Source organism: Lathyrus oleraceus, chromosome 6, assembly GCF_024323335.1.
Source record: "Lathyrus oleraceus cultivar Zhongwan6 chromosome 6, CAAS_Psat_ZW6_1.0, whole genome shotgun sequence".
Lineage (NCBI taxonomy): Eukaryota > Viridiplantae > Streptophyta > Magnoliopsida > Fabales > Fabaceae > Lathyrus > Lathyrus oleraceus.
The window spans coordinates 395,878,677-395,950,765 of NC_066584.1; the positions used below are offsets into that span (position 1 = coordinate 395,878,677).

Genomic DNA, 72,089 nt, shown 5'->3' on the forward strand with positions numbered 1-72,089 from the left:
TAACATTCAAGAGTCCTTGTGATACGATATTCGAGTGTCGCTTCCGTTTTACTACACTTTTAAACTCGTTTTTGACTTGTGTGCGACAGCGGATCAAATTGGCGTCGTTGCCGGGGACTCTTGTAGATTTTAACCATTATTATATTCTAACCATTATTATAGTCATAGGTGTTGTGTTTTAGCATTTTTTTACCCTAACTTTCTTGCGTTATGGTCTTTTTGGATTTTAGGATATAAAAAATTTATTTTTTTAAGAAAATTGTCTCAAATTATTCTAATTTTTTGTCGATTAACTAGGAAAAAATAAAAGATCAAAAGCCTCAATTTAGGAACTAAATAGTGAAAGTCGTCCTAAAAACTCGAAATTCCTTATTTTTCTATTTTTTATGATTTATTTTCTGTTTTGATAGTTTCATAAAATTTCAAAAAAAATCTCAAAATTTTTAATTGACTTTATTAGATTAACTTTTGTGTTTTTGTATTTTTTTCCTTTTATTTTAATAGTTTTTTCCCGTTTTTCAATTGTTTTTTCTTAATATGGACATTGTCGGTATTTTCCTATTTGTTGCTGCATTGTTGAATTAGTTATGTGTTTTCTCATTGTTTGTTGATTTTTTTTTTCTATTGAGTTTAACATGGATGACCAAAGAACTCTGAGAGAACTTGTTTCCCTTGATGCTAATTATAATGCTTTATGTATTGAATATCATGTTGATGTTGTACCTTTCGAATTGAAATGTGGTTTAATACACTTGTTGCCAAGGTTTAATGGTCTTGCATGTGATGATCCGCATAGGCATCTAAAAGAATTTCAAATTGTGTATTCTACACCATTGAGGCATAAAGGAATTACTGAAGATCATGTCAATCTTAGAGCATTTCCATTCTCACTACAAGATGCTGCAAAAGATTGGTTATATTATTTTAAGCCAAATTCTATTACAAGTTGGAATAATATGAAGAAAATCTTCTTAGAAAGATTTTTCCCTACTTCAAGAGTTTCTTCAATCATAAAAGAAATATGTGGTATTAGACAGGTTGACATGGAATCATTGGCCGAATACTGAGAGAGATCCAAGCAGTTAGTGTCGAGTTGTCCTCACCACCAGATTTCTGAACAATTGCTAATACAATACTTTTATGAGGGATTGTTACCAATAGAAAGAAACATTTTAGATGTTGCTAGTGGTGGAGCACTTGTTGATAAGACTACAGCTGATGCCAAATCCTTGATTGAGAACATGTCACTTATCTCCCAACAATTCATAACAAGGGATAATTTTGTGGTCCAAGCAAGAGGTGTGAATGAGATTCAGGCTTCTTCTTCCAACAAAGTTCTAGAAACCAGAATTGATGAACTTACCTTTTTAGTGAAACAATTGATTTTACCCCTTCCTCCACCACCACCACCACCATATAGCCCTCCCCAAGTAACCACATTTATATCTTTTGAACATTCACTAGAGGAGCTTGTCAAGCAAATGGTTGTAAATAGTCTCCAATTTCAGCAGCGGACAAATTATAGTATTCAGACTTTGCAAACACAAATTGGACAACTTATCACTTCAATGAATGTCATGCAACAAGCTCAAGGATCAAACCGACTACCTGGCCAAACAGTAGTTAATCCAAAAGGCTCTAATTTGAGTGCAATTTCCTTGACATCCGAAAAAGTTACGGAACCAACCCCAGAAAAAAATTAAAAAAATTGTTAGTGTAACATCTGAATCTTCTATTGTTGTTGAGGCTGAAAAATAGTATGTACCACCAATCCCTTTCCCACAAAGAGTTATGAAAAATAAGAAAATTGACGAAGAAGACAAAGAGAGAGAGAGAGAGAGAGAGAGAGAGAGAGAGAGAGAGAGATTTTGGATGTATTCAGAGAGGTGGCAGTGAACATTCCACTACTTGATGTGATTAAGCAGGTCCCGAAATATGCAAAATTTCTAAAGGATTTGTGCACACACAAGATGAGGCTTACCGGAAACGAGAGAGTGAATTTGGGACGAAATATTTTGGCCCTTATTCAGCCTAACACTTCACCTACCAGTTCATCCCTCACTCAGGACATGCCACAAAAGTGCAACGATCCAGGAACTTTTGTTATTCCTTGTACCATTGGGGATAGTAACTTCGAAAATTGCATGTTTCATTCAGGAGCGAGCATTAATTTTATGCCTACTTCTGTGTATAATAATCTTGATCTTGGTCATTTGCATCATACATGTTTAATCATTCAACTAGCGAACAGAAGCAATGCTCGCCCCGCCGGAGTAGTGGAAGATGTGCTTGTTCAATTTTATGACTTGATTTTTCCTGCAGACTTTTACATTCTGGACATGTATGGAGAAACAAATTCAAGCAGATCACCAATCATTTTTGACAGACCGTTCATGAAAACAACTAAAACAAAAGTTGATGTTGACGATGGAACCATGTCCATGGAATTTGGTGACATTGTCGCGAAATTCAATATTTTGATGTTATGAAACATCCCTTGAAAGAGCATTATGTTTTTCAAATAGAGTTGCTTTCTGTAATTGTTGATGAAGCTTATTCTGATTTGTTTTCAGCTGATTTTCCAACTTTATCTGGTTTTGATGATATTTACTCATGTGATGATTGTACTAACACTAACCTTTGTGTTGTTCGTGTTGAGATTGATGTTGCCTTACAAGGTGACAGTGTAAATGAAGTTGTTTATGTAGCTGAAGCTTTTGACACTCCGGTTGCCCCAAACATACCATCCATTGAACAACCACATTCTTTAGGGCCTAAACCACTTCTTGAGGATTCATATTATTCATCAAAGCTTCAACTTAAGTAGAAACATAAGAAGGAAATTGGATGGACCTGGATTGACACTCGTGATATTAGCCCATCCATATGTATGCATAGGATCTCATTTAAAGATAAAACAAAAGTAGTGAGATAGTCCCGTAATTCTTTAATTCTCGATGTTGTGAAAAAGGAGATCACTTTCACGTGCATATTCAACACTTTTACTTATCGAAGATACTTCTTTGATCCTGGAATAAAAGGAAAATGCACTAATCAAAATTTCAAGGTCAATGGACACTCCCCAAAGCTACTCCATGAGAACCCGACTTTGGAAGAAGAGACTGTAGAAGAGCTCTCTTTGGGAAAGGCTGCTTATACAATCATTTATCCGCCTTGACTCCTCGGGTGTGTTCTTTCCTTTCTCTGACTCTTATTTTATATTTATGTTCTTTCATTGAGGAAAATGTATATTTTAACTATGGGGGAGAGAACCATTTATTTGTTTTGTTTTCTTTGTTTTGTTTTCAGTTTTTCTTTATTTTGGTTATTGTTTGCTTTCTTAAAGAAGAAAAATTACATGCTTTTTCCTTTGGTTTTTGAGTTACAGTTATGAGTATTTTTCTTACATATCTTAACTAAAGTCTTGTGGTGTGATGTGAAAAATTTAATGTGCATTTTTAGTATGATAGATATGACTAAACTCTAAATTGTACATCTTTAGCAGTAGATCATTAACCCCGGTGAGTTTTGAGCCTTATATGGATAACATACGAAAATCCATCCCTTTCTTTCTTGTGCGATTCACTCATGTCTGTTAGTCCCTAGAACTTGAATTGACTATTGTTGATGTTGTTGTTTACTTGTGCACACTGATATGATAAAGATAGTTTTGTTTTTTGTTTTTTTAGCCCGTTAGCCAAAAAACCAACCCTTGTTTGAAACCCCCTTGAGCCTATTATCCTTTTTTTGTTTAAAACTCATTACAAACCGAGAAGTGAAAAACAATATTATATCACCATATTCAAAGGATTGAAAGAGTCTTGTTTGGAGTTGTGTGGGGTTGAATAATTATGTTTGTAATATTTTAGAAGTTGATAGAAAAAATAAAGAAAAATAGAAAGAAAAAAAATAGAGAAAAAAATGAATGAAAAAAAAAATAGAAGGATGTATACATGTCAATACATACTCCTTATGAAAAGAAAAAGAGAAATAAAAAGAGAAAGGAGAAGAAAAATATGAATGAAAACAATTACTATAGAGTTGTTGAAGTGAATGAAATATTTTGTAAATTCAACTCCCGCAGATTCTTTCAAGTTTCTTTTGTCTCTTTGAATTTTAACCTAGTACCCCTTAGGATTTATCTCACTCTTACCTTGACCACGTTACAACCAAATAAAAGTCATTTTGATTTTTGTGTGCATGTATTTCAATTGTGAATGTTAGAGTTTTTTCAAGCTTATGGTAGTACTAACTTTCATGTTGTGTTTTGAGTGTAAACAGTTAATCTAAACACTTGATAGTTGAGTGAATAATATCTTGTGAGAATCTTAGTGTTGTTGAAGTACTCTTTGGTAACCTGTTTTTCTATCTGCTTTGAATATCACAGAAAGTTGTTTACTAACAACATATTCTTGAAGTTTAAAATTAGAATTTTGCTTGCACCTTGTATCTTGATAACCTTTGAAATTGCATGTTTTGTTTGTTCTTGTTTTTCTATTTTAAGTTTTGAACTAATAATTTTACTCGGAGTGCAAACATCCAAGTGTGGGAGAATTGTGTCGATAAACATTCTTTAAGACTTTAAAATAACAACTTTAAAAAAAAAACATGCGTCTTTAATGCATTAAAAAATAAGATGATTAATTTTTTTATAAAATATTTTTTTATTTAGTATTCTTGAATAGTATCCTTGAGAATCTTATTAGCAAAATCATATAAAAAATGCTCATGAATATCCTGAGCCCCCTAAAAAAATAGTTTAGTTTGATAGAATTTTATAACTCCTCACCCTTCTTTAATTTTATTTTTTCCTTATGATAATAGATAAAAAAAAGTTTTCTATATTATTCCTCTATTATATTTCTAAATTTCTTTCCAATAAACAAATAGTGAATTATACATTTATAAATGTGTTCACACCTTTTTTATACTTATGAATATAATGGATACAAATTTATTTTATGTAATTCATCAAATATGCACAAGATTATTTCTTGAGTGCACAATATGCCACAAATTAATCATTTGTAATTAGTTTATAATAATAAATGGATATATCAATAGATAAAACACAGTGTGCACGTGTATATAATATATGTTGTAGAACAAGAACAAGGATAAAACAGTTTTGGGAAGTTGCAGCAAAATGTTTTCGTCTGGCGTTGGAATATCTATGAATTGCTTCTATTTGAGAGTGTCTCCTTCGTGTTACACACTTTCCCATCTTCCATTGTCTTCTTCTTCATCTTCATCTTCTCCATGTTCATCCTTCAACTCCAATAAACTCAACTGGATTCGAAAAGCATCCTCTCAAGGTTAGTTTTATTTCAAGCTTCTTTCCATTTTCAAACTTACCAAAATAAACACTTCCAATGTTGATTTTGCCATGATGCAGAACTTCCTAATGAATTAGTTGAAGACTCGAAATTTGTTCCTATTAAGGACGATGATCCAAGATATGGTCCACCTGTAAGTCATGGTTAGTTTTTACTCAAATTCAAATTACATGTTTCTCTCATCAATCAATCACCAAATTACTCCAATTTAGGTTAATTTTTGAATTGTTTTAGAACTAACTAATTTCATAAGTGGTTAAATTTGGGGGTTTCTTTAAATTTGCAGGCCTTATTGTTGTTGGGATTCGAAGCAGATGAAAACTTGAAGGTGATTTATGCAATAGGATATCATAATACTTAAAAATGTTGTGCTAATTTCATATGTTTTGTCAGCCATGATAGATTTTACTACCTTGTGCAGATCCAACAGTTTTTGCAAGAGTTAGAGGGTGAATTTATGAAGGTAACATCTTATTTCGCGTGGATATTCAAAATAAATTGACAGAAAACAAAATACCAAATGTAAGATATTGCATTTGTAGGTTATCTACTGTACCAAAGACATGCTTACGCGTTCACTTTGGGAGGCAATGCATACAGCGCAAGAGAGTTTGGAAGATGTCAAGGTAGTAACTTCTGCCCCCGCATTTGTTCATGAATTTGTACTAACAGAGATAATAATTTGTAGAAATGATTTTGTAATCAGCATAAGCTTCATCATTGTTATGTTTGGCAGCTGTTTTTACCGATCCATCATTTCTTTGCATGAATTGTGTGCTTTGTTGCAGATAGACAAGTCACTTCCTCGAATATGTTTCTTATCTGGTTTAAGCGGAGAGGAGATGGTGATGTTTGTTGATGCTTTCCAAGAAACCGGTAACGAAAATTTGTTCAGTGCTCAAGTGTTATTAATTAACAGATTAACTAATAGATTCTTACTCCGCAGTTTGGAATTTCTTTTATGCAGGACTAAAGTCAGCTGCATTTGCGGCTCTTGTTCCCAACAGTGCTGATAAACCACTATATGAGTTGATAGAAGAAATCACTGGAGATCATGAGATGTTGGTTAGTATTTGTAGCTAGAATTATTAATGTTTATCATTCTCTTTGAGTTTGTTGTTATGTGAAACTCTTTTATTGCTTGCAGACTGGAGAACAGTTGTGATGAATTTCCAGTGGATTCAAGGAGCACACTTGCGAAGCATACTGATTATCAATATGAATGTACTTGGATTTTAAGTATAAACAACTAAGTTATGTAAGTTAGCAATTCATTAATGTGTTTTGTTGTAGTAGCAGTCACTGTCAGAACTTGATTTATGAGAACTTGTCTACTGGAACTGGAAAGTATGGATATGTCTTGTCTTAAACGAAATTTACCACAAAAAATTTGAAATGAAGAGATTCTGAAGGATATAGGACTCAAAATCAGGAGCTCATTTTACACTATTTCCGATCGATTTCTTTACATTATGTGTCTTATATAAATCAGTGGGATTTGTTTTTATTGTACAGAGAAAAAGTATACCAAGAAATTGAACCAATCAAAATTGCTATTTACAATCTATGTATTTATCCATGTGCTCTTTCGTATCAATTTTTGGCAGTCATAATAAATTAGGGAATTTTTTATCACATTTTATCGAAATCTAAAATATCTCTCAGATTTTAGAGATGCATCTTCGGACAGAGATGCATCTTCGGACACATCTTATTAAAATCAAAACATTAAACAATCATTAGATGCATTTTCGAAAGGCATTGATGTATCGGAGACATTGAAAAAATTGAAGAAGAATTCAGTAAGTCATTGGCCGAGTGTACCCTACGTTTTTTTTACGTAAACCTTCGATCATCCATGGACCAAGGTCTGAATATTTTAATATTTTTCACTTTTTTGTTATTTTAATTTTTTAAAATAGTTTTTTACTAATATAATTATAATTTTAATATTTTATTAATAAAATAATATTTTTTGTGCTATTTTTTTATATTTTTTTAAATATTTCTTGTACTATATTTTGTTATAGAATGATATAATTTATTTATAATAATAATTTAATAATAATTTAAAATAATAGTTTAATATAATTGTATTATTTATTTAATTTAATAAATATTTTAATCACCGCGACATTCATTGGTCGATGGTTTCCTTTGTTAGTGGACCCTCGTCTATTGAAAGTTCAATGATTTGTATGTTGATTTTGTATAAATAGCTTGATTTTAAGAAACAGTATTCATCTCATTTAGCAGACATTTTTTGTAAAGATCTGTATGGGCTCTTGTGTTTTATGAGCATGATAAAAAAATGAGTGTGTTTATCTAGTTCCGCAATAGAATTTCAGAACACTGATTGCACCCATCAACACGAGTTTTCGACAGTTGGGTGGTCGACCTATGAAGGTGAGAAAAGTACAGTATTGGTGTTCATACATAACCTTGACGGATGATAGCCTTGATGGTACGTACATGTATTATATGAGTCATGTTAAAGATGATTTACATGTGTATTGCATGTTCGAAACCCTTTGAGGAGAAGTTAACAGAGGAGTTGAAGATCCACTTGTGTTGGTTGTTGTTGTGGATTAGTTTATTTATAAGCATTTTGAAATTTAGTTGAAGTAACTTTACTCTGTAATCGAAAGTTTTTATTTGCTCCATAGACCTTACAAAATCATTATATTAGATAACTAAAAACTTGACTAAAAGATGAACTAAAAAACCCAGCATAATCATCTAGATGTGCCTCTGCTTCTGGACATTTTCTACGCGTATAGCCTATTTGGCGACAAATCCCATACCTTATCTTTTCTTTTTCAACAGTGTCCATTTCAATTCTAATTGGGGTACAATTTAGGCATTTTTTCTTCTTTCTTCGCATAGACTCATCGTGGCAAAGAGTAAATCTTTCATATTGTGGTCAGGTTTCCTGATGTGGAAGTCCAAGGAAGCTTTTCTTGTAGACTTTGAATATGTTAAGAATTTTGAACATCTCTGATATGTGAATGGAGTAGTCCTGACGTATACTAGAACATGTTGTGATGACATGGAATCAAGGTAAATGAAATGCTCGAAATTTCCCATAGTCGCACCACTGCTTCCTAAGGTCAATGTTGAAAATACCTATTGGTCGACCATCATTCTAATTAATTATTTCATGGACCACAAAATAGAATCTCTCGCGATCAAATTGCATGACATTATGAATGTTAGATTTACTCATTTCTTCACATATTCCCTTAATGTAGCTATTCGTGAAAACTTTCCCAAAAGCCAACCGGTAGTATGTAGACAAGACCAAAGAAGTGATTGGAAGGTTTTAGGTTGCCTTAAGTATTGAGTTCACTGCTTCGGCCAGGTTAGTTGTCATGTGTCCCCATCGTTACCCTCTGTCCTACGCCATTGCCCACTTTCCCGAGGAATGTTGTCTATCCACCTTAAAGCCTCTATATTTGTTCTTTCTATTTCACTTTGGTAGTAATTAAATGTTGCCTCCGTCAACACATATCATGTAATCAAAATGTTAACAAAAACGTAAAAATATGAATAATTATTTGTAGTAAGTGTAAATTTAGATTGTTACCCATGTTAACAAGTTTTTTGCGTAGTTCCTTGTCTTTAATCTCACGCATGAAAGTTTTTGTAATGTGTCTAATCTAGTAGACATGTGAAGATGGGGGATATTACCATCCATTTCCAAGATCATTATATGCACTCTTAATCGAATCATGTATGTCTGATATTAGACACAGATTGCCATGGGGTATCACATGCATTCTTAAATTTCTAAGAAAGAAACTCCAAGGATCATTTGTCTCACCTTTAACTAATGTGAAAGCTATTGGGAAAATGTTGTTGCTCTCATCATGTGCCATAGCTATTTCCAAAGGATAATAGAAACAACCCTAACATAAATAATACAAAAATTAAATAAATGACTATAAATAACACTACTACACAAGTGTTTTTTCACAATCGGCCATCTACAATATTCACTTCACATAATTCTAGTTATCATCTTTCAAAATTTATTTGTTGTGGATGGGATAATCACACCGTGGAACACCGAAAAATGTCGAGGCATACTTAAGATTCTTATATACTCAACTTTTTTTTTGTTGAACATTGTATTAATTTTTTCATATTTGTCATAGGACGAAGCTAGGTTTAACCTTCATTCTCATAGTCATCTGAACCAAGTGCGGAAATAATATTGCATTTGGAACGGGTCGGTTTTGCAAATGTTGCAAAAATATATAGTTTAAAAGTTGATTCAAAATTAATATTTGCTCTATTAGAAATATGGAGAGCGGAAACACATATGTTTCATTTACAAACCGGTGAATGTACCATAACACTGAAGGATATGAGTATGTTGTTAGGTCTCCGTATAAATGGTAAAGTTATTAATGGTCATACTCAAGTAAGCAATGATGTATATATTGAGAATTTAGGAATATAACCTCTTAGGGAAGGAAAAATGGGTCTTCTGTAAAAATTATCGGGCTAGAAGCTCTATTAGCATAATTAAAAAAAATCCTCACCCACCGAAGATGATAACATTCTTCATGCCAAAATATATATTCTACTCCTCATTGATAAAGTTTTGATGTCAGACAAGAGTCATAATTTGTTGTGTTGTTCTTGATTACCTTTAGAATGATATCTAGATAAATGCAACACATATAATTGGAGTTATGGTTGTTTGGCTAACATTTCATAGACATATGTGCAAAACATCCTAAAACAGAGTAAAAAGCATGGGAGGGTGCATCGTCTTACTTAGTGTTTGGGCATTCACGCATATACCGTTATTTGCTCCTGTTAGTAACAGGGTGTCATCTCATTCATATGCATTAAGAAAATTTTAATTTATAATTGCATTATATTACACGCATATTGAGTTCTACGAAAAATTGATACATTTCTTTATTTGTAAACGCAAGATGGTGTCAACAGGGTATGAATTACGGGGGAAAAACTTTGTTATCATCTACATGGGTATCGAGTCACAATAGGTCACATGAAGGAGAAAGATGTAAGTTTTTAACCTTACAATCTCTATGTTTTCTAAGATAGGTATTTTCACTCTAACTATTATATTTCGTGTAAAATTTTATATGGAAGTCACACCTTTGATACTCACCGTGTGATTATAGTGATAGCCTAGTCTAGAGTGCGAAAATATCTATAATATATTTCTTTATTTTTGAAATGCATCAAACAGACAGGGTCAAACTCTAGTTTGGATTTGAACAACAAATCCCTTCTCAGCCAAAATGTCTAAGGGAACACCACGAGACGACCATGATCCAGTCATGGAGTCTTCATTGGCGCGAATTGAACAAAGATGGACATAAAGAGTGGAAAAAATACATTTGATATTGGAGGAGAACATGGTAAATGGTGAGTGTAAGTCAATCCAAGGATATATGGATTGGTTTAAATCAATTCCATTTATGCATGTTTCTGACACACAATTTCGGAATGACCCCAGTCAATATTCCTCTTCTTCAACACAACAAACATACCATCACATACAAACCACACAATAACATATTATATGCCACCTCATCTCAACAACAAATTCCTTACACTTCAAACCCTCAAACAAGTTACTACTACCACCAACAATATCAACAACAAATCTCACTTAGACCACCAATACAATACATTCTAATTCCTCAACCTAACTTTGATTACTCAAACCCCTAATCTCAGCTGGTTTAGCATTCAGCAAACCTGTTTCTTCCAAAATATCCATAACATATTTCCGCTAAGAAATCACTAAACCATCTTTAGATTAGACTATCTAAATATCCAAGAAATAACGGAGTTTACCAAGATCTTTTGTCTGAAATTGATTCGAGAGATGTTGTATTAACTGGAGTATTCCTTGTTGATCACTACTAGTTATGACAATATCATTAACATACACAATAAGATAAATACACCCTTGGGCAGAGTGCCAATAAAAAACAGAATGGTTAACTTCACTACGGATCATACCAAATTGTTGTACTACAATGTTGAATTTTCCGAACCAAGCCTCAGAGATTGCTTAAAACCATAAAAAGAGACATGTGTAACCTACACACCATATTCGATGACTCCCCCTGAGTAATAAACCCAGGTGGTTGCTCCATATATACTTCCTCTTCAAGATTACCATGTAAAAAAGCATTTTTAATGTCAAGTTGATGAAGTGGTCAATGTCGAATGGTTGCAATGGCTAGAAGAAGTCTAACATATGCCATCTTGGTAACAGATGAGAAGGTATCACTATAATCCAACCCAAAAATCTGAATGTATCTTTTGGCTACCAGGTGAGCTTTAAATCGATCAATCTTACCATCTAGAACAACCTTCACTGTATAAAGCCAACGACAACCTACTAAAGATTTTCTAGCAGGTAGAGGAACCAGTTCCTAGGTACCACTTCTTTGAAGAGCACGCATTTCATCAATCATTGCTTGTCTCCACTCAATGTGAAATAATGTTTCACCTGGAGTTTTAGGAATAGAAACAAAATACAAAGAAGACAAGCAAGTATATTGCAAAGGGGAAAGATGATGATAACATAAATCAATATGATATGGAGAAGGATTTCGTGTTTGATATATACCTTTTCAAAGGGAAATCGTAAGATCATACTCGGGTTACAAGATCGAATCTGGTGATGGTGGAGGCGTCGAAGGAAAGTCTACAATGACCTCGGGGACAGGTACGACCTCAGGGATAGGGACAACCGACATTGGGTGACTACGCTGATATGTTTGAAGTGGTCGAGAAGTGGGGGGTCAGAAGCCATAGACTGATGGGGGATAATGATAGACGGGACATTAATAATTGTCGGAAAAGGTATAGGAGTACTTTCTTGAAGGGGTTCCGGAGTTACGTGACTGGACTCAAAATATGGAACAGACTCGAAGAAGGTAACATCAGTCGATATAAGGTATCATTGTAGAGTATGTGAATAACAATGATAACCTTTTCGAGATCGATGATAACCCAGAAAGATACTTTAGTGATCGAGCTGATAGTTTTTCAAGACCAGGAGAGAGATTGTCTACAAAACATGTGGATCCGAAATGGAACATTACCATGGAGAAGTAGGGTCTCAATGGTTTCTACTAGATGTCAATTTTTGCGTTCGGTTATCCTGTTTTATTGAGGTGTGTGAGGGTCAGATGTTTGATGGAGAATAACATTGCGTGACATAATTTTGAAATTGTTGGGATAAATATTCACGGGAATTGTCATTTCTAGAGATACGGATAGACACACCGAATTGAGTTATTATTTCTTGATAGAATTATTCAAAAATAGAAACTAGTTCAGATCTATTCTTCATTAAAAATAATCACGTGCAACGTGAAAAATCATCAATAAAGGTGACAAAATACGTAGACTCAAGAGTAGAGATATTACACGAAGGTCCCCAAATATCGGTGTGAACTAAATCAAAAGAGGATGAAGCCCGTTTATTGACTCGATTGGGAAATTGACCACGAGTGTGTTTCCCTAACTGACATGACTCACAATGTAAATTAGATACCTTCAATAAATTTGGCACCAACTTATGTAGTTTGGAAAGACTGAGACAACCTAACTGAGCATGGATAGTGAGTGGAGAATCTTTGGTTAAGCATGTCTGAGATGACATTGAGAGGTAATAAAGACCTTGAGACTCACATCCAACGCCAATCGTCTGTCTCAAACTCTAATCCTACAGGGTAATATTATGGTTAGTGAAGGTGACAAACAATCATGAGAACGAGTTAAACGATTGGATGAAAGTAAATTAAATGGACAATTAAGTACATAGAGGACAAAAGTAACAGAGAGATAAGGTAGAATTTGAACAGTATCAATCCCTTCGAATCGATTTTGAGAATCATTGGCAGAAGTTATAGTAGGTAAGAAACCAGAGGTAAAGAGGGAAGAGAAAAGATTTTTATTATCAGTAACATGATCTGACGCACCAGAATCATGGACAAGGTCCAAGAGAAAAAGATTGAGAGACAAACAAATGAATTACCAGTGTATGTTACCGAAGCAGTAGAATTTGAGTTCTTATAATCTTGATACCACTTGAGAAAATCATCGTAGTTTGGCGTAAAGTTATGAGGAGTAGCCATGAGTATTTGAAGAGAAAAAACATCACATCAATCGGGGGGAAAGGCTCTGTTTGAACTAGATCATAATTTTTCATAAGTGGAAATTAAAATCTGAGACCAGATCTGAAATAGCAGCACGATGGAGACTGGGGCAGTGGAAAAATTATCGGGATCGGTCGTCGGACGTGTTGTTACGTGTGGATCAGGTGGTGGCATGTGAGGCCCACGCGTAGATACTGAGGTGGCGCCTGCAGAGGTTTCTACCGGTGAAAAAGTGGAGAACGGCTGGATCAGAGGAGGTGCTTTTATCGGTAGGGTTAGTTGATCGGAAGGTCGTCGGAAATAGTGACGACGGTGGAGGACGACAACGGAAGTGAGGTGGTGACCGAAGAATTTTGAAAACTAATGCCGAAATGAGCCACGACAATGTATTAAAGGCGAACTGGAGTTATGACATGGTTCATAAAAAATTTGTCACCGGAAGACAGTGGATCAACCGAGTAAAACATGGTGAAGGGTTGTCTCTCAGTAGACTCTAGATATCATATTGAAATACAAGAGACTATGAGAGATTTGAATAAATTGCGTATTTTAAAAAGCACTACGGAGACTTTATTATATATATATATATATATAGAGAGAGAGAGAGAGAGATACAACTAATTACATGATATAGTCGATGTAGGATTATTCTATATACAAATATTATTAACACTATATATTTACAATTATCAACACAGAGTAAGCAAAACCACTATAACAATAATAAAAATTAAAGTGAAGTGGGAGTTTTTATAATCCTGATACCACTTGAGAAAATCATCGTAGTTTGGCGTAAAGTTATGAGGAGTAGCCATGAGTATTTGAAGAGAGAAAATATCACATGAATCGGGGGGAAAGGCTCTGTTTGAACTAGATCATAATTTTTCATAAGTGGAAATTAAAATCTGAGACCAGATCTGAAATAGCAGCACGATGGAGACTAGGGCGGTGGAAAAATTGTCGGGATCGGTCGTTGGACATGTTGTTACGTGTGGATCAGGTGGTGTCACGTGAGGCCCACGCGTAGATACTGAGGTGGCGCCTGCAGAGGTTTCTGCCGGTGAAAAAATGCGGAACGGCTGGATCGGAGGAGGTGCTTTTGTCGGTAGGGTTAGTTGATCGGAAGGTCGCCGGAAACAGTGACGACGGTGGAGGACGACAACGGAAGTGAGGTGGTGACCGAAGAATTTTGAAAACTAATGCCGAAATGAGCCACGTTAAAGGCGAACCGGAGTTATGACATGGTTCATCAAAAATTTGTCACCGGAAGACAGTGGATCAACCGAGTAAAACATGATGAAGGGTTGTCTCTCAGTAGACTCTAGATACCATATTGAAATACAAGAGACTATGAGAGATTTGAATAAATCGCGTATTTTGAAAAGCACTACGGAGACTTTATTATATATATAGAGAGAGAGAGATACAACTAATTACATGATATAGTCGATGTAGGACTATTCTATATACAAATATTCTTAACACTATATATTTATAATTATCAACACAATGTAAGCAAAACCACTATAACAATAATAAAAATTAAAGTGAAGTGGGAGTTCTTATAATCCTGATACCACTTGAGAAAATCATCGTAGTTTGGCGTAAAGTTATGAGGAGTAGCCATGAGTATTTGAAGAGAGAAAACATCACATGAATCGGGAGGAAAGGCTCTGTTTGAACTAGACCATAATTTTTCATAAGTGGAAATTAAAATCTGAGACCATATCTGAAATAGCAGTACGATGGAGACTGGGGCGGTGGAAAAATTGTCGGGATCGATCGTCGGACGTGCTGTTACGTGTGGATCAGGTGGTGGCACGTGAGGCCCACGCGTAAATACTGAGGTGGCGCCTACAGAGGTTTCTGCCGGTGAAAAAGTGGGAAACGAATGCATCGGAGGAGGTGCTTTTGTCGGTAGGGTTAGTTGATCGGAAGGTCGTCGGAAACAGTGACGACGGTGGAGGACGACAACGGAAGTGAGGTGGTGACCGAAGAATTTTGAAAACTAATGTCGAAGTGAGCCACAACAATGTATTAAAGGCGAACCGGAGTTATGACATGGTTCATCAAAAATTTGTCATCGGAAGACAGTGTATCAACCGAGTAAAACATGGTGAAGGGTTGTCTCTCAGTAGACTCTAGATACCATGTTAAAATACAAGAGACCATGAGAGATTTGAATAAATCGCGTATTTTGAAAAGCACTACGGAGACTTTATTATATATAGAGAGAGAGATACAACTAATTACATGATATAGTCGATGTCGGACTATTCTATATACAAATATTCTTAACACTATATATTTACAATTATCAACACGGTGTAAGCAAAACCATTATAATAATAATAATAATTAAAGTGAATGGGAGTGATGATCTCTTCCTCGGAGTAGATAGGTTTGATCGAACTGAATAAAAAAATGTGTGAATTTGCTAACATAGTTTGACACTATTTTTGCATGAGACTCTTTATTTTGGTTCTTTGTTCTTTCTTTCACACATCGTCGTTCTTAATGACTCATTATATCAATTTTTACAATAGATGTCGTTCAATGTTGAAAAAATGGATTGAGTTTACAAATAAATAACATGGGTTCCTATTAGAGCATCAGAAAAAAAAATTAAGAGATTAATTTTCATTTGTGGAAAGTGGAGATGCAAACAATCTTAATTCAACAAAAGTGCATATAAATATTAAAAGGTAGTGCATATAAATATTGAAAGGTGAAGCATTAATGCCTAGAAGCCAGACACAAGAAGAGAAGATTGATGTGATGGATAATGTCAAAAATGCATTATATTGTATCTCGAAGATAAAGTTATCAGGGAAGTCGTTAGGGAGAAAATAACATATGAGATGTAGGTCAAGTTTAAATCATTTTGTATGACTAAGTGTTGACTCATAGATTATATAAGGAATGATAATTTTACTTATTTTAAATGGTGGAGAACAAATCCTTCGTAGATAAGTCACACAAAATCATTGATGACTTGCAAAATATTATATGAAAAATATTAATGATGAGGATAATGTTTTACTTTTGTTTAGCTCATTACCTAAATCATTTGAGAATTTCAAGAATGTCTTATTTATGATAATGAAAGTATTACCACCTTAGAAAAGTCCAAAAGGTTGTAAGGTCCAAGTAGCTATCAAATATGGAATATTTAATGATAATAGTGGTGAATTAGTGGGGTTAAAGAATATCAAAAAGGAAAGAGATCCAAATCATAGTCAAGAGTTTTGATAAGTGGAAGTTAAAATGTTTCACTTATCAACAAATTGTTCACTTCAAGATGAATTGTCCCAAGAGGAGGAAAAGGTTATTATATTTCAAATTATGATTGACTCTGATGAGGATGCTTATGAATGTTTATGCACTAGTGATGACATGTTTGGAGAAAAAAAAAGACTTGAGTCATAGACTTGAACGGAGTTAAAATGTTAGAAAGACAATCATTTTCTTCTACACAATTTCGAGATATGAGTTACCAAAGAGTTTAGGGTTGAAGTTGCTGCAAGAACTGATTTAATCAGTAGATATCCATCAACACACATGGAGGTTTGAAGAGACACCAGTAGAATACTCAAATTTAAAGATTTTGGTGTCTTGGCGTTTGTCCATCAAATTGATATCATAAAAGGAATTTATCTCAAAAATAGCACAAACAAATTTATATAATGTGAAAGGGTGTTTTTTGTTATTAAAAAGGCATGGAATAATGGATACATATTCTAAAAGCATGTCTTCAAGGAAAGCACTTGCTGCCTGTGCCATTTTTATGTGATTAATATTTTTTTACGAGATCAATTTGAGGAGGTTAAGAATCCCCTGCAAAGTAAAAATATGCTGAAATGAGACTATCGAAATCTTAATGTAAGGACATTAAAAACAATGTCCTTCAACCATTTGCATAAAAATGAAATTCCAATGTCAAAATTTTCTGGAAAAAGACAAATATACAACCCAAGCAAACCTCTTCAGCACTGAAATGGTAGTGATTGGATTGAATGGACGGATCTACGTAATTCCTGTCACAAATACAGCACCACTACAATATACAAAGGCGAAGTGGACAAAGGATGAGGTAAAATAATTGCTGAGTCATAAACTGGGTTTCCTGCAACCAATCCTCCTATTCTTTGCCACATCAAAATCTCCGTAGTTTCAAGGATAAGGGCTCTATTGACTATATACTCTATACATTCAATCTATATCCACCCGCATTAAAAATAATGATTGCATGCCACATGATTACTGTAGGAAAGGTAAGAAAATTTCCCACTACAGAGGTTCAAGAGATCCACTTTTCAGTCTTTCCATCCTTGCTTGAAGCCCTGACAAAGCTTTCTCGTCCATAGGATGTACCCCACCTTGCAAAGTATTCTCAGCTCCGACATGTTCCGATGCAAGTGGAATCTGACTGTGATGAAGTCCGTGATTCAAGTTGTCGCTAAAACTTGTCAATGGCCTAGCACCAGAATCTGTGCCGCCAGCAGCAGCTGCTAATTGCATGCTCTTCATTCTTTCTCTGATTGCATCCAATGTCCCACCTGTTACTGCAATTCATAAACTACTAGTCAATATTTTCTCTTTAAAACTAACAATCAAGAGAAAACAAAAATTATCAATACCTCCAGTCATAAATTTATCATTTCTTTGATCACCTAAGGTGTAGTCAGAACTTAAAACTCTAGATGTATAAGCATTCACCGCCCTATTCTCCTCATTATATGATGGCGGAAGATGGAAATTTGTTGGTTCGGGTTTCACATTTAATTTGGCATCACTCAATGCATTTGCATTTACAGGAGAAAGCGGTGCAAAATCTGGTGAAGATATGTTCAAGGATGCTGGTGGAGGAGTAGGCATTGGCATACTTGACGGAGTTCTTCCAGCTGCGGCATTTTTCGCCATCTGCCAAAATGTTAAAATCAATTGCCAATTGTCAAAAACTTAACTGCACTCACAATTATGAACACAAAAACACAATGCAGGTTCAACTAGGCACATGAGTATTTTAATCAACCTGAGCAAGACCATCTCTGATATAAGTGCGAAATGCCTCACTAGCATTTTGAAGCTGATCAAATATGTCAACCTAAAATAAACCAAGAACCATAATCAAATATAAGTGAAATAAAAGGGGATGCATGCCAGATGTTTATAACATGTGAAAATAACATGAATCTTGAACATATACTCTAAACTCTACCTCTGGGTACAATTGAGTAATCCGATACAGTTCATATAGACCAATTGTGCAAGTTTGCTTCTCCCCAATCTTCTTAAATATTGCAGCCAACTCTTGCTGCAAATTATTTATTTTCAAGGATAGAAACAAAAAAAATGAATGTTAGGACATTGAAATTGTGATAATATGTGTAATAACTCGTACAAAGACAAAAAAACACAACTAAACAATTAAATTGACAACACACCGTGCCCATATAATAAAACAATGAGTCATTGTACACCTAATACACTTTAATTTACTAAATTCCCAACTTTAATTGTATAAAAGAATGACATTGTCTTGACATGAATAGCATAGGTGTCACAATGACATTATCCACCATATTTATGTATAATTTTATAAATATAAAATGTCATGCCTAATGTGACATCCATGCCATGCGAGCACCAATTGTAATACCTAAAACATTTAGAAATACAAATTCATAATGATTACCTTTAACTGGGCATCAGCAGAATGTGTTCCAGCCGCTGAATTATTGGTTGCTGAATCACTCCAATGGTTTGGTCCCCCGGGTCCAGATGCAGTCAGCATCCTTGCAGCAGCCAGAGTCTGAAATTCAAGTGTAAGAACATATATATGTATGAATATTAGGAAGTATGAAAGTCACCCCAAAATAATTAATGCCTACCTCAAGATTAAGTTCAATGTAAGCAAGGATGATGGGTTGAGGTTTCGTATCAATAGGAACCATTGAAAGATGACCCTTTATTGCTGCACCACGAAGCTTAACAAGCTCATGCAGAACAGTTTTCACCATTCGCAAGGGTTTGTCATCAGCCCCAGCCCTATTAAATTGAAGAAAAAAATTAAAAACTATTCTAGTCAAAGAAAAACAAATAGAAATAACTCAATCCAACAATAGATATGTACCTTCTCCTAATTTCCTCCATTCCCAAGTCTTGCAAGTATAGATGGATGCTTTGAAGTATGTGATCAAGATCAACATCATAGATGGTGCTCTGAAGAACCTGAATCGCATCAAAATGTATGATAATGCAACAAAATTATAAAAAGTCTAAAATCTAATATAGCAGTTTAGAAAAGAATATCCAATATATATTCTGCGTAGTTCAATAATGTCCAATTACTGTTATAACTTTTAATCCATTCATAAGAACCAAAAATGGTTTAGATGGATTCATATGAAAGGACAATATGAACTATGGATTCTATTTCTAGGTTTCCAATAGCACACTATGGCGGTGTGGCTGTAGCAGCCACAATCGCAGACATTTTTTTATTGATGTTGCTTATGGATTCTAGTTAACGTGGAGTTCTGCTTCCAGCCGGAGTTCTGCTTCCAGCAAACCTACATCTTATTCTACTCATTTTCCTGGCTCTTAAATAACGTTGAGTGTCATGATGTGATTGTCCCTACTCTCCTAAATGGCAGTGATGATAGTAATCTGTGACGACTGGGTGAAATCGATGGAGATGGAGATGTTGAAGATGAATTGGTTTTGAATGGTGATATGTTAACTTGAAGAGATGAGAAGTTCTGCCAATGCAACTGAAATCAAGAAGCCTATAACCTACACTAGACAGAAAACTCTATTGAAGAGGGAAGCTGCAACTAGAGATAAGAGAAGAAAAAAAGTGGTAGAAGATATGATACATAAGAAAGGAGAAAGAAAGATGCATATTCAGGAATCCTTTCGTTTGAATTTTAATGTTTAGTTACTATAAGACTTAGAGACTGAAACTTGTATGTTTCCTTGACTTTATTTGTATTATTACTAGTTGTCATAAATTATGAATATTCCATGAATTTTGAATAATTTGCCAGTTTCAATTAATAGAATTAATTATTTGTATAAAATATTTGTAATAGCAGTCATCTCGCTTTGCTCTATACCACAGATAACACTGAAGAGAGTATTGACACAACACAACAGATAACACTGAAGAGAGTATTGACATGACAACACCACATATAACACTGAAGAGAACAATTTGCTACAAACATTGTAAACGGATCATACGACCTTTTAAAAGCCAGAGTGTATATCATAGAAAAACAACCAAAAGCTACCCACATAAAGACAACTAGATAGTGAATATCCAAATGAAACAACTGTGACCCCATGTCTTCAGCTATTTCATCCAGTCCTATAATTTTTTTTTAAAATCCAAATAAAGAGATTATTTGTTCAGTAAAAGTAATCCCTTTAAAAATTTTGCTATTGGGTGGCAAGTTACCTTTGTAAGCTTGATAAGGCATTTCACAACCAGATCAGAAAACTTCTGATTTCTGGAAGCAAGTGACTCATTTGGTGCTGGGGAAGGCCACCTCGATGGATCTAGTGGTCGTAAGAGATTAATTAGGACAACAAAGGATGAAGTTCGATCTGCATTATCCTGTATTGATGATCACTAGTCAGTAAACTAACTTGTACTTCTGATTTACAGCATATAAAAGAACACAAACTATCATTACTACCACCATACGAAATTTCATCTTAACCAAAAATAAAAAGATAAAAATAGAAACAAAATGAATTAAAAAAACAAGTCTCTTACAAGAATCTTAAGCATCAACACATTCAATGCTTTCAACAACTGGCTTCCATCGTCCATACGAGGAACATTATCATCCAAGAGCCATAGAAGAAGCTCGGTAATGAGACTGTCAAGAGTGCTCTCTTTTACAGCATGTGCTAATCTTTTATTTTGAAAAGTCTGTAAAGGACAAATGATTTGTAATTATAAACAAATACTGAAAAACATACAATAATATCAATATACCCCCAAGGAAAAATGGAGAATAAATTTACCTGCATGAGAGTGTTGAGCACATATTTACAGGACCGTGACGAAGCCCCAGTCAGACTGAAGTCAAAAGTTTTGGCAACCTATTTGAAATAATGAAAGAAAGAAATGTTAAAACTTCAAGATTTATTTCCAAAGAATCATTTATATAAAACTATCTTGCCTTATTTGCAAGGCATGAGACTAGCCTATCTGCATCTTTCACGAGTTCGTCCATAGCATTGCCTTCTGGATCACTGGTGGCCTGAGCCAACTCATGACAAACAACTTTCATTCCTTCAACAGACTGCATCACAAAATTATTTTGAAAACAGATGTAAAAGCTCCATTTTTCAAACCGGAAAAGACAATAGGAAAAGAAAAAAAAAAAAAAAAATATATATATATATATATATATATATATATATTTGTGAACAGCATTGTCAATTTTCAACATGGATGACTAGTGCAAGAATTATTGTCCCACAGATAATGATTAAGATATTCATAACAGTAACAAGAGGCCATGCTACGTCATCTACCTGCTCAGGAGAACCAAAAGAAATAATCTCAAGTGCTTCATTCCAATCAGTGGGGCCGCTGGCAATAGCCACGGTACGGGGCATCAATTGTCTCTCAATGTTACTATCGGGTTGAGCAAAATTTCTCCTGCATTAATAAGAAAGATGATAATAGGAACAACGAAATTTTATTGGTGGGGGGTTATTTAAGGGTAAAGAAAAAAAAATCAATAAAAAATACTTGAATACCTCAATAATGGACCAGCAAGAGATCTAGCCATTTCTCCACTTTGCTCAGCAACATCAGACCTGGTAATTGAAGCAAGAACATCTTGAATATTAAAGTGAAATGTTAAATCAGAGACTAACAAACTCGAGTACAATTTCCAGCCTTTTCTCATCTATACAAAAAATTTAAACAAAAAACTAACACCATAGCAAAACAAAAAGTTTTCACGAGAACAATTTCAAGCCTTTTCACATCAATACAGAAATTTTAAACTTCTAAAGTTGATAATTTACAGAAAAAACTAACACCTTACTGAAACAAAAATATTTCAAGAGTGCAATTTCCGGCCTTTTCTGAGTCTCATTGTCAATATCAAAACTAAAGAAAACTATTAGTGCATTCCGAAAAATTTCACATAGAAATCTAATAACGAAAAAATTAAGGTTTAAAATAATCCAGTTATCATGTTATATTGCTGTTTTCATTTTATAATTGGTGATCACAATCAGGATATCAAAGCTTAGAAGATATATAATACATTAAATTTACAACATAAAATGAAAAGACTTGCCCATTTTCCCGGACAGAACGTCGTAAAATAGCCCTCGCTTCCCCTGGCTTTCCTTCCTTTTTCTTTTCCATCTCCCGGACCTGTCAAATTACACCACATTCATCAGCAATGCAGCATATCAAAAAGGGGATGGGAATGAGAAAGGTGAGAAGTTACCTTCCACTTAAATCTATCATCTAACATGCTTTTTTGAGCATCTGTTAGTTTCCCAACAAATCTCCATATGTCTTCACCTGCATAACAAGATTATGAAGGAAAACAACTCAGCATGGCCAAAAGTTATTATAATCAAAATTAAACCCAGTTTTTGCATCTAAAATCTTCAAGTGGAAAACAATCACCCCATCCATAGACAGGGATATAAATGAATGAGTCGTGTAGTTTAAATAATAAACATTTAAAAATGATGCTGATATACTTTCTTCCAAAAAAGTTTCATGTTCAACCAAAGAAAAATAAAGTTTAAATAGTAAACATTTAAAAGTGATGCTGAAAAATAAAGTTTAAATAATAAACATTTAAAAGTGATGCTGAAAAATAAAGTTTAAATAATAAACATTTAAAAATGATGCTGATATACTTTCTTCCAAATAAGTTTCATGTTCAACCAAAGAAAAATAATAGACGGGCAGGAGCAAATTTTTTCCCAAGTGTTATGAAGATGGATTTCTTCAGAGTATACCATACCTAGAATCTTATAACCAGTGGCAAGTGCATTTAATGCAGCTTTCCGAATATCCCCATCCCGTTCAGCCGTTAAACTTGCAACAATTTGCAGTGATTTCAGCTGACCGCTAATCTGTCCACATAACATACGGAATAAATATCTAAAACTGAAAAGAAAAATTCACTAAAAGCATTAGCAACAATACCTCAGCCCCATGATGATCGAGAATAAATCCTACAAGATCAGCACATTCAATTCGAGTTCTGTTGTTCTTAGAGCGCAACCCCTCCAATATATAAGGGAAACATTTGGAAGCGGAATATACCACAACAAATTGTTTAGTCAGCTCCCGCATTTTTTCGCGTACTTTCTCAATGTTATGCCCTAACTGTAACATTTATAAAATATCATGAACTTATACTTACTTTTATCTGTGAATTAAAGTAGACACTTTCCGTAGCACCCAAGAAATGACACTGACTCTAATAAAAACAGGGATTTGCTGAAATATTGATATCTACTGGTGATGCCACCTATTAAATCTGTTAATACAAACCTTCTCTACAAGGCAAGGAAGAAAGATTGCCACTTCAGACTCTGTCAAAGAGTAACCTTCATCCTTCAAAGTGTCAAGAAGTTCAGGAAGAAATTCCAGCACCTGAGCAATTAAATTGCATAAGCGTTAAACTGGGACCAACATATGGGCTGTTTTCAGTTGTTTCCATAATCTCTCCATGATAGCTATGGAAACAATTTATAGCTTATCTAAAATCATTTTGATTTTATATTAAAATCTGTTAGAGAAATAGCTTATAAACGTATATATAAGAACGTAAATGATAAATGTTTATAAGGGCTTAATCAAGTTGTTTATCCAAACAGGACTGTAATACACTTCATAACCAAATAAGATAGGAAAAAAAGAAAACTGAAGGAACAATGAAAAGAAAAGGGAAAATTAAATTGTACCTTTAATAGACACGTTGTGTTTGATTTGCAGAACTGCAACACAAACCACCTCAAAAGAATGTCCAAAACTTCTATAACTTCCTTAGCAATGGATGGAAGTGCCTGCGATGTGCGATAGAAGATTGTATAGCTAATAGTACAGTCAACAATTGAAAAGCACACAGCTTACTAAGAATTAAAAAGAACAGCACCTTCTGCAGAATTTCAAGTCCGTCAACTTGCTTCTTAAAATCTGCACTTAAGAGTCTCCTGTGTAAATCCTCTCTGAAGTACCTCATCATATCATTCTGCAAATTGCAAACATTTATTACAATTCAATAACTAGGTAACTTAAATTAAACATGAAAATTTTTAAGTCCTCGAAGAACAGGTCAACCTCAAGATCTTGAATTTGCTCAATTCGTGGATCTTCAAACTTAAACCTTCGAACAACCAATCTCTCTCTATCTTCCTGCATGCAAGACAATTGACAGTTCAAGCATACATCTTTCGAAAATTTGAAGTGATGTTGGGTAAATACTTCAGTCAACAATACCTTATTCGAATCCTTGATATTTAGCAAGGCTTGAGTTTGGGCTGCTATATCTTGAACAGATATTGGTTCAGACTTTGCACCCTTTATTGCCCCGGCCCTCTTCATGATGAAACAGACAGTTAGAAATCCAAACAGAATAAAAGAGTAATCGACATAAAAAAAACTTAACATACCGAAGATACAACTCTATTTCCAGGTTTTGAAACTCCATTCGCTGTTGATTTCCCAACCTTAGTAACACCTTTCGATGTTATACCCACAGAAGTTACCCTGGCTGATTCGAATGACTCTGGGGACACACATTGGGGCAGGGGGGTAAGATAGAGATAAGTATAAGAGGTAAAATATTTACCATGATAAGATCAACCACATGTAAAAAATATTTTAAAAAACATTGTTTAAGAACCACCTTGAAAAGCTCCATATGGTTTTAGCTTCTCAAGAACAAGTGCCAGAGCAGGTCCATGAATGTCTTTGACTATCTTTTCAATCTAATAGAACAAACAATTTAATTATGCTTGGTATCACATGAATGTTAAGGAAACAGGGAATGAAAAAACAGCATTTTGGTACCATTTCATGCCCACTAACTCTCAGTATCTCAGTAATGCAAGTCTCTGCTGCCTTGCGAACATCAGAGGATTTATCCTGCAAAGGAGCAATCACAAAATTTAAATTCAAGGAAATTATGTATTAGAACTGATTTAATTGAGTAATCAGAACGTACTGCCATTGCAGACGAGGCTGGCTTCAGCAGTTGTGCAGCTTCAGCAAAACTACTTAACCCAGACAGTTGCCTAGATAGCCAATCAAAAAGATCCTTACGCCCTTCCGCACCAAGTTTGGAATCCACCAAAGCAATTGCGACATATGTAACCTACATTAACATCAAGTTCAGGGACAACGAAAAATGAGCACAAATATAATTGAATACAAAATCAGGACCGACCATTTTATCAAGATGAACAGCTGCTAGCCAAGAATCTAGAGTATTCAGTACACATTCTCTCATGTGCTTCTTATTGTCACCGAGACATTTCAATATATCAGACAGAATGCCCTGAAATAAATCATTTTGAGAAAGTTAAACTTTTGATAAAGGAGATGCAACATTAGCAATAGGAAAGAAAATACAAAAGCTAAACAGAGTTCACTAACTTTGCTTGACTTCTCTACAGCTTGACCCATTGCAGATGCAACATTACCAATTGTTGTCAAGGTAGCCATGACTATGTTTTTGTTGCTATCATAGAGTCGTCCCCTAAGAGCACCAAATAATTCACCTAGTAACACCAGTCATCACCGCAAGAATTTCAAAGTTTGACAGATTTTATAATGAACAGGATAAAATTTGAAGAATTAATAAAACAAAGCATGCAAGTCCATGAAGCAGGGGAATTGATGGGAAGGGTAGAGAGACAAGTTTAAAAAGCACAAAATACTAATGCTGTTGAAGTACCAGTTCCAGTTGCTTGAATGCGCTTATTAGCCTCTTCCAGTATTTTGTTTACAGCATCAACAGACTCCATTCGAGCCTATATTAACACACACAAAAAGCGCTCAAAATGTGATGCAATTGCACAATATTGCACTTCCACAGTTATTGACAGTTGAAAGCAAGCTTAATATACAAAACGAAAGGTGATCTAATACAAGATTATTTCAACCAAACCTTCCAATCGGGGCTTTCGAAACTCTTCAAGAGAGTTGGGGTAATCTTTCCACTAATATCTTCACGAGGCAAACTATCAAGCCCACCAGCCCCTGCAGATGAAGATGAATCTGATGCCCTGACAGTCTTTTTGGGAACTGCAGATGCTCCCTACAGCAAAAACAAATAAATAAATACAATTAGAGCATTAGGAATCATGATACTACATAGAAGTTACACCACCAAACAGAACATACTTCAAATGGATTCTTCTCATATTCTGTGTCAAGAGTACTCAGCAGTGCAGGCTTAACGTCGGTAAGAAACCCTTTTATGTCTACAAGGGAAAAAACATTAGATCTAACCCAAAGAAATAGTTAGATATGGAATGGAATTTGAAAGTCAGCACAAAGTCACCTGGCCCAACAAATCTATGCAGAACACCTAAGAGTTTAATTGAAGCATTTCTAGTAGCAGCTGCACTTGACTGAAGCCCAGTTTCTTTAAGAAAATCAATTAAATCCTGCAAAAGAGGACTTGCATTAAAACTAAGAAATTTTTGCATAGCCAAAAAATATTAACTGAGCAAGTAAAATACATGCAACAAAAAAAAGCATAACATAAATTACCAAAAAAACAGATAACACACCTTAAGCTTTAAATGTGATACACCAAAATCATCAACAGCAGAAACCATCCACGAAATTCCCTCACTAAGAACCTTAGGATTCTTATGCTCCTTCATGATCTTGTAGGCCTACAATAAAAATAAAAATTCTCAAAAGACTATTAGTTTACACATAAAAATAAGCAACGCAAAGCAAGATGATACTGTCAGAAAGATGCACTATAGCTATCTAATTATAATATATTTATCCTAAAGATAATCATACTTACTCTTTCAAAAATGAACCCTGGACCAACTGCTTCACAAAAAGTAGTGAGGCATTTCATAGCATATGCCCGTGTCTTAATATCTGCTACACGTTCACTCAGTCCTACAAATGTGGAAACAGAAATGTGTGGTATCAAATCAGAATAGCAGTCGTTCATAGAGGAAAGATGCGATTATTGGTAGAAGCTAAATCAAATAACAAGACCTACCTGAAAGACAAAGTACTACGCACTTCTTTGGGAATTTAGTTGCAGTTGAAGCTATATGAGTGATAACTTCAATAACCTGTTGTTGAACCTGCTCAGGAATGACAAGTGTGAGGGACTTATAGTACTACCTATGCCGTTTTGATTTAGAAACTAGTAAAACAAATTAATCAAAATCCAAAAGGAAATACATCTGAACCTGAACATTTTTCTCGCCCCAACCAGGCAAGGTGCACAGTAATCTAACCAATATTTCTACGGATTGGTCAAGGTTCTGTAAGCCTTCAACTTGCTGTTTCAGCGAAGAAATGGCTGCAAAAACCTAACTTTAGTGACTTTACTCATTGAGCATGTACAAAAGACATCTAATGAAAAATCATAAGGTAAAGTTCTGACAGTGGACGAGACACAGTCCTAATGGCAATGTGCTTAAAGTACAACAAAAATAAGTTGTTTATTACCCTAAACGGATAAGCCTAAAATACAAGTCAACAAAGAATAAAATGAAGTAAATACAATAAATGAAAAAACAATATATTGTATTCCCACTTAAAAAACAACTTCAAGTCCTAAAAAACATTGGCCAAGAAATGCCAAAATCTTTCCAAAAGATACTAAGATCTATATTAATTTCACACAATCATGATAGCATAATCAAAAGCCAGAGAAGATAAACCAGTTCCACAATTATAAATCATCAAAACATCTGAGAAAAATTACATGTAAAACGTACTACAAAAGAAAAGCATAAATTATCAAATTAATATGAGGGTGTTTAATGATGATGTTGGACATCAGATCCTCAACAAAGTTATCAATCCTTCTTCCAACATGATTCCTCCTCCAATGTTATATAAAACAAAGTACAAAAACTGAACAGATGATTACCAACCTTCAAGACGCTCCTTCCATACAGCACTTTTTAATAGAGTGATGGTATCTGACTGTATAAGAGAACCTATTCGACTTTCAATCTCTTCAAGACCCATCTCAGTGGGCTGCATGAATTTAGATACACAAAGGTTGTATGAACTGTCATTTGTTAATCACATGATGAACTGTGGCGGCAGATTCAAATCAGAGACATCAGACAAACAAATATAATATTACCTCAACATCTTCGGGAGCTTCAATCGGTTTTGAAGCCTTTTGTGAAACTCCTTCTACTTTTTTGTTGGTACCAGACTTTACAGCCCCCCCTTTCTTGGTGACAGGCTGGAATGTGTAAAATATTCAAATGATTAGTTCATTAATTGCATCAAAAATGATAGCAGAGCTTAGTTACAAGCAAGAAGATACTACATACCGCTGCCTGAACAGGTCTCTTTCCACTGAGCATACTTGCAGCTGACCTTTTAACAAATGCACTTTCAGATGTCTGTATGTAAATCAAGGAATGACGATTATGTCTCTAAAGAAACCTTTCAAACTTCAAAACTCAACAATAGTAAAATGTAATTCTCTCATTAAAAATGTTTCACAAATTCCTGTGCAACTGATTAGCATTTGTTTTCATAAGCAATGTTAACAGCAAAGTCTCGTAACTAATGAAAGGATGTTTTGTAGAAGAGTACCCAAAGACAACATATTGAAAAACCAATATCTTGCATGCAGTATCCAATCAATCACAAAAAAATATTTAAAAAATCATCAGCAGGTACAATGCATTAAAGAAATGAAACAAAAACCCAAATCTATCAAAACTATAAGGTAAAAGATACACCCACCTCTGCAGAAGCACTTGCACGTGTATTTTGCACAGAAACTGAAATACCACTATTAAGTGTCAGCAAAAAATTCCAAAAAGTACTTCAAGTTTGGAGGCAAATAATTACAAATAAAAATCAAGCAAATTAGAGAACCAATTAAATTAGGAAGCTTAAAAAAATTTCAATCACAAGATTTGGCATAATTCATTTTCCATTCTCACTAACAATTTGAAATGAGTTGCCTTACGCATCTACAAGGACCTAATGTCGGATTGAGGCATACTAAGAAATGTGATGATCAGAATAATTTTAAAATTTTAATAATTGTTAATAACATCACTCCATAGGGATTAAAGGACATGATAATCAAGATTTGTTGCCTACTTCATTGTCTAATAAAGGTCTGTGTTTCATCTTGAGAGGGGGGCCCCAAGAAAAGGCACAGAGTGATCAAAGAGACTTGACCTCATATTCTCCAATAGCCCAATGTTGTTAAGGTGATACTCAAAATGACTCTGAATCTTATCCGCCTATTTTGAAAAAGAACTCAGCTACATCAAGTGGTGCATCATAGAACATACTGCAAAGGATGTAGGACGATATACAGTTTCTAAATTTTATTTGAGAGTTTGGAAGAGATACTTCAATTGCGGGCACTAAGAGCACTAAGGCGGGTGGTCAATTTGGGCCTGGTGGTGGTATCTTATTCTGCCTCTCCTTCAAATCCAATTGCATTGCAGTTTCCTGCCGCTAAGGGGGTTTTGCTTCAGCTTGTAGGCCCGTGATGGGAAGGCCCCCCCAAGTTTGATTTAAAAGGCTAATTCACATTTGAACTCGCTTCTGATTGGTATATCTAACAAATATGGTTTGGCCCAGGCCCGGTGTAAATTAAGCATTGAACCCAATCGGGCAACCTAACCTATATGATCCGTATTAGTAGTACTGTCCTCTTTTGCCTTTCCCCCTTCCCAATAGCATTTCTTTTCCAGTGATAAAAATGTACAAACCTGTGGAAGTACCACCAGGAACAGCATCATCAGAACCTGAAATCATTTCTGAAAGCTTTTTCCTTCTAACATCATCAAGTTTCTCCAGTGACCTTTCAAGAGGTCGCATGCCAACTGACTGCAAGAGAATGAACAGTACAATGCTCAAAACCTCAAGAGCAAAAGCAAATTAAAAAACATGCAAGCAGATTTAATTGTAAAATTTTTACCTTTGCTATTGCTGCCAATGCTGAAAAAGCAGCGTCCCTCACATCAGGAGTGCCATCATTTAGACACTGCGAGATTCAAATCATCAGTTTTTCTAAGTAACAAACAAAAATACCCAGACAAAAACACTTACAGTTTGCTTTGTTCAACAGAAACACAATTGAAGAAAGTTAAATCCTAGAATAGAACAAAGACAGCATAGAACTTTATTACCAAGACAAATGAACACAATTTTAATCAAACAGTTTATACATCAACTTTTCTAGGTGGTCCTACACTAAGAAAAGAAGGGGCATTAAACTAGCATTTAAATCAAGTAAACTTAATCTGCTAATCAATATGAAAACCATATTTGTGTTTGTTAAGAAATGTGGTTGGCCTTAACTCAACCCTACAAAACCGACTTATAGGATGAGGATTGTTCCCACTTATAAGTACATGTTCAACCCATATATTATCTAATGTGAGACTCTTAACACACACCCTCACGCCTAAGACTAGACAATTGGAGCATGGAAATAAATGTTGGGTGGTCCGTTAGCGGAAACCTGGTCCACCGGATCTTAAACCAAGGCTCTAGATACATGTTAAGAAATGTGTGGTTGGGTCTAACTCAACCCTGCAAAACTGACTTGTCAGGTGAGGGGTGTCACTCAATAAAAACCCTTTGTGAGTTTTATCTTTAACCAATGTGGGACTTGAGTTCTGATAACATCTTAAGAATGTGTGGTTGGGTCTAACTCAACCTTACAAAACCGACTTGTAAGGTGTGGGTCTCACTCTATATAAACCGTTTGTGAGTTCTATCTTTAACCAATGTGATACTCGGATTTTTCTCAATACACCCCCTCACGCCCAACACTATTGGACTTGGTGCATGGATAATAAACGGTGGGTGGCCCGAATTATCGATATATGGGACTTGGCTTTCCCAATACACCCCATTGCGCCCAACATTTTTTGGGCTTGGTGCGCATATAAATGGTAGGTGGCCCGAATCGATAGGCTCATGATACTACTGTTGGGGTCAATTCGGAGGGTTAAAACGAGGGAGTATTTATCCCTATGGGGCTTTTTTATAAGAGCAACATACCTTTGTGAGAGACACCACACTCACCCAAAACCTAAGGTGATATGTATGTGGGTTCTCCCACTTTTAAATGCTCAAGTCTCCACATTTTTAACCAATGTGAGATTTTCCCACACTTGTTATTCTCAACAGTACCTACCAAAATTTATTGAAGAAAACATAACATATCAACAGATCAAAAGTATGTAGCAAAACAAAACTGACCTCCATACAAATTGGCACATAATCCTTATGCACCTTTGTAATAATACCCTTGTTACTTGTTTCAATGCAAAATGTGACCCAGGTCATTGTTAATGATCGAACGAGAGGAACTTTATTTTTTGTGGCTGTCCTAACATCTGTAACAGATCAAACATAATATATTTAATAAGAAGCAAAATGCAAAAGTACAAAGCCAACGGAAAGCAATGACACAAGAACATAAAGCTCAACCATCAGAAGACAAACAATAACTTGAATTGCTCATCAGAATCCAGAAGTAGTTGATATGGGTAACTTAAGTAGCAATATAAAGTTATGGCCAAAATACATGCAGAAATGAATTTACAATCAAGTTTCTCAAGCACATACGGAAAATAGAAACTGCAATTCTATAATCTTCAGTTTGAGAATTAATTTTCACCAGAAAAAGGTACCAAATCATGGCCATGGTTTGTGAAGAAAAAAGAAAGCATCGGGTTTTGAGTTTCGGTATCAAGAAATTTGAATTCTTCTACCAAAAAGAAATTGAAATTGAATTCCAAGCCAAATATAGAGCACATAAATGATCATGATGGGGGGAACCTGCCTTCAACAACATCAGCAAGGCTAATGCATCCAGCTTTGTGTATCGCTTGAAGAGTCTGTGACAAGGCCTCGGTCATGGTAGGTTTTTTCTCTTTCAATTTTTCCTATTCAAGAAATAAACACAAGAAGCAGGCATTATTTGAAAGTGAGGAAATTAACAATTCACACCATGCAGACACAAATCACAATTTACTAACAAGACCTTCCATGCAAGATAAATTTATAACTCTCTCATTACCACCTCTAAAGGCATTCAAGACAGGAGACAGGCAGCTTTTCTCAATGCCAAATGCAACTTAGAAATGCACAGGTGTGTGGGTGGGTGTAAATCGGTGAGCAGTTCAAAACCAATCATGCTAACCAACTGTTTGAAAATAAAAACAACTTGATTACATGAAAATGTAGGTAAAAAACATCAATGATATGGGTACACAATAGGCTCGAGAGCCGAAGACATGTTAAGTATCTAAAACTTGAAGAAAAATATCCTCAGTTGGCAACCTTTAATAACAAAATAATAATGGCTGTCAAATAGTACTTACAAGTAAAACAGGCAATAAGAAACGAGAGCTTGCAGAAAAATGAGTTCTTAATCCACGAGCAAGGTTGCCAATAGCCTGGACAGCTTCAACGGCAACAGCAATATTCACATCTGTAATAAGCTGCAAGTAAAAACTAATGGTTTAGCTTTAGAAACATGTATCAATGACTGAGACGACGGCTCAATCTTTTATGTCATATTTCAGTGGCAAATCTCATTTGAGCTTCAACACAACACATATTATGATTATATTCTGTGTCGTAATTAATCGAACACTACATTTGAGAGGGAAAATAGAAACTTCTACTATGTACAAGCTTAACTAAAAAAAGGCTAGCTTTTTCATTGTGTCATAAAACATATTTAATACCTTCTTTAAGGTTCGACAAACTTCAGAAAAATCACCAGGGGAAATTCTTTTGGTTGATGCAAGCTTTGTTAGCTCACCAACAGCCACCTTCCGATCAAGCCATTTGGTAGCTTTCTAAAGATTAAAACAATTAAAAGGGAGAAAAGGGAACTGAGACAGATTCAATATGATAGAAAGAAAAGGTAAAAGTTGCTAGAGAGGGACAGAGATGTGGCAGAAAAGAACTGACCACTCCATCCCAAAACCCTGATTTCTCCAAAGGAGTCAAAATATCAACCGGATCAACAAGCTCGTATTCATCTATTTCTTGATGAGCTGACAATAAAAGGGTTACAAACAGGTAGGTGTGTTAGTTCCACAGATGAAAAACAAACCATATCTGAGAAAAGAGAGCATGCTCCATCTCCAACATCAGTTACATACCATCAGACCCAGATTCTTCAGCAGGGCCAGGGCCCGCAACTTCAGATACAGTTTCCTGTTCTGGTTCCTTGTCTTGCTCAGATCTAAAAAATGGTGGAATACATATTAAGATGGTATTACCCTCATAAGTGATTAACAATTATACACAAACATAATAAGCAAAAAAATCAAATTAGACGAATGTGTGTTTGCATTCCAATCATGTCTTCTATGGTAAACCCCTATCTGGCTGGATAAAAGAAGTTTCAACTATCATGGAATAAGGTAAAATTTGGAGGCTGTACTACTACCAACAAAAATTATGCTAGAAATTGGGCTCGAGTGAAAAGACCCATTTAAAACAGCAAGAAAGCTTTCAAGTCTTGAAAAGCTTTTCAGGTTGTCTAATATTTAACTATTCAATTTTTTTAAAAGAATATTTTAGCATCTAACCCTAGATAAGCTATACTTTTTAAAGGAATAAAAGTTAACTATAGATCAATAGTATACTTAGATCCACATTGCTCAGTCTCCATCAAACTGGCAAAAATAAAGATTGAAAACTGTAACAATATTTTCATGTTCAGCTCTAGCATTAAATATTGCTTCAAGAATCCAGACAGCATTTTGACATCTGAATGCACTGGCAAATATTCAAATAAAAAAAACGCATAGCATATACAAATATCACATCTTAAAAAGAGAAATGACAAACGAGGATATCATAAAAATTGCGTACATAATAACGATATGAAGGAAAAAAGAATAAGAATGCAGAGATGGATTGCAACATATTTATGTCATTGCGCATTGAGCATAGAAAGGATCTTCTCAATGCACGGAAAACTCAGATACCTACCTTATTTTGCGGCTTGGCTTTGCTGTCCCCGTAACATTTACAACTTCTGCTTCCAACTCTTTTTTCTAAAGAAAAAGAATAGTAAATTGAATACTTTACAATTTATATTAGAAGGAGAACATAAGAATTCAAATAACTAAGAGGAACAGATAAGCTTACCATTGTGTCTCTCATTTTCTCAAACAAGATTGATTTTACATTATCTTTACCGATCCAGCGGCAAAGTTCAAGAGTCAATCCTTTAGAGGATGCACGAACATTTTGATCTTGGTGATCAAAGAGTTCAGGAAGCATCTTCAAAATTCGTTTTGGGGGCACAATTTTAGATCCAAATTCACTAGCAGCATGAGGACAGATGATTAAATCATTATATGAGAGCAACAAAACAGAAACAGTTAATATAGATTTTGCAACAAGATTCCAAACCTCAAAGCTTGAAACATAACATCTATTGCAGGCACCACCGCTTTTGCAACTTTGTTCTTTATTGCTTTCTCCATTGCATCCTAAATTACCAAAAGTCTTGATCAAGAAAGGGTGAAACGTGACTAGAAGATGCATAGTTATTGATGTGTAAACTAAAATCCCAAAGAATCTTAACCCAAAATATTTAACAACTTAAAGCGAAGAAAGTGGATATGAATTCAATGATTTTGTGGATCAAAAAACTTTGAAAATATTATCTGAATTCAACGATTTGGGGGGATCAAACCTGTGAAAAGATTTTTCTATTTTTATCGACAAGCAATTGAATGTAGCCAAACCCTTAATGTATTAATTTATTTGTAGAAACTTATTATTGATTTAAACACAAAATAAACTTAATCACTTTTGCACTGTAAAAATTATCAATGCCTTAAGAAAAGCAGAAAAAGAAATGTATGACAAGCAGATGCAAAACCATTTCTGTCTAGGCCCCAAAGAGCATTCACCATATCAAAAATGTTAAAACAGGGCTAAATGAAATCAAGAGTTTGCCACAATGGAAATACACAACAGAAATGGAGCCATAAAATATATAGTTTCTTTGAAAAGAATTGTCATGCCGGGGATAATAGAAAACAGGACTAACTAAATTCAAAAGTTTGATAACCTAGAAAACAGTGATCAATGGCGGCCAATGGCGGGGCTATAGCGGCGGGGCAGTGCGGAGGACCGCCGCGACGACAAGAGGTCTAGCGGAATCAAATTGTGGCAGCTATAGAGAAAATTGCGGGTTGCGGGGGCGGTTTTCGTCCCATTATCCTTTCCTCCTCTAAAAAACTGAAATTACATCTTAAATTTAGAACATTTTAAAGGTAATTTTGGGTTTTTCCATCAAATTTGAGTTGAGACTCAACCCTAGCCTACCTTCATCCATCGTTTCTCTTCTCCTTTCGTGAATACAACCGACGTACCAGCATACAAACCTTGTTCTTGAATAGTAACATTTCCCTCCTCTCTGATTTTCTTAGTTTTCTCTGTTTCTTTCTTTTATTCACATTTTTCCTTGTTTTTTCTTCCTTGGTTTCTCTTTCTCTTCTCTGGTTTGTTGTGAGCTACATCATTCCTCTGTTTTTAGACTCATGCCAACATCTTCATTCTGCAACTGTTGCTTATACACTTGTTCGAATTTATTATTCAGTACTCTAAGTGTTGGAAACTTGAAGACTTCCATATACTTCTTTATTTTCTTGACCTTTGTTAGTTTTTGGGATGTAATGTTTTGAGTAAGACTTAATGTTGATTGAGTCTTTTGATTAAGGCTTGTTGATGTTGATTGGGTGTTTTGATTAAGATCGGTTGGTTTGAGTGTTTTTTATTAAACCTTTTACTTTGATTTATGGATTTTCTATGGGTTTTGAGTTATTTGTTGAATTTACATTAAATAAATGTATATAGTAATTCATGTAATTTATCCAAAAAATATCAAATAGTGGTCATTCCACTATAAGCTATTCCATGTTATGGGTCAGCCGCTCCGCACCACTATCCGGATTGACAACTATGCTTGTAAACAGACAACATAAAGGGAGCTCTTTTTTGTGTGTTCCAACAGAATCGGTTCTCTGCAATACTATATACTATCATCAAAGGAATTTCATATTATTAATTGAGACTAACTTGTATGTGCCAAATCATGAAATAGAGTCTCATACTCCTCATAAAGAAGGGGACTTCAGGAGGATCAAACCTTAACAGTGTCATCCATATTGTCTCTCTAGAGAACCGGGACGATAAACTTTTTCCATTTCTAAGGTCTATAAACTCAATTCCTAAACTTGCATCAGTTTACAAACTCTAAAATTTCAACAAAATTACAAAATAAATAGAATGCACTGATAAATGTCAATGTTTTCACTGCCCGGGATGAAATACATAGTATAGATTTAGCAAAACCCAGCTACGGAACCAGTCACTCAATTCAATCAAAAGTAAAGCAAGAACTTACGAATATAATTCTAATACGGACATCAGACACACCATAATTGACACCATAACTGTAAATGATAAATGATGTCCTCGTATAGACTATTGTAAGTCGGAGGGAAAGAGCTTGCCATTGTGCAAATGCCACAAGCAGAACAAAATTGGAAATAATCGCATATGCTCGGGAAGAACAAAGCTCTCCCACCAACAAACAAACTAAGAAACAAAATTGGAAATAATCACATATGCTCGGGAAGAACAAAGCTCTCCCACCAACAACCAAACTAAGAAACAACATGCTAAACATCAATTATTAACGTTATCTGCCAGCGTAACAGCACACAACTAAGACACAATTAAAAAGATACAAGCCACAAATCTATTATCTCGCATAAGCAACAAAACAAACATTTTCATTACTGAAACTAACTAAACTTAAAGAAAAAAAAGTGCAACTCACTACTGAAACAAAACATAAGCAACCTCCGGTCACCTAGACATATGATGCCTACCAACTCTAAAGATAAACCACAGCAGAAAGGGAAATAATAGTAGAAAACCATTCAATATCAACGGAATCAAATAGACAAAAAGAAGAGTACCAGAAACGCATCCACAGCCTCCAATTCCACCCAGAGCAAAAACACTGCCTGAGCCTTCTCTACAGTCTTCGGCCTTCCCGTCAGACATTTAGCCACCACAGCATCGCAAACCTCCTTCCCGTACCTGTTACAACATTTGAGTTCAAACTAACACTAGAACGGCAACTTAACATAAAAACAAAACCAAACAAACCATGCAATCAAATATTAAATATAAACACCAATAAAAAACTATGCATGAAATTATCACCTCCCGGCATCAGCATCTGCAGCTCGCAAGTAAGCAATCAACGCATCAAGCGCCTTCTCCTGCACAGGAGCATTCGAATCCGCCACAGTCTTTTTGAAAAAGTGACCTACCAAATTCAAAATTCAAACAAAAAAAAACACAAATCAAGATCCAAATCAAAATGCACAACAACAACCACCAACTACGCACAAAAAACCGTATCCAGATCCAAACGGTTCAGAGATCGGGAAGCAGAGTTTAAAAAAACGCAAAAACCCTAACCAAAAACAGAAACACTAACCAAATTCACGGATGCGAGAGTCCTTAGGATCCGTAATGGAGTCGAATAGCGAGGCCAATTCGACATTGGCCTCGTTACGCACCTTCCAGTTTTTATGCGAGAGGCGATCCTCCCATGGAAGCTTTTTCGCCTCTTTTAACAACTTATCTTCCTCAGACATTGTTGTTCGCTTCGTAACCTACAATCTTCGCACTCAAACCCTATTGATCTCAGCGAATGCACCGAATTCGAGCGAGAGAGAGAGAGAGAGAGTTCGGTTTTTCCTTTTTGGTTTTGTATGCGGCAGGTTCAGTGCCGGCAAGAAGGAAGAAGAAATATAAAAATGAAAAAGAGGAAGAGCGTGAAATTGAAATTGCTTTTTATCTTCGCTTCAAAAACACTGCAGAAGAAATGAAGAGATAGAGAGAGAAAGAAGAGGGAGGTTATTTTTTTAATTTGGTTTTATTCTTTTTGTTATTTAGTTTGAGACGATTTCCACAACCACGCTCAAGCAGTGACGGAGCGTGTGCAAACAACATACGGGTTTTGAATTGGAGGCATTGCTGACGAATTATGGAGAGTGCTAAACTCTAACGGGCTAATTTAAATTTTAAAGTATTCAAAATGATACATGTGGACATATTTATCTCAGAAGTATTTTTACCATTTAATGTATCTAACATTAAATTAAATAAATGGCTAATTTCAATATATCTAACATTGAAAATAAAGTGATTGTATGAAAAAACTAAATAAATAAATACTGCAACTCAACTTTTCCTTTCTTTTTTCGCTTCTCTCACTTCTCTACCTTTAGTTTTTCTTACAACAAAAAAAAAAGGAAAGTAAAAAAAAAATTACCTTTAGTTGTTTTACATAAAACACAAAAAAAAAATGCTCTTACATTGTCACCTAATAGTGTAAAAAAAACAGCATATAATTTTGCACTTTCACAAAAGATTTTTATGATTAACACTTAATTTAACAAGGATATATGTATAATTTCTTTTTTTAAAATGTGGTTAGTAGATATATTGTTGCTCTTAATTAGATAATTTTAAATTAGTTCTAAGAGACTTACATGATGATAAAATCTCAGTATTTTTTTTTGCTGTAAAATAGATGATGTGAAGGAAATTGAAAAACTAAGTGATTTTTTTAAAGTGAGTGTCTCAATAAAGAGTAATTCTTTTTTAATAAGACGTCAATCTCTGCGTATAAAATATTTGACAAATACGTAGTACAATAATAAACAAATTGGAACCGACCATTTAAGTTGCGCAACAAACCATCATAAATTGTTTGGCGTATGTTTGTTAATGCACTGCTATTAACATTTAGAATCCAAGAATTGTTGTCAACATGTTGCCAACACATTTCCTTATAGGTATCAGAGATGGAGTGCAAATTGAGTTACAAAATACCCATTGTGATATGTGATGTTGTGAAAAAACTAAAGTAATTGTAGACATTGTGTTCCTTCAAAGACAGGTTTTATAAAGTACATGCTCCACATAATCAAATGAGTTTTGTTACCTACCTCAATAACCATGTTTTGCATAAAATTTAAAATGTTCACACTATCAAATTCAAGAAACCCTATAGGAATATATAAAAGCCGCATTTTCTCCAAATAGACACAACTTGTGAAAAGCTTATGAGAGGTTTGAATCTTCTTCCAAAGCTATTGAAGATGAATTTGTTGGGTAGAAAAATTAAATATAGAGCTACAATATTGAGATTGTTTAAAACCTATGTGTTTATTAGACAAAGGAATAATGAAAGAGTTAAGAAAACCATTGCAAGAGGTTGTGACTTGTGACCACGAAAGTTGATTATACAACTACCACTAGTTAGGGTTTAATCATTAGACTAAATAAATGAAAACAACATTTTAATTATTCATGTCCATTAATGATGCAGGTTACACTTTAAATACCAAATCATTCTATTGGATCTTTTAGAACTAATGGGTTAGACCCAGTTGAAGAAAGTTAAATAGTAACGAAGAATACATAATTATTTAGAAACACAATCTTCTATCTAAGAATGCTTCCTAATAACTCTTTTGGGCACTATATCACTACTTCCTGGTCTAGAAATAACATTGTCCTCAAGGTTATGGGTTAAAATTGCTTATTATAAAGGTATGCTACAGGAGAATTTATAGAACCCGACTTTAAGATGTGATGTGATTTGGTGTAATTTGTGAAACCAGACGGGTTAGGATGTGTAAAGGTGTGGATGGTTGTGAATTGGTTTGAAAAACGAGTATTGGATTATATGATTGAGGAATAAAATGAGGGATAGATAATTTGTATGGTGGAAATGTGTTAACCAATTTTTTTTGGAGACTGCTAGTTTAATGGTGGCATTAGGTTATCATCTCCAACATCAGGTTTGGGTGAGTTGTCACGTGGATGTTTGGTAAAAGCATTTGTTTTTTTGGTCTGTTGCAGCATGAGTTGAGGTGTCCGCCAAAAAATTGGGAGTAGCGCTCAACTTTGTAGAAAAGGATAATGGTTTGAAGGAATAGTATATTTTGAGCAAGTAGTGTGAGGTAGGGTGAGGCAGTGGAATTGTGCATTTTGTCCTTTTTATCGTTCCATGTGTCGCATGATTGGTGAATGAGGATTTATGCGGTTTTATCAAATGACGGTGGATTGAGATTGATTAAAATCAAGGATGGTTGGAAAGGGAAATAGTGTGGGTTATTGTGGGTTGATAGGGGAACATTATGGGAAGTGTAAAAAAAATTAGCTGGTTTGACATAAAAGTGATTGGATAATTTTTGTGTGTATATGTGTTGATTGGTGAGGCAACAAATGGTTGTGATGGATATCCATCAAACGGTTGGGGATCGTACGATAAGAAAGCAACATGTATGGCTATGTGTGAGAGTACCTCACGTGAGTGCAGGTTGGTGGAATATTCATGTGATTTTGATTTTGTGATGAGGGACTCATCAGGCGATTCCTTTTGAGTTCCCTTTAAATTTTTTACATCAAATGTCTAGATTTCTCCCCATTGGTCAATAACGGGCATAAGATATTGTAAAGCACTTTGTTGAATAAAATATCTATATAAATACCTTCAACCAATGATTGTGAAGACTTTGCACTTTCACTGCGGATACGTAGAATACTATTGTATTGAACTTCTTTTTCTACTTCCTTCATTTCTTCTTATTTTTCTTCTTGAGGGTCTTGTGAGACAAAATCCAAGTTTTCATTCTCATCATTTTTTTCTAAATCTTTAAGGATGAAAATAAAATGGGATTTATGGTTTGTTTCAGGGTCGTCCCAAATAATTTAGAGACCGCGTTGTAATCTTTAAAATTAGGTCACAATAAAAAAATCTTAAAACAATTGTCATTTTTTTATTTTGATTAAAATTATTATTTATTTTACCTTTTAATTTGAATAAGATTACATTACTTTATTGTAGCGTATATTAATAATATAAGTTTATAATATCAATTACTATTGCTAAAATCTAAAAATGTTACAGTTATTTTACTAACATATAAATTTTATATTATTTATTTATTTATAAACTAATGGTCTAAAACATAATATACAAGTCTGGATATTTTTTAATAAAATAATAAGTTCATTTGTTAGACATCTTTCACCTATTTCTCTATATTTAAATTTATACATTTGATGTATATAGACATCAAATATGATGATAAACATAATATCACACATACTTAAAAAAATTATAACAATTTGAAGACTAAATCAAACAATAAATAATAATAAAAGGTTGTGTAAGTTATGGAAAACTAGAAATATGTCGTTAGTATTAGGAATTTAAATGATTAACTCTTGATTCGAAATGAATTTGATAGAATTAATAAAAGTGTAATCCTAAGATAAAATATTGATTCTCATATTATATTATGGTACCGTATAAGTTTCATCTCTAACCATTAATCTAATAATAAGGAATTTTAAAAAACAAAACAAAAATTATGAATATTTTTTGAAGATATTCTGACTATAACATAAGCAAAGTCATGTAGCAATGAATGACATATTTGAAATAAGAATTAAGGGATATCTTGTACAAGGAAAAAAATTCTCTATTGCAAAGACTACACTTTATTCAATGATAGTGTCTTTATAATCAATTTTGAAAATTGATTGATTAAAAAACCAAATGCAAAAGAGCTTTATCGGAAGCGATGTTGATAAAATCAAGAAATTCAATTTCAACATACCACTATAATTTTAACTTTATGGTTTCCCCTGTTTTATCCAACAAAAACAAACATGGAGAAACAAAGGTAATAGTCTGGCGTCGAATATTTGGTAATGCTCGAAGGAAGAATAAGCTATAAAAAATAACTCACGATTTGATAGTCATGATTGTCTTGCATAATCAATATGGGACCATTTGTAACCATCTATATTTAGTATAACTTTTTTCCAAATTCTCATGCAACAAATTTTAGGCTCGTTTTTATATTTACATTGTAACAATGGGCTCTTTAAGTTTGGAAGCCCTCTGCAATAGAACTGGTTGCTTAGGCTTTGAATTGGCCCTGGTTTGTTCCATTATATTCCCTCAACTTGGTAACGTGAAAAACCTTATGGATTTTGAATAAAGAGGAAAGTCTAACCCATAAGCAACTGATCCAAGACACTGAAGCACAATAAAGGTGCGTCGTTGAATGATTGTTTGGCGATAGGATTGCAAATAAAGTATGACCAAGTCGTACACCTCAAAGGTGTAATTTCTTATTGATTTGTTAGCTTGTTCCTCCATTTTAACTCTATTTCCGTAAGTTGGCTTTCAAAAAGTTGAGTATTTGTTATTTATAATGCATCATGTTATCTAAGGATAAAATGTTTTACAGTTCGCCGACATTTGTGTGTTATGGTTGGGGGTAGGGGTGTGCATGGATCATGAACCAAACCAAATTGAACTATATATATGGTTCGGTTTGGTTCTTAAAACCATTTTCATAAAACCAATTTATTTTTTAGAAATCGGTTTATAAGTGGATCGGTTCAGTTTTAAACCGGTTTTTCAAAAAAAATTAGTTTAAAAACAGTTTTAAATCAATTTCTTTAAAACCAATTTTTTATTTTCTTAAAAAAATCAATTTCAAAACCAATTTTATAAAAAAAAATAGTTTTTAAAACTATATTTTAAAAAAATCAATTTTATATCGAAAATAATTTTATTTTCTTTTAACTAACTTTTTTATTTTCACTAATTATAAAACTATTTTATATAAAAAAAATATTTATTTTAAAAAATTACTTTAAATTTGACTTTTATAATCACCACAAATAATATCTCGATTAAAAACAATCCCAAAGTATGATGTGTTACATAAAAACGGTCATAAAATAAAATAATTATGAATCATATCTCTATAAATCATAATTATTCATAAAATAAATAGCTCATCAAAAAAATTGTTCAAATTTCTAAAATCTCTCATAATTGTTTATAAACAAATTTTATGAGGTTTTAAAATATTTTTTCTTTTAAAATTTAAAAAACATAAAAAAAAACAATTTATTTTAAAAAAAAAACAAATATTCAGAAAAAAGAAAAAAATATATATAAAAAAAATTGAAAATAATAAAATTATATTCTGAAAAAAAAAATCTATTTTTTTTACTGAAAAAAATACAAAATATTTTTTTATAAAAAAATATCTTTTTTATTTAGAAAAATAATAATAATTTTATTTGAAAAAAAATATCAAATATAATTTTTTCGAAAAAAAAATCCAAGTATAATATTTTTGGTGAAAAGAAAAAAAATATGATTTTTATTTTTAAAATAAATTTTTTATAAAATTTTAAAAAATTTAAAATATAAAATTGATTTATAATGATATAAAACATGAAAACATACAAAAATAAAAATTTAACACATAGTAAAATTTGGATAACCAATAACAAAACTAAATTTTTATAATGGGTAACGGTTTATATTTGGATAACCAATAACAAACCAAATTTTTATTTTAGCATTTGGTTTGGTTTTTTTAAAGTAGATCAATTTGGATACCAATTTGGTTATGGATAACCGATTTTTTTGCACACCCCTAGTTGGGGGTGGTCAGCCATATAAGGCCTTAAAGGGAGACATCTTGATGGTTGAGTGAAAAGAGGAGTTGTGCTAAAATTTTCTCGATGTAGAAACTTGCACCATGTTCGTGGGTCGGTACTCATAAAACACATGAGTCATGCTTTTAAACTTCGGTTGATAACTTATGATTGATTGTCTATCCTAGGGGGTAGTTTGTGATATATTTTAGTATGGTGGCTTGAATTCAAAAAAAATCCTTCCAAAAAGAGTTGAGTAAAAATGGGTCTCTTTCTAGAACAATAGACTTGAGAATGGCATGAAGACGACAAATTTAAACTGAAAAGCGAGTAACCATATTTAGTGCATAAAACTTGGTAGGTATTGTTATGAAATGTGCAAAAAAAATTAGACAATCACAAATAACCCTGATTGGTGTGTGTCAAAATGATGATGGTAAGTGTGTTGTGAATTACATTGATAGATTTTCACATAATGTTGTTATAATTCTGAAGGTTGTAGTAACCCCTTTTGTATTTGTGGCATGTATTTATTTTGTTGGCAGATCGTGCAACAATGTACAAAGATTTTAACGTTTTTGCAGATATGAGGTCAAAGAAAATATGTTAAAACTAAAGTAAGTGTCGGTTGAAGGCCCAGATGATTTGAAGTTTGTGTTGCATGATACTCTTGAACAATGGCTTGTCAAAACACTTGAGTTGGTGGTGTGTAAATTGTGTCCTTGTAATACAAAAGTATCATCCTTTCGTCTAAATTATTATTTCATGTGTGGATCAGAGTTAGATTTTAACATCAACTTTTTACCTTTTTTTTCTTTACTCTAGTACTACTTGAGTTGTGTTAGAAGAAATAGTGTTTGTGATTAAGTGGATAACAAGACAACTTAATCCTTTATGTGTATGCTACTAAGAGAATTTATTACCTGGTTTGCCTTCCAGGTTTGTAAAATATCTGAAACTGAATCCCTGCAACATTGAGGCTCACTTTTGTTATTTTGGTGTTTGTATTGTTTGGACTAAGATATTTCAAATTCCTTTGATATGTGAATATGCGGAAATGCCTTCGAGTAAGATACTAACACCATTTCTTAATAATATACGTGATGATTGTTGGAACAAGATTTGTTCATATATATCCATTGGGTTTTAATGATAACAAATCACTTAAAGAACAATTGGATATACTAATATATTTTCAAGTGTGCAAGATCATAAAGCTTAAAGTATATTCATAATTGGCCCTACTAAGAGCATTTGTTGACAAGCTGAATGTCTCGGACTCTAATGGATCAGAATTTGATAACTCTAAAGGACCAGCTTCTGAAGGATCAGACTCTGGTCATGATACTTCTGTCTCTGGTGACAACTTAGACTCTAAAGTCCTCAATTTGAGAAGCTCAACCTTTGGTCCGTACTATATCCCTGTAGAGGACTTATCTTGTCAGCGCCGGACTTATGGTAAAAGTCAACTAGACTCCCTTGGTGCAAGGCTCAAGAAAAGCTTATGTGACTTGTACAGTTCACCCTCATTATCTAGTTTATACCTGGTATGTAGTGGACTAAGTTATTACACTTTGGTTTAAGATCTTAACAGGATTTATCTCTTTTATCATATGCATTCATAACACATGACATTGCATACATACTTGGGCCTTATTCTCAGAGAATCTTAAGGATTTGTAATTATGCAGTGAACATTCCGAGATGGGATTAGATAAGAATAATACCCTTTCACTCAAGTTCAAGCTCCCAATAATGGATACTTTCTTGGCTCTCAGTAGCAAAATCACTCATGCAAAAATAATAACTTCATTTGTAAATATGGACAGGTATTGGATCTTCTTACCACCTCTATAAACGTCTCAGCCTTGGTGGCCTTATCTCAATATTATGATCCATCACTCAGATACTTTATATTCAAAGACTTTCAATTGGTTTCGACAATTGAAGAATACGAGAGGCTTCTAGGTTGGTATATGAAAGATCACCATCCCTTCACTAAGTTGGGTGAACTGTTGATGCCTGAACCAGTTGCCGAAGCATTGCACTTGTCTGTTGAAGAGGTAACCCTTGGTCTGGGACCTAGGGGGTTTTCTAGGAAGTTCTTGGAAGATAAGGCACGGGCCTTGGAGAAATAGGGGAAATGGTTGCCCTTCAGTGTTGTTATAGCCCTCTTGATTTATGGAGTCATCCTATTTTCAAATGATGATGACATCATAAACCCTTCTATCATCAGCATGTTTGTATCTGGGAATCATGTCCCTACATTGGTGTCTGATGTATATTATTGCTTACACACTAGGCACAAAAAGAGGAAAGGCATGGTATTGAGTTATGCACCACTGTTGTACACATGAATCTTGTCTCAGATGCCTCAAAGGGGCCTTGGGTAGACTTCTTAAAGGACTTTAGGTGGTTTCAGAAGTTTGCCTCCCTTACTGCTGAAGTTGTGGTTTAGTATCTTCTTACTTCCAAGATATATTAAGTTATCATAAGTTGTGGAGACTTCCCGAATGTGCCACTCATGGGTCCCCGAGGTTGCATCAATTACAAACCCTCGTTGGCCTTGAGACAGTTGGGATACTTAATGGAAATGAACCTAAGGTTGAATTACTGAAGGATTTCTTGCTACCCGATTTGGGAGCATAGAACCCAAATTTTTCGCAAAAGATTAAACAAGCTTGGACTCAAATTCATCGCAAAGGCAAAGAGTTGGGTGAACGAGATTGCCGAGCTAAAAAGTCGTATCGCCAATGGGTGATACAAAGGGCGAAAGAAGTCAAACTACCTAACAGTGTTGATGTTCAAATTCCTCCACCAGAACTAGAACCAATATATGCCTCTAAGGAAGAAGTAGATGCATTGAAAGCAACTATCGTATAATTAACTAAAGAAAATGAAAACTTGCGATTGAAGCTCCATGCATTGGATAAAGATCATGCTAAGTTGAAAAGAAAGAGTGAAGAAGACATTGAGCACTTTTTAGAAAGCAAAAAGAAGGCTAAAATTGAGGAGAACCTCAAAGAGAAATCCCAATATGGTTTAGCTTAAGCTGATATGGGGCTAACTTCTCTCAGAAAACAATTGAAGCAGACAGAAAAGGAGTGTGGCGACAACCACCGTTGGTTTGAGTTGGTTGTTAAAGAGAAGAAGGTATTTAGAGATGAATCTAACTTGGAGATTTAGAAACTTAAGCTTTCCCTCCGTGATGCCAATGCCAAGGCAGAGTTGGAACTTCGTCTTAAAGAGGAAGCAATCAGGGTTTCCTACATCACACCTCAAGTCTAGAGAGAGAAATGTCACAAAGCTGAACTTGCCACTTTGAGTGATGGACATTAGAGAAATCATTTTTCTGCTCTGAAGAATGAGAGTTTGGGTTGGCTCAAAGAGAAGGCTCGTATGAATGGTCTTCTTAATATTTATGATGGATTTATCAACTTGTTGCAACCTGCTGCTGCTATGTATTGAGCCAAGTATGATTGCTTAGTGAGTTTTTGTAACGAGTTAACCAAGGAGGTTCCTTGGAAGTTAGAGGATGCTCTGGAAGATGCTGGTGAGAAATTATTCCACACTCTATACTCTGATTCATCTACCTTTATGACCGAATGATGAGAAGGTTCAAAGTTGAATTCAAGGAGTCGAAGGAACGAAAAGCAAAGCGTGTTATCTGATCATAGCTTCATTGTTTTCCTTTTTCATATTTTGAATTATTTTACTATACCTCTTTGTAATTGTAATATCAAGTTCATGAATAAAATGCTTGACTTATTTTGAATTTAGTGTTCTTTCTTTATCTTCCATTTTATAATGTTTACTATTACATCAATCACATATTACATATGCATGCATCTCATATTACACCCAGTTAATCTTATTGTTATCTTGGCCTTCTGTTCAGTATTTTCGCCGTCAAGATGACTTCCCAACACTCTTACAATACTCGAGCTAAGCAAAAGATCATTATGGATAAGTTAAAACAGAACCAAGATGCCTTCCAAAAGGAGTTAACTCAAGTGATAGCCCAATTGGGACAACTCATGGATGTCATGCAGAATGTCGTTCGTGGACAAGAAGACAATTGACAAGTTAATCAAAGGGTTGTTGCTAATGTGCCAGTTGTTAATCTTGTTACAAGGAACGGGGTCCTTATTATTACTCAAGTCCCTCCTGAAGGGGTAGATGTCAACTAGAATGCTGCTAACACCTTCCATGTTCCTGTTCATGGAGGATCTCAAGCTGGTGTGGATGATCACCATGATGGTTTATTTGTACCTAGAGATGAGTCAATGTATGACCCTTATGGGCTATCCCTTGTTGATCTTGACAAAAGGCTTTGTATGATAGATGAAAGGTTCAAAGCTATTGAAGGTTCTAGCACTTTTGGTCTAGATGTTGCCGATATGTGCTTCATTCTAGGGGTGAAGATCCCATCCAAGTTTAAGGTCCCTACCTTTGAGAAATATAAGGGGGATACTTGTCCTAAGACCCATATGATATCATAATGTAGGGAAATGGCAGCTTACTTAGATGATGAGAAGCTACTGATGCATTTTTCCAGGACAGTCTCAGCGAAGCATCCTTGGAGAGATCTAGTTAAGGCTTTCTTGAAACATTATTAGTATAATACTAGCATGACACCCAATAGGACGCAACTTTAGAGCTTAACCTAGAAGTCTGAAGGATCCTTTAAGGAATACACATAACACTGAAGGGACCTGGCTGCCAGGGTCCAACCTCCACTTCTTGAAAAAGAACTTGTTAATATGTTTATGGGTACACTTCAAGACCCTTATCTGGATCAGATCATAGGAAGTACTTATGTCGGTTTCTCTAATCTCGTTGTCGCTAGAGAACAGGTTGAGAACGGTATGAAAACTAGAAAAATTCAAGGTCATGTTGTTGCCTTAAATGGGGCAAAGAAACCTTACAGTGGTTTCCCTAAAAAGAAAGATGGGGAGACCAATGTTGCATCTACTTCAAAAGGGAAAGGTAAGGCTTACTAGACCATATATTATCAGGTTGCCGAGGCGACTCCCAACAACTATCAACAACAGACGTATGTTATTCCTGATGTCCAACAACAAGTCTAATATCAACCACATGTTTAATACCAATAATTGTACACTCTTATGCCAAACAACTATCAACAATATCAGTCGGGCCAACAACGCCCTAAAAGACAAGAGAGGAAGCTCGACCCTCTCCCAATGAATTGCAGTCAACTATTGAACGACCTGTTAACCGGTTCTCTAATCAAGTTGAGGGAAGTCAGGACTCCTCCAATGCCACTTCCACCCGGATATGATATTAATACACGCTGTGAGTTCCATACCAGGGAACCCGATCACAATATTGATAATTGTAAGACCTTTAGGTAAAAAGTTCAAGATCTCTTTGACTCGAAGGTCATCTCATTCGTGCCTGCAGGTCCCAACATTAACAATAATTCGATGCCGCCTCACACTGACCATCATGTTAACATGATCCAAGAGTTTGTTGAGGTCAACCGTATCTCGAAGGTCCACATGTTAAAGACTCCCCTACTTATGGTAAAGGAATATTTTCTACTAAAGAATGTGTTCCCCGGATGCACTTCTGATTGTGCATACTGTTTAAATAATCCACAAGGCTGTGGAAAGCTCAAGAGAGGTATCCAGCTACTAGTAGACCAAGGTTTCTTTTAGGTAGAACACACCTCAACAACAAAGCATGTGTCTACTCTAGAGACACCTTACTATCCGATACAAATACTTGTTGTAAATGCTCCCACAACTCCCTTGGCAATTATGGTGCCAACTCCTTTCCCTTATGAAAGTAATAAGACTGTCCCCTGGAAGTACAACTCTACAACTTATCTTTATGAGAAAAGACCGGAAGAAATGCCCATTAAAACTCAAAGGCCTTTGATAATTCAAAAACCTGTTGAAATTTCCAAACATGTGGAAACTCAAAAGATTATTGAAGTACAAAAGCCAGTTGAAATTCAGAAACTTGCTAAAATTTAAGAGCCAATTGTAAACATTATAGGGACTGATGGTATGACTCGAAGTGGTCGCAGATTTGCATCAGCACCACCACTACCACCACCTGAAAGAGAAGATCCTATAGCTAATGTTAAGAATAAGGGTAAACAACCTGCTGACCCGGAGCAGGGGAAAACCCTCACTCAAGGCAAGACCACTTCAGATGATATGGAGAAGTTCCTCTACATTATCAAGCGAAGTGACGACAAAGTGGTTGACCAACTCAACCAAACACCATCCAATATCTATATCCTCCCATTACTGTTTTGTTCTGAATCCCACATAGATGCTCTAATCAAGTTTCTTAGTGCGGCCCATGTACCCCCGAAGATCACTGTTAATTAGTTTGGAGGGGTAGTAGCAAATATAGCAGCAGGTGGATGCTTAGGCTTATGTGATGATGAATTACCTCCCGAGGGCAAGGCTCATAACAAAGCTCTTCATATATCCATAAAGTATGTTGACACCATACTATCCAGAGTATTGGTGGATAACAGGTCTTCTTTGAATGTGCTGCCAAAGAATTCCCTGACCAAGCTAACAATAAAGGGTTTGTTGATGAAGCCCAACACGCTGATAGTTCGAGCTTTCGACGGTTCCCGTCGGTCCGTCATCAGAGAAGTGGATCTTCCTATTAAAATAGGACCATACACTTTCTTTGTAACATTCTACGTGATGGATATCCATCTAGCATACAGTTGTCTTCTGGGTCGCCCATGGATCTATGTTGCGGGAGTAGTGACATCCATTCTCCAACAAAAGTTAAAGTTCATTGTCAATGGGAAACAAATAACCATTGAAGGAGGAAGACGTCCTAGTCGGCCAATTGTCCTCCTTCTGGTACGTTGAAGTAGGTGGAGAGATTCATGAGACACCACTTAAGGCATTCGAGATTACTAACGTGTTTATGACTCCCCTAAGTGGAAAAGTATCTAGAAAACCTGGTCTCCCGACGTCCTCCCTGAAGGACGCTCAGACTTTGATAAAGGCAGGCCATCTTGAATGATGGGGACAAGTCTTAAAGTTGCCCACCAAAAAAAAAATCAGGGTTAGGGTACCATTCAAGGCATTTAACTCAACATAAGTTGTCCACGGTAGAAGGCAAACAGGTTCTCTCTCACTCAGAGAAGTTCGTTGGTGCCAACCATCTATTTCAAGGGCATATTATTATGGTGAATGACGAGATCAACACTTCCAAAGCTGATTGCTTCATGTATAAGAAAGCAGCGGGTCAGAGGCTCAACAATTGGACAACAGTGGACGTACCTGAAGTCACTTTCTGTCAAACGTAATTTTCTATTTTTAATTTCAGATCCTTATGCCCGCGCCCAAGGCATATTGGAGCTTGTAGGGCCCTCGTTGTTTTCATCATTTCTTTAATATGAAAAAAAAAAGTGTTTCATATTCAATCACGCTCCATGTATTTTTTAATGTTTTTCAAAAAAATGGCAATGTTTCATATTTTGTTTTTTCGTCCATATTCTAAAATAAGGCATGAATCATCATTTATGCATATCCAACTCGTATTCCATTGACAACGGTATTACTATGGCCAATTATCACTTCGAAAATCCAATCTACTAAGTTGAGAAATATTGTGATGAGGATTGTGAACTCCCAAAGGAGTTAGCTAGATTTCTACAATAGGAATCAAAAGTTATCCAATCGTACCAGGAATCGTTGGAGATCATCAACCTCGGGTTTGAAGACTACACGAAAGAAATCAAAATAGGGGCCACCCTAGAGATTGATGTTAAGAAGGGGTTGATAGAGCTTTTGCATGAATATATCAATGTGTTAGCTTGGTCGTACCAATACATGCCAGGGTTGGACACAAATATTGTGATGCATCGTGTGCTGCTCAAACAGGACTGCTCTTTGGTAAAGTAGAAGCTGAGAAAAACTTGACCTGATAATGGCTATAAAAATCAAGAAAGAGGTTCAGAAGCAACTAGATGCAGGCTTTCTAGCAGTATCAAATTACTCTCAATTGGTTGCTAACATTGTATATGTGCCTAAGTGTAGCGGTTAATTCATGACCATTAAGCTATGGATAAACTTAAAGTCAATAAAACCAAAGTCGTCACCGCGCTTTTATTGTTTCCAAAGGAAAAGGGAAAAGTACGTTCAAAACCCAAAGATAAGAAGTTTTCAAATCAAAACTAATAAAATGCCAGAGATTACAGGTAAGGGGGTTGGTTACACAGAGGGAAGGTGTTAGCACCCAAAGTGTCCTAGGTACTCATAGGGAGCCTTTTTTATGTGTGCATGTGTTTTGGTATAAAAATGATGTTTGCAATAAATAGAGTGCGGGGATGAGAAAAGAATTCATTAATTATATTTTTGTGTTTGACAAGACCTTCGGACTTGTGCCTACGTACCAACATAAAATGAGGGATCAGAACCTTGTAGTTCGTGGTATCAATTTAAAAATGAGTGAGTTGCTTTTAAAAAAAAATAAAAGAGGCACAAAGGGCCTAAAAGAGTTTGAATCAGTGTTAGTTCTTTTTTGTCTTTTTGAAATTTTAAGTCAATATGATTAGATTCATTTACAGGTTTGATTTAAATAAAGAGTTTAAAAATACAAAGGCATAAGGCCAAAGTTTCTAATTTGCAAAAGAGTCTAAGTTTAGAAATCACAAGCAAAGAAGATTTTGAAAAGGGGGAGAGATTTGAAATTTCAGAAATGGTAGGAGATGAAGAGACTAATGTAGGTGTTTAATTGGCTGCATTATATGGTAAAACACTAATGTCTTGACTGATGTCATAACATGTATGTGTGACTATATTGTAGTTACTGCAGGACTAGCTAACACAGGATTTATTGAATGTCAAACTGGATGTTGTGACACTCATACCTGTTAACAGATACTAAGGAATAGAACAGCAGGAGTTCTGTTAGAACTTAGTATTTAAGTGCAGTCTGGTTATCAAGGAAGAACCAGACCTGGCATAAGGCCTACTGATTGAATGTCAAACTGGATGTTATGACATTCCTCATTGAAAGCAGCTGCTGAAGATTAGACAGAGTGGTGTTCTGTTATACTTCAGCATGTAACTTAGTTTGTTCTTCAAGAGAATAACAAAACTAACTTAAGGCCAAATGTGTAAATGTTAAGTTGGACACTTTGACATTTATTAATGTAAGTTGTTACTGTAGTATGGTCATTTTGATCATGTACAGGTCAGCAAAATTGTACAGTATGTTTTCTGGAAAAACAGACTCAGCATATGGACCTTGATGTCAAGCTGAATGTCGTGACATTCATGCCTGACAGCATATGCTATATTGTAGGTTGTTCAGTTTTCTGTTTCAGCTTTTTCTCAGGCTATTCTTTAGGAAGTCAACAGCTTAGAGAAAAACCAGGAAATCAACAACCAATCTACATTCAATGAACCTAACAAATAGCCTATTTGTTAGTAACCTAAATGTTGAATTTATGGGAACTTGTGTGACCTTAAATTCAGGAGAATACAGGTGCAAAAGCCCAGGATGCTGCAATATAAAAAGGAAGACGTTCCTTCATTCAGTTTCGGGGATTTTGAGGCGTGAAGATTTTGTGTGTCCATCATACTTCACTGCTGTATTTTTGTGAGTCTAGTATTAGACGTATCTTGTAAGCCAAGCAATTATCAAGTAGATGATAGCTTTGGCATAGGGTGTTCATTGAGTTGTAAGTGTTGTGTCACTCAAAGCTTTTAAGCGTGAGTGCTGTGTATCTTGATTTAAGCTGTGAAGCATAATCAAGAGTTGTTTTTGAAGTGTGACTTCAAAGTGTCTTTAATATCACTGAGGTGATTGAGGGGGAGTGAGTAGGAACTCTGATCTTAGGTTAAGATTGAAATTGCATTGGGTAGGGATTAAGTGATAAGTTGTAAACGGATGAGTTTAGCTTTGAATTGATACTACTAATAGTGGATTTCCTCCCTGGCTTGGTAGCCCCCAGATGTAGGTCATGTTGGACTGAACTGGGTGAACAATTACTTGTGTTATTTACTGCACTTACTGTTAAGTTCTGCATAATCCCTGTCTGTGCAGAATTGGATGTCATAACAACCAGTGTGACATCCAAAGTCTGATAACTAGAATTTCAATTGGCATCAGAGCAGGCACCCTGCCTGTGAATTTCTGGGTGAGATCTAGGGAAGTTACTTTCTAGTACCATGGACAAGGATTTAGGACACTCAAACAGACCATCCATGTTGGATGGATCTAATTATGATGACTGGAAGCCTCGTATGATAGCCTTCTTAAGGTCTCTAGACAGCAAAGTCTGGAGAGATGTCAACAAAGGATGGGAACAACTAATGAGGACAGGTGAAGATGGAGTCAGTGTGCAGATTCCTGAAGAAGAGTGGGACAAGGAGCAAGAGGCATTAGCTCTTGGAAATTCCAAGGCCTTGAATGCATTGTTCAATGGAATTAGCAAGAACATCTTCAGGCTGGTACACCACTGTGAACTAGCTAAGGAAGTTTGGGATACCCTCAAGGTAACTCATGAAGGTACTTCCAAGGTGAAGATGTCCAAACTTCAGATGCTGACCACCAAGTTTGAAAATCTGAGGATGAAAGAGGATGAGACTATTCATGACTTTCACATGAATATTCTTGAAATTGCAAACACCTCTGGTGGACTAGGTGAGAAAATGGCTGAAGAGAAACTTGTAAGAAAGATTCTCAGGTCCTTGCCTAAGAGATTTGCTATGAAGGTCACAGCCATAGAGGAGGCGCAGGACATCTGCAACATGAAGGTGGATGAGCTCATTGGTTCCCTCCAAACCTTTGAAATGGGCTTGGGTGAGTATGCTGAGAAGAAGAACAGAAGCATAGCTTTTGTATCTAATGCTGAAGAGGAGTCAGAAGCAGGATGTACTGGAGGTGATGAAAGTATATCAGAAGCCTTAGCCATGCTTGGGAGACAGTTCAACAAGCTCATAAAGAAATTTGATCAACAGGGTAGACCTAATGTCAAGAACGTCCCGTCTGACATAAAGAAAAGATCAACTTATGAAGAAAAGGCCAACCAAGGCAAGGGAATCCAGTGCCATGGATGTGAAGGATATGGTCATATTAAGGCTGACTGCCCTACCCATCTCATGATGCAAAGGAAAGGGCTATCTGTCACATGGTCAGAAGAAGACACTGAGAGTGAATCTGAAGGAGAATCGGCCAAACATGTCACTGCTCTGACCAGTGTTTGTGCCTCAGAGGATAACTCAAGTGGAGATGAACTCACCTTGGATGAGCTTGCTGTCTCATATAAAGAATTATGTGTTAAAAGTGCAGAAGTTTGCATCCAAGGAGAAAAGCATAAGAAACTCATCAAAGAGCTAGAAGCTGAGAAACTAGAGCAGCTAAAAGTCATAGAGGGTCTGAAGGGTGAGATTTCTTTGCTGATCTCTAAGCTAGACCAAATGACCAAATCCATCAAAATGTTGAATAAGGGATCTGACACCTTGGAAGAAATCCTGAAGACAGGACAGAAGTCTGGAACCACATCTGGTTTAGGCTTTGGGAGAAGATCCTCAGCTGAACGCAAACGCCCAAAGGCTAAAGTTCAGAAATCCAAAGGGAAGTCACATCCAAAGTCACAACATCGAGGAACCAGAATGAACAATCATCAGAAGAAGAAATTCAAGAGATGGAAATGTCATTACTGTGGTAGATTCGGTCACATAAAACCATTCTGCTATAGGCTGCATGGTTACCCAAACCAGACCCCTCAAGGTAGACCTAAGAAAAAGGTGTCTACGCATAATGTCCCCATGAAGAAACAAACATGGGCGGCTAAGCAGACACCTCAGGTCAATCCTAAGCAGCTGGCATCTAAGATTCACTTCTCGCCTAAGAATCAACAATGTGTTGCTAACCTTGCTCACACTTCTTCAAGGGGACATATCAGACAAGATTGGTACCTTGATAGTGGCTGCTCAAGGCATATGACTGGGATGAACAACCTAGTAGTGAATCTACATCCCTCTAACACCAAGTCTGTGACATTAGGTGATGGAACTAAAAGAGAAGTCATGGGTGTTGGGAAGCTGGACTGTCCAGATACTCCAAAATTGAGTGAGTGTATTGTTAGTAAAAGGACTAACGGTGAACCTCATAAGCATAAGCCAGCTGTGTGACCAAGGATACAAGGTGGAATTTACCAAGGGAGGATGTGTGGTGTTGAATGGGTGCAATCAAGAAGTGATGAGAGGAGATAGATCCAAAGATAATTGCTATCTATGGAAATCTAAAGACTTTATCAACCTTCCCAAGTGCCCTTTGGCCAAGGGAGATCAGGAAGAGAACCTGGGACATGGAAGACTTGATCCCCTTCAGGTAAAAGGAGTGAAGAAGAGCATTTCCAAGGGAGCTATGAGAAGAGCCTCATATCTGTCTTTAGATAAAAGGACAAACTATGGAAAGTGTATGCTCAAAAGTAATGAGCCCTTGGTTCCCATTGGTCATCATACAACTGAGATGACAGCAAGGGATAGACAGAGGTGTGTATTATTGACGTCTGCAGAAACTCAGTACCTAGCTTGTGGTGGCAAGTGGTCATCTCTAGTTTGGAGGAACCTGATGCAGACAGAGTACAATGTCACCCGGAATGTCATGACATTGTACATTACTAAGTGTGAAAATAGTAAGGGCAAAAAGGGAATGCGTGCGTCTGAAAAGTTATAGCAACTAATGAAGTTAGTTAGCTACTATTTAATAAGTCAAATTATTAAACAAATAGTGAGCGCTGAGTGGTCAAAATCTAATAGACCTTACTCTTGCATAAAGCGTTTCACATTCAGTCGTTTCATTCTCCACTCGTGCAAACCCTCGTCCAAAGAAACGGTTCATCTTCCCTATCAGATTTTCAGCATGGCTCGTCAATCCGATACCTCCTCGTACACCACCATGTCTGATTCTCTCAGCATCGAGTCTTACCACCCTACCCGGGAGGATCCAGTTGTTGACGCAGCAACTTCGTCCCATGCAAGAAGACCTAAGGAAACGGTCACCGGGTTTTCATCAGAAATCGCTCTTGATGAACACACAATGGAAGGGTCAAGGTATGTACATAACTCCATTGCAACTATCGTCACTCAGATACTATCTGGTAATCGAAATGTTCCTGGGGTTTCTGTTCCCTTGAACACAATCATTCCTGATATTGCTGCATGTCAAGATAAAGCTGTAGTGTTGAGAAAAAATGTCACTGACAATGTTGAGCAACCAGATGCTCATGAGGGATCAAAGATTGAAAAACCCTCAGGCAAAGTGAGAGGTGAGAAGGCCAATGTTACTCAAGGTGTTGAGGACAACCCTAGGGCTGAAACGATTAACGTGGAAGAGCTCTCGGACAATGAACTTCTGGCTACAGTTGTCCCTAGGATAGCCAAGAGAGTTAGGTCTAGAAGGGAGAAAAAGGCTGTGGAGCAGAAGTCCCCCTCCAAGGAAGTTGGTGAAACAAATCCTCACAAGCAACCAGAGTCAGAGAGTGCACACAAGAGGAAAGGTTATGGACCTATAAAATCTTGGAGCAAAGAGGTGCCTAAGAAGTTGAAGACCAAGGCTGTGGTGGTTGAGTCTGAATCTGATGTCCCATGTGATGTCACAACATCCATGTCCAGGAAGAAGCCTTCTTCCAGCAGGCTGGCAACCAGTGTCCCAGAAGTTCCCATTGACAATGTGTCCTTCCACTTTGCCTCCAGTGTTAACAGGTGGAAGTATGTATACCACAAGAGGCTGGCATTGGAGAGAGAACTGGCCCAGAATGCATTGGAGTGTAAGGAAATTGTGGATCTCATCAAAGAAGCAGGACTGATGAGAACTGTGAGTAAACTCCCTAAATGCTATGAGACCTTAGTGAAGGAGTTCATTGTTAATCTGTCTGAGGAGTGTGCTGATGGGAAATCCAGAGAATTTAGAAAGGTCTATGTGCGTGGCAAGTGCGTGACTTTCTCCCCTTCAGTGATAAATCTGTATTTGGGAAGACCAGATGACGTGCAGCCAGAACTTGAAGTGACTGACAACACTATCTGTCAAGTCATCACAGCAAAGCAAGTACAGAAATGGCCTCTCAAAGGGAAGTTGGTAGCCAGCCAACTAAGTGTTAAGTATGCAATACTTCACAAAGTTGGAGCAGCCAACTGGGTACCCACTAATCACAAGTCAACTGTGTTTGTGGCATTAGGGAAGTTCATCTATGCAGTGGGAACCAAGACAAAGGTGGACTATGGCACTTACATCTTTGATCAGACAATGAAACATGCTGGGAGTTTTAGTGTGAAGGGACCCATTGCCTTTCCATCTCTCATATGTGGAATTGTGCTGAATCAATTTCCACATATCTTGACAGATAATGACTTTGTGAGGAGAAGAGAGAGTCCATTGGCTTTCAGCTACAAACTGTTCCTGGGCAAGCATGTCCCTGACATTGTCTTGACATCAGGAGAAACATCCAAAGCTGGCAACCAACCAGACAAAGCTGATGTTATTGCAGTTCTCAAAGAGACTTGCAAAGAACTGGAGGCTAGAAAGCATGCTCTGGAAAAGCTCATCTTGCAATTGGAGACTTCTGCTGAGGACACGGATGGAGCTGATAAGTAAAGCTCTGAGGAGGAGGAGGAGGCCAGCTCTGAAGAGGAGGCTGATGATGAGGATGAGGATTAAATACCTGTCTATCTGTGTTTTCTGTCATTACTATTTGTGGATCTGTAACTTAATGTGTTGCTTTGGCAACATTTTTGACAAAAAGGAGGAGTGACAAGTGATACCCCAAGACAACAAAAGTTTACTTTGTTAAACTGTGTTAAATTTGTTAAAACAGGTTCTCATTCTGACAGATTGAAGTTTTCCTCTACTGCAGCTTATGTGTGATGAAGTGTGCATTTAGCTTCTGTTTGTATGCTGCTAGGTGTGTGTGAAGTTTGTATTTAACTTCTCTCCCCGGCAGTTATTGTGTGTGAAGTTTTTATTTAACTTCTGCATGTGTGTGCTGCTGTGTGAGTGTGCTACCACTCTGAGTGGATTAGCCAGTATTATTTCCTGCTAGGTGTGTGATTCCGCTGCTATGAACTCTGTTATGGGGATCAAAGTGTTTTAGCCAAAAATTTGCCAAAGGGGGAGTTTGTAGGTGTTTAATTGGCTGCATTATATGGTAAAACACTAATGTCTTGACTGATGTCATAACATGTATGTGTGACTACATTGTAGTTACTGCAGGACTAGCTAACACAAGATTTATTGAATGTCAAACTGGATGTTGTGACACTCATACCTGTTAACAGATACTAAGGAATAGAACAGCAGGAGTTCTGTTAGAACTTAGTATTTAAGTGCAGTCTGGTTATCAAGGAAGAACCAGACCTGGCATAAGGCCTACTGATTGAATGTAAAACTGGATGTTATGACATTCCTCATTGAAAGCAGCTGCTGAAGATTAGACAGAGTGGTGTTCTGTTATACTTCAGCATGTAACTTAGTTTGTTCTTCAAGAGAATAACAACTAACTTAAGGCCAAATGTGTAAATGTTAAGTTGGACACTTTGACATTTATTAATGTAAGTTGTTACTGTAGTATGGTCATTTTGATCATGTACAGGTCAGCAAAATTGTACAGTCTGTTTTCTGGAAAAACAGACTCAGCATATGGACCTTGATGTCAAGCTGAATATCGTGACATTCATGCCTGACAGCATATGCTATATTGTAGGTTGTTCAGTTTTCTGTTTCAGCTTTTTCTCAGGCTATTCTTTAGGAAGTCAACAGCTTAGAGAAAAACCAGGAAATCAACAACCAATCTACATTCAATGAACCTAACAAATAGCCTATTTGTTAGTAACCTAAATGTTGAATTTATGGGAACTTGTGTGACCTTAAATTCAGGAGAATACAGGTGCAAAAGCCCAGGATGCTGCAATATAAAAAGGAAGGCGTTCCTTCATTCAGTTTCGGGGATTTTGAGGCGTGAAGATTTTGTGTGTCCATCATACTTCACTGCTGTATTTTTGTGAGTCTAGTATTAGACGTATCTTGTAAGCCAAGCAATTATCAAGTAGATGATAGCTTTGGCATAGGGTGTTCATTGAGTTGTAAGTGTTGTGTCACTCAAAGCTTTTAAGCGTGAGTGCTGTGTATCTTGATTTAAGCTGTGAAGCATAATCAAGAGTTGTTTTTGAAGTGTGACTTCAAAGTGTCTTTAATATCACTGAGGTGATTGAGGGGGAGTGAGTAGGAACTCTGATCTTAGGTTAAGATTGAAATTGCATTGGGTAGGGATTAAGTGATAAGTTGTAAACGAGTGAGTTTAGCTTTGAATTGATACTACTAATAGTGGATTTCCTCCCTGGCTTGGTAGCCCCCAGATGTAGGTCATGTTGGACTGAACTGGGTGAACAATTACCTGTGTTATTTACTGCACTTACTGTTAAGTTCTGCATAATCCCTGTCTGTGCAGAATTGGATGTCATAACAACCAGTGTGACATCCAAAGTCTGATAACTAGAATTTCAATTGGCATCAGAGCAGGCACCCTGCCTGTGAATTTCTGGGTGAGATCTAGGGAAGTTACTTTCTAGTACCATGGACAAGGATTTAGGACACTCAAACAGACCATCCATGTTGGATGGATCTAATTATGATGACTGGAAGCCTCGTATGATAGCCTTCTTAAGGTCTCTAGACAGCAAAGTCTGGAGAGATGTCAACAAAGGATGGGAACAACTAATGAGGACAGGTGAAGATGGAGTCAGTGTGCAGATTCCTGAAGAAGAGTGGGACAAGGAGCAAGAGGCATTAGCTCTTGGAAATTCCAAGGCCTTGAATGCATTGTTCAATGGAATTAGCAAGAACATCTTCAGGCTGGTACACCACTGTGAACTAGCTAAGGAAGTTTGGGATACCCTCAAGGTAACTCATGAAGGTACTTCCAAGGTGAAGATGTCCAAACTTCAGATGCTGACCACCAAGTTTGAAAATCTGAGGATGAAAGAGGATGAGACTATTCATGACTTTCACATGAATATTCTTGAAATTGCAAACACCTCTGGTGGACTAGGTGAGAAAATGGCTGAAGAGAAACTTGTAAGAAAGATTCTCAGGTCCTTGCCTAAGAGATTTGCTATGAAGGTCACAGCCATAGAGGAGGCGCAGGACATCTGCAACATGAAGGTGGATGAGCTCATTGGTTCCCTCCAAACCTTTGAAATGGGCTTGGGTGAGTATGCTGAGAAGAAGAACAGAAGCATAGCTTTTGTATCTAATGCTGAAGAGGAGTCAGAAGCAGGATGTACTGGAGGTGATGAAAGTATATCAGAAGCCTTAGCCATGCTTGGGAGACAGTTCAACAAGCTCATAAAGAAATTTGATCAACAGGGTAGACCTAATGTCAAGAACGTCCCGTCTGACATAAAGAAAAGATCAACTTATGAAGAAAAGGCCAACCAAGGCAAGGGAATCCAGTGCCATGGATGTGAAGGATATGGTCATATTAAGGCTGACTGCCCTACCCATCTCATGATGCAAAGGAAAGGGCTATCTGTCACATGGTCAGAAGAAGACACTGAGAGTGAATCTGAAGGAGAATCGGCCAAACATGTCACTGCTCTGACCAGTGTTTGTGCCTCAGAGGATAACTCAAGTGGAGATGAACTCACCTTGGATGAGCTTGCTGTCTCATATAAAGAATTATGTGTTAAAAGTGCAGAAGTTTGCATCCAAGGAGAAAAGCATAAGAAACTCATCAAAGAGCTAGAAGCTGAGAAACTAGAGCAGCTAAAAGTCATAGAGGGTCTGAAGGGTGAGATTTCTTTGCTGATCTCTAAGCTAGACCAAATGACCAAATCCATCAAAATGTTGAATAAGGGATCTGACACCTTGGAAGAAATCCTGAAGACAGGACAGAAGTCTGGAACCACATCTGGTTTAGGCTTTGGGAGAAGATCCTCAGCTGAACGCAAACGCCCAAAGGCTAAAGTTCAGAAATCCAAAGGGAAGTCACATCCAAAGTCACAACATCGAGGAACCAGAATGAACAATCATCAGAAGAAGAAATTCAAGAGATGGAAATGTCATTACTGTGGTAGATTCGGTCACATAAAACCATTCTGCTATAGGCTGCATGGTTACCCAAACCAGACCCCTCAAGGTAGACCTAAGAAAAAGGTGTCTACGCATAATGTCCCCATGAAGAAACAAACATGGGCGGCTAAGCAGACACCTCAGGTCAATCCTAAGCAGCTGGCATCTAAGATTCACTTCTCGCCTAAGAATCAACAATGTGTTGCTAACCTTGCTCACACTTCTTCAAGGGGACATATCAGACAAGATTGGTACCTTGATAGTGGCTGCTCAAGGCATATGACTGGGATGAACAACCTAGTAGTGAATCTACATCCCTCTAACACCAAGTCTGTGACATTAGGTGATGGAACTAAAAGAGAAGTCATGGGTGTTGGGAAGCTGGACTGTCCAGATACTCCAAAATTGAGTGATGTATTGTTAGTAAAAGGACTAACGGTGAACCTCATAAGCATAAGCCAGCTGTGTGACCAAGGATACAAGGTGGAATTTACCAAGGGAGGATGTGTGGTGTTGAATGGGTGCAATCAAGAAGTGATGAGAGGAGATAGATCCAAAGATAATTGCTATCTATGGAAATCTAAAGACTTTATCAACCTTCCCAAGTGCCCTTTGGCCAAGGGAGATCAGGAAGAGAACCTGGGACATGGAAGACTTGATCCCCTTCAGGTAAAAGGAGTGAAGAAGAGCATTTCCAAGGGAGCTATGAGAAGAGCCTCATATCTGTCTTTAGATAAAAGGACAAACTATGGAAAGTGTATGCTCAAAAGTAATGAGCCCTTGGTTCCCATTGGTCATCATACAACTGAGATGACAGCAAGGGATAGACAGAGGTGTGTATTATTGACGTCTGCAGAAACTCAGTACCTAGCTTGTGGTGGCAAGTGGTCATCTCTAGTTTGGAGGAACCTGATGCAGACAGAGTACAATGTCACCCGGAATGTCATGACATTGTACATTACTAAGTGTGAAAATAGTAAGGGCAAAAAGGGAATGCGTGCGTCTGAAAAGTTATAGCAACTAATGAAGTTAGTTAGCTACTATTTAATAAGTCAAATTATTAAACAAATAGTGAGCGCTGAGTGGTCAAAATCTAATAGACCTTACTCTTGCATAAAGCGTTTCACATTCAGTCGTTTCATTCTCCACTCGTGCAAACCCTCGTCCAAAGAAACGGTTCATCTTCCCTATCAGATTTTCAGCATGGCTCGTCAATCCGATACCTCCTCGTACACCACCATGTCTGATTCTCTCAGCATCGAGTCTTACCACCCTACCCGGGAGGATCCAGTTGTTGACGCAGCAACTTCGTCCCATGCAAGAAGACCTAAGGAAACGGTCACCGGGTTTTCATCAGAAATCGCTCTTGATGAACACACAATGGAAGGGTCAAGGTATGTACATAACTCCATTGCAACTATCGTCACTCAGATACTATCTGGTAATCGAAATGTTCCTGGGGTTTCTGTTCCCTTGAACACAATCATTCCTGATATTGCTGCATGTCAAGATAAAGCTGTAGTGTTGAGAAAAAATGTCACTGACAATGTTGAGCAACCAGATGCTCATGAGGGATCAAAGATTGAAAAACCCTCAGGCAAAGTGAGAGGTGAGAAGGCCAATGTTACTCAAGGTGTTGAGGACAACCCTAGGGCTGAAACGATTAACGTGGAAGAGCTCTCGGACAATGAACTTCTGGCTACAGTTGTCCCTAGGATAGCCAAGAGAGTTAGGTCTAGAAGGGAGAAAAAGGCTGTGGAGCAGAAGTCCCCCTCCAAGGAAGTTGGTGAAACAAATCCTCACAAGCAACCAGAGTCAGAGAGTGCACACAAGAGGAAAGGTTATGGACCTATAAAATCTTGGAGCAAAGAGGTGCCTAAGAAGTTGAAGACCAAGGCTGTGGTGGTTGAGTCTGAATCTGATGTCCCATGTGATGTCACAACATCCATGTCCAGGAAGAAGCCTTCTTCCAGCAGGCTGGCAACCAGTGTCCCAGAAGTTCCCATTGACAATGTGTCCTTCCACTTTGCCTCCAGTGTTAACAGGTGGAAGTATGTATACCACAAGAGGCTGGCATTGGAGAGAGAACTGGCCCAGAATGCATTGGAGTGTAAGGAAATTGTGGATCTCATCAAAGAAGCAGGACTGATGAGAACTGTGAGTAAACTCCCTAAATGCTATGAGACCTTAGTGAAGGAGTTCATTGTTAATCTGTCTGAGGAGTGTGCTGATGGGAAATCCAGAGAATTTAGAAAGGTCTATGTGCGTGGCAAGTGCGTGACTTTCTCCCCTTCAGTGATAAATCTGTATTTGGGAAGACCAGATGACGTGCAGCCAGAACTTGAAGTGACTGACAACACTATCTGTCAAGTCATCACAGCAAAGCAAGTACAGAAATGGCCTCTCAAAGGGAAGTTGGTAGCCAGCCAACTAAGTGTTAAGTATGCAATACTTCACAAAGTTGGAGCAGCCAACTGGGTACCCACTAATCACAAGTCAACTGTGTTTGTGGCATTAGGGAAGTTCATCTATGCAGTGGGAACCAAGACAAAGGTGGACTATGGCACTTACATCTTTGATCAGACAATGAAACATGCTGGGAGTTTTAGTGTGAAGGGACCCATTGCCTTTCCATCTCTCATATGTGGAATTGTGCTGAATCAATTTCCACATATCTTGACAGATAATGACTTTGTGAGGAGAAGAGAGAGTCCATTGGCTTTCAGCTACAAACTGTTCCTGGGCAAGCATGTCCCTGACATTGTCTTGACATCAGGAGAAACATCCAAAGCTGGCAACCAACCAGACAAAGCTGATGTTATTGCAGTTCTCAAAGAGACTTGCAAAGAACTGGAGGCTAGAAAGCATGCTCTGGAAAAGCTCATCTTGCAATTGGAGACTTCTGCTGAGGACACGGATGGAGCTGATAAGTAAAGCTCTGAGGAGGAGGAGGAGGCCAGCTCTGAAGAGGAGGCTGATGATGAGGATGAGGATTAAATACCTGTCTATCTGTGTTTTCTGTCATTACTATTTGTGGATCTGTAACTTAATGTGTTGCTTTGGCAACATTTTTGACAAAAAGGAGGAGTGACAAGTGATACCCCAAGACAACAAAAGTTTACTTTGTTAAACTGTGTTAAATTTGTTAAAACAGGTTCTCATTCTGACAGATTGAAGTTTTCCTCTACTGCAGCTTATGTGTGATGAAGTGTGCATTTAGCTTCTGTTTGTATGCTGCTAGGTGTGTGTGAAGTTTGTATTTAACTTCTCTCCCCGGCAGTTATTGTGTGTGAAGTTTTTATTTAACTTCTGCATGTGTGTGCTGCTGTGTGAGTGTGCTACCACTCTGAGTGGATTAGCCAGTATTATTTCCTGCTAGGTGTGTGATTCCGCTGCTATGAACTCTGTTATGGGGATCAAAGTGTTTTAGCCAAAAATTTGCCAAAGGGGGAGTTTGTAGGTGTTTAATTGGCTGCATTATATGGTAAAACACTAATGTCTTGACTGATGTCATAACATGTATGTGTGACTACATTGTAGTTACTGCAGGACTAGCTAACACAAGATTTATTGAATGTCAAACTGGATGTTGTGACACTCATACCTGTTAACAGATACTAAGGAATAGAACAGCAGGAGTTCTGTTAGAACTTAGTATTTAAGTGCAGTCTGGTTATCAAGGAAGAACCAGACCTGGCATAAGGCCTACTGATTGAATGTCAAACTGGATGTTATGACATTCCTCATTGAAAGCAGCTGCTGAAGATTAGACAGAGTGGTGTTCTGTTATACTTCAGCATGTAACTTAGTTTGTTCTTCAAGAGAATAACAAAACTAACTTAAGGCCAAATGTGTAAATGTTAAGTTGGACACTTTGACATTTATTAATGTAAGTTGTTACTGTAGTATGGTCATTTTGATCATGTACAGGTCAGCAAAATTGTACAGTCTGTTTTCTGGAAAAAACAGACTCAGCATATGGACCTTGATGTCAAGCTGAATATCGTGACATTCATGCCTGACAGCATATGCTATATTGTAGGTTGTTCAGTTTTCTGTTTCAGCTTTTTCTCAGGCTATTCTTTAGGAAGTCAACAGCTTAGAGAAAAACCAGGAAATCAACAACCAATCTACATTCAATGAACCTAACAAATAGCCTATTTGTTAGTAACCTAAATGTTGAATTTATGGGAACTTGTGTGACCTTAAATTCAGGAGAATACAGGTGCAAAAGCCCAGGATGCTGCAATATAAAAAGGAAGGCGTTCCTTCATTCAGTTTCGGGGATTTTGAGGCGTGAAGATTTTGTGTGTCCATCATACTTCACTGCTGTATTTTTGTGAGTCTAGTATTAGACGTATCTTGTAAGCCAAGCAATTATCAAGTAGATGATAGCTTTGGCATAGGGTGTTCATTGAGTTGTAAGTGTTGTGTCACTCAAAGCTTTTAAGCGTGAGTGCTGTGTATCTTGATTTAAGCTGTGAAGCATAATCAAGAGTTGCTTTTGAAGTGTGACTTCAAAGTGTCTTTAATATCACTGAGGTGATTGAGGGGGAGTGAGTAGGAACTCTGATCTTAGGTTAAGATTGAAATTGCATTGGGTAGGGATTAAGTGATAAGTTGTAAACGAGTGAGTTTAGCTTTGAATTGATACTACTAATAGTGGATTTCCTCCCTGGCTTGGTAGCCCCCAGATGTAGGTCATGTTGGACTGAACTGGGTGAACAATTACCTGTGTTATTTACTGCACTTACTGTTAAGTTCTGCATAATCCCTGTCTGTGCAGAATTGGATGTCATAACAACCAGTGTGACATCCAAAGTCTGATAACTAGAATTTCAACTAATCCTAAGCAAAAATTTAAAAGTTAAGAGTTGAAAAGGTCTGACCAATGGGATGTAATCCAACAGACAAGAATGTCATATAGAAACCCACTTTTCCTTTGGACTTTAAATCAAGCAATATCAATAAGCAAGTAGCAAAATTAAGAGCAAGGCTTCAAATAAAGATAGCCACACCCAAGCAAGCAACTTCACAGTCTTCTTCTCAATCTTCCCATGTATCAGATGACATACTCCTTGATTGGCTCAGAAAAAGGCATTAGGCACAGGTTCAAAGTGACATTTGCATCAATACCATGTAGCACATGAATACTTGCATCAAATGAAAGCTCAAATCACAATAACCTGGTTTCAGAAATGTTGGCATTGGCCAAGTTCTTTTGCATAGGGAATGTTGCCTGATTCTAAGTCCAAAAGCTCATATCAAATCCAACAGTCCACACAAACATTTTTTAGGTTTTTTTTTGTTTATTAAGTATTTTAAGGTCCTAAGACCACAAACACAAACAAGATACACAAACAAATATATACAACCACAATATATGGCTCAAGTGAGCAAAGTAAAAATGGCATAAACATAAACAAGTTAAATGGTATGTAAAATGGCAAATGAAATGGTAAATGACTTAAATTTAAATTGCATAAAGTAAATGACTTGAATTTAAAAGCAATAATAATAAAAGTTAGTCAAATGTTAGTTGATTAGATGTTAGTGGAGTTTTGCTTTTCAATTGATTAAGTCATTCTTTGGAGAACACTTAACTCTCTATTCACAAGCATGGATCCTTGAACCAATACATCTTCCATAGAAAGGAAAAAAGGCCAAGTTTCCACACAATACTAGGAAAGGGGGAGACTTACAATCTCACTTACTAGAATGATATGTTTTTGTTTTAAAATTTAGCGTCATGTTAAGCAATCGTAATTGTACTTATGTAGAAGTCACAACTATCTGAGGTCGGGCAATAGAAATTTTGGTGTTAATGCATGTTAGGGATATGGTATAATGAACCATACTCCTAAAACGTATCACACAAAAAAATGATCAAAGGATGGACCTAATATCATCCACACTTGTATTGGTTCATCTAACACAAAGTTATTGTAAGACCCCAATTTTGACCCTAAGATCCCTCATGGCATCATAACATTGCATTTGCATCTTGCCTCGAGGATCATAGCATATTGGCTCTTAACCTTGGGTGGGAACACTTGTGAGTTGGTTTGAGATCACCAAGCATGCTTGAATTGTATATTATTGCTTTTATTATTTTGTTTACTAACCAAAAGCACAAAAATATGTCACTAACATCTTTTGTTTTGTAGCTTGAGCAATCACAAGATCTGAGGCTCCTAAGAGACCCTATGCCCAATGATATGGCCAGGTGAAGATGAAAGAAAGCATGACAATGGTTCACAAAACTCTCATCCATCAAATATGCCTCCCAAGTATCTCAATTTATCATTTTTGATCAAAGCAAACCAAGGGGCTTGAGGCTTGTTTCCCAAGGAAACCCTAGTTCATCTGTTCATCAACTATGCCTTGCCCATGAAGCAACCTCAACCCATGATCAAATAAAATCAAGGGAAGTTATTACATTCATCATTTCATGCATATTTGACCTTATTTTAGTGTCCTTAATCATCAATTCATCAAGATTTGAGGTATGGACTAGAGAAGTTGATTAGTCAATTCATCTGACTATTTTGAAGTACACTGAGACCTAACTTTTGATGTGTTTGTCAAATGGAGATGACCCCAAGATAAAATATGTTCTTCAGGACCATATGAACAACTTTCATGTTCATCAAAAATTTATTTGAATCTTGGAAGGTCATCATACATTTCAAAACATTATAGGTCATTTTGATTGAAACCCTAATTTTGGGTCAACTTCCCAAGAGCATAAGTCATTCATTTTTCATGATTTTTAGGTGGGATCAAATGAATTAGAAAGTTTAAGATGTATAATTAATTTTTTATGTTGAGAGAATTTTCATAATCCTAAAAGAAACACATGTGGTAATGGAAAACATTATAGGTCACTTTGGACCAAAGGCATTGAAATGTGAAAAAGTCAACTTCAAATGCCCATAACTTCCTCATAAAAAATCCAAATGATGCAAAATTTAAGTCCAAATTGATTGTATTGAAAATATATACAACTTTTATGTTTAAGATTGTGTCATTTGGAGCTTTCATCATTGAAAAATAAGGGCTTGAAGTTTGGCCATTTTTGGAAATTTTCACATATACATGTTTTGTACCTTGCACTTCATGATCAATTTTCACCAATTTTCCAATTCCAAATGAAGTTTTGGTAAACATAACAATTGATCCTCATGCCAAGAGCTTTCCAACCATTACCCATAAGGCTATGTTTCATTTTTGGAAATGTCATTTCCGAAGAGGAGAATGTTTTAGTGCATTTTTGGAAACTTATTGAAAACACATTGCACAAGCTCATGACATCATTTCTGCACGTCCATTTTAATTCCATATGATACCAGCATTCATTTCCAATCAGAATTGGGCCCTCCATGCGCTTGTACAGGCCCATGCATGGAAGCCCTCTTCATCCATGCACATGCTTTGTTCATGCTTCTACTTTGCCAATTGCTATATATAGGAGTGCATAACTTCACAATAGAGCAACCTGAAGGCGCCTGTTATGCTGCAAGAATCCCTCCATAGCCTCACTTAAAGGAACTTTCTCTTTCTCTTCAAAAATTCAGATCTAAATTTCAGCTACATTGGTTGATTTTTAGATCCATAGTTCATTAACCTTGCTTCATCTTCATCCTGAGATCATACTGCAAGCAAAAGCTTTGAAGAATCGTGCTCTCAAGCTCCACATTTCAGAGGTGGATATCCAAACTTATTCTCTTCGAAACTCCTTATTTATAACGTTTCTTGCATTTATTGGGTTGGCTGAAGTCCTCTCATCAGAGGCAACATAACTGTGCTTTGAATTTTGCAAATCCTTTAAGTTTCAGTTGAACATCATAATTTTCAACCTCTGATTTCTTTTACCATAGAAGTCTAGAGCGAAAATAGATGGCACAGGGGTGATGTACATCACCCCAGCTTTCCATTGCTATATAGATCGTGGCATTTGATGGAGGTTGCCATGTCTGCAACTCTCATCGGCGTTGGAGGTCTCGCCGGAGAAGACGGTGGTGTACACCACCGTCCCAACTCCAGATCAAATCCTAACCACACGATCTTGTTTCCATATCCAATTTGGACCACTTCTTTTTATGACTTTTTTAATGGCAACATGTGGCTCGTTTGACTAGCGTGTTTGGTAGGCGTGCGCTTAGATCCGTCTGATGCGCCAGCTCAATTAATGAGCTCTTGATCCTACGTCTCACACTTTTTTTTATTTTTAATTTCTGATTTTAATTTTCATTTTATTTCTTTTATTCCTTTTCGTTTCAAAAAATCACATCTCATTCATTATTGGTCCAAAAAATGTGAGACCAATTGCATTATTTCTCTTTTAATTTCTAGTTTCTAAAAATGATTTTTAATATTTTTTATGAATTTTCTCTTTTCTGGTTATTTTTAATTCATTTAAAATAGTTTTTGATATTCAAAAAATACAAAAATATTTTCTCAACCTCTTTGAATGATGATGGATCTATGAAAAATATTCTCATCAATTTATTAATTGATTTGAGATTTATTTGAGATTTTAATTCAATTAGGTTATTTTTATGCATTTTTTAATTGATTAAAAATAGTTTCTGGTTTCTAAAAATGCTGAAATTTTTTGTCAAACTTTGTTTGACCTTGTTGAACTTAGGATGATCCATTTGGACTTATCAAAGTTGATTTGAAATGGATTTGAAGTTTGACCTTTAATTGATTATTTTAATTCAAGTATTATTTTAATTTCCAAAAATACCAAAAATATTTTATTTGTTTCTTGACTTCTAAACTTCATCTTGCTTCTGTTTACCAATATTTGACCTTGATTCCATCTATCTTTGGTCAATGTATGTTGATGATCTTATTTAATTTCCATTAGTGCACTTTCTTATTCATCATCTTCTTCTTCTTCTTTTTCTTTTTTGATCAATGAGTTAAAGATTGGTGGTTAGCCTTGATATATGGGAGGTTTAACCTTCCTTGATTCAAATCTAATTCATCTTGATCATAGATCAAGTGAATGGCTTTGCATTAAGGATAGGTTGCTTCCTAAACAATCAAAGAACCTAAATCAATACAAGATCATTTCTCATTCTTCTTTTGGCATGGCAAATTATAGGAGATTGATTCACTAATCAAGATCTCTAACTTGTGTTTGTTGCCTATATTTTATTGATCGGCCTCAGATAGGTGTGACTACTACATTAGTCCACTTACGATTGCTTGACATAAAGTTAAATTGCCTTATGGCACACTAACACTAACCATTAACCATTAACATTTAATTCCTGCACTTTACATTTATGCAATTTACTATTCTTGTACATATTTGCTTTTGCCCTTTGCTCATTTGAGTACATGTTTATGTTAATGCAATTTGCCTTTGGCTCACTTGAGCACATAATTGTGTATATATTATTGTGCTTATGTTTTGTTTTGATTATTGTGAACCAATTGCAAAATGGACAAAAAGGACTTAGACTTTAGGACATTCCCTATGCAAAAATAGAGTCAAAGAGCAACTAGACATCATGCCTTTAGAGTGCTATAAAAGTCAAAGAGCAACTAGGCCTCCTGCCTTTAGAATGCTTAATATTAAAGAGGAATTGAAAGGTCCTGTTCTTTAAACTCCTTCTTGTCCATTCTTTGTTTGCATTATAGAACTTTTTGATGTGT

General features: G+C 36.1%; 2 protein-coding genes across 2 annotated transcripts; one reads left to right on the forward strand and one right to left on the reverse strand.

The window, feature by feature from the left end:
- Positions 1-5,078: 5,078 nt before the first annotated feature.
- LOC127091495 (uncharacterized) lies at positions 5,079-6,764 on the forward strand. The gene is made up of 8 exons (XM_051030152.1): positions 5,079-5,315; positions 5,396-5,469; positions 5,623-5,664; positions 5,758-5,799; positions 5,879-5,962; positions 6,125-6,212; positions 6,304-6,401; positions 6,484-6,764. Exons 1-8 carry the CDS (start codon positions 5,147-5,149, stop codon positions 6,499-6,501), a joined length of 615 nt encoding a protein of 204 aa, XP_050886109.1. The 5' UTR covers positions 5,079-5,146; the 3' UTR covers positions 6,502-6,764.
- A 10,612-nt stretch (positions 6,765-17,376) lies between these two features.
- On the reverse strand, positions 17,377-38,696 carry LOC127091496 (protein MOR1). Its single transcript, XM_051030153.1, has 54 exons — positions 38,275-38,696; positions 37,995-38,100; positions 37,745-37,868; positions 35,160-35,239; positions 34,893-35,070; positions 34,734-34,798; positions 33,896-33,978; positions 33,702-33,787; positions 33,473-33,586; positions 33,104-33,223; positions 32,563-32,665; positions 31,977-32,113; positions 30,685-30,750; positions 30,476-30,593; positions 29,487-29,524; positions 29,066-29,137; positions 28,870-28,974; positions 28,652-28,757; positions 27,959-28,071; positions 27,763-27,850; positions 27,556-27,656; positions 27,308-27,415; positions 27,076-27,181; positions 26,916-26,995; positions 26,680-26,829; positions 26,467-26,542; positions 26,166-26,290; positions 25,957-26,067; positions 25,735-25,884; positions 25,581-25,655; positions 25,417-25,498; positions 25,181-25,296; positions 25,008-25,106; positions 24,849-24,923; positions 24,664-24,759; positions 24,473-24,574; positions 24,060-24,161; positions 23,709-23,891; positions 23,524-23,635; positions 22,993-23,069; positions 22,837-22,916; positions 22,286-22,345; positions 22,058-22,184; positions 21,700-21,822; positions 21,542-21,619; positions 21,288-21,446; positions 20,967-21,125; positions 19,638-19,735; positions 19,396-19,552; positions 19,200-19,316; positions 18,723-18,818; positions 18,537-18,608; positions 18,142-18,424; positions 17,377-18,066 (listed from the first exon to the last, which is right to left on the reverse strand). Exons 1-54 carry the CDS (start codon positions 38,432-38,434, stop codon positions 17,792-17,794), a joined length of 6,072 nt encoding a protein of 2,023 aa, XP_050886110.1. The 5' UTR covers positions 38,435-38,696; the 3' UTR covers positions 17,377-17,791.
- Positions 38,697-72,089: the final 33,393 nt, after the last annotated feature.

Excerpts from the sequence above, each read along its gene's own strand:
- LOC127091496 (XM_051030153.1), bottom strand. The coding sequence starts at position 38,434 with ATGTCTGAGGAAGATAAGTTGTTAAAAGAGGCGAAAAAGCTTCCATGG. Across the intron at positions 26,830-26,915 it reads ATGAGAAGAATCCATTTGAA|GGAGCATCTGCAGTTCCCAA; the intron begins GTATGTTCTGTT and ends TTTTTGCTGTAG. Across the intron at positions 21,447-21,541 it reads TGCTCAACACTCTCATGCAG|ACTTTTCAAAATAAAAGATT; the intron begins GTAAATTTATTC and ends TGTCCTTTACAG.
- LOC127091495 (XM_051030152.1), top strand. The coding sequence starts at position 5,147 with ATGTTTTCGTCTGGCGTTGGAATATCTATGAATTGCTTCTATTTGAGA. Across the intron at positions 5,316-5,395 it reads TCGAAAAGCATCCTCTCAAG|AACTTCCTAATGAATTAGTT; the intron begins GTTAGTTTTATT and ends GCCATGATGCAG. Across the intron at positions 5,800-5,878 it reads TAGAGGGTGAATTTATGAAG|GTTATCTACTGTACCAAAGA; the intron begins GTAACATCTTAT and ends TTGCATTTGTAG.